The sequence below is a fragment of the Streptopelia decaocto genome (genome assembly GCF_964273445.1).
Source record: "Streptopelia decaocto genome assembly, chromosome: 1".
Lineage (NCBI taxonomy): Eukaryota > Metazoa > Chordata > Aves > Columbiformes > Columbidae > Streptopelia > Streptopelia decaocto.
Window position 1 is genome coordinate 61,286,528 of NC_138663.1, and position 71,866 is coordinate 61,358,393.

General features: G+C 43.5%; 2 protein-coding genes and 1 long non-coding RNA gene across 3 annotated transcripts; 2 read left to right on the top strand and 1 right to left on the bottom strand.

Annotated features, from left to right (window-relative positions):
• The first annotated feature begins 3,793 nt into the window (after positions 1–3,793).
• Positions 3,794–19,553, top strand: DENND11 (DENN domain containing 11). The gene is made up of 9 exons (XM_082050432.1): positions 3,794–4,093; positions 10,076–10,175; positions 11,234–11,392; positions 12,057–12,210; positions 12,470–12,608; positions 13,076–13,207; positions 13,398–13,548; positions 14,026–14,094; positions 15,194–19,553. The coding sequence occupies exons 1-9, from the start codon at positions 3,859–3,861 to the stop codon at positions 15,387–15,389; spliced, it is 1,335 nt and encodes a 444-aa protein (XP_081906558.1). The 5' UTR covers positions 3,794–3,858; the 3' UTR covers positions 15,390–19,553.
• A 1,971-nt stretch (positions 19,554–21,524) lies between these two features.
• On the bottom strand, positions 21,525–59,395 carry AGK (acylglycerol kinase). The gene is made up of 15 exons (XM_082050450.1): positions 59,200–59,395; positions 48,694–48,733; positions 44,652–44,731; positions 43,350–43,425; positions 41,607–41,699; positions 40,618–40,650; positions 38,530–38,624; positions 35,971–36,040; positions 35,110–35,189; positions 32,961–33,018; positions 31,561–31,708; positions 30,585–30,682; positions 28,279–28,349; positions 23,857–23,941; positions 21,525–22,133 (listed from the first exon to the last, which is right to left on the bottom strand). Exons 1-15 carry the CDS (start codon positions 59,307–59,309, stop codon positions 21,996–21,998), a joined length of 1,275 nt encoding a protein of 424 aa, XP_081906576.1. The 5' UTR covers positions 59,310–59,395; the 3' UTR covers positions 21,525–21,995.
• On the top strand, positions 23,827–53,076 carry LOC309438709. Its single transcript, XR_014183845.1, has 3 exons — positions 23,827–23,961; positions 46,462–46,543; positions 51,727–53,076. It is a non-coding gene; the product is annotated as an uncharacterized lncRNA (long non-coding RNA).
• Positions 59,396–71,866: the final 12,471 nt, after the last annotated feature.

Genomic DNA, 71,866 nt, shown 5'->3' on the forward strand with positions numbered 1-71,866 from the left:
GGTTTGTCAGGACTGATGGGCTTCCCTGTGCAGATGTCAAGGGGAATTCCCACCAGAAAATAAAGGGACATGTTGATCTGAGGTCACTTGGCCCTCCCAACCTGGTCTTTGAATGAAAAGTATGGGCATATGGGTCTCTGAATCATTAAATGTCCTGAGTTGGAAGGGACTCACAAGGATCATTGAGTCCAACTCCTGTTCCTGCATAGGACAACACCAAAATTCACACTGTGTATCTGAGGGCATTGTCCAGTCTCTTCTTGAACACTGTCAGGCTTGGGGCTGTGACACCTCCCTGGGGAGCCTGTTCCAGTGCTTTACCACCCTTTGGGTGAAGAACCTTTTCCTAAATGTCCAACCTAAACCTCCCTTGGTATATCTTCCTGACATTCCCTCGGATCCTAAGTTGCCTGTTAAGACTGAGACTAGCGATTCATTTGACACAGGCCACTGAAGCTGCATGAGGAGAATGTGCCAAGAACTCAGAATTGGTTTTATTGCCACATCTGGCCCAGGGTTGTAGTGTTTCTCCCAAGCACAGAGCCTGTTGCTGCCCTGCAGTCTCCCTTCTCCTGCCATGCGGCTGCTGCATCTCCCTGCACCTGACCTCCAGAGAGGCCCACAGGCCTGGAGGTTCTGGCACAGGCTGCTTTTGGCTGTGAAAAGCTATCTCTGCAGCATCTGGCCAGCGGAGATCCTATGATGGGACCACTTTAGTGCTGCTGGGATCTGACCGTATTAACCAGATGTTTGGTACTTGGAGCCCTGGATATTTTAAATCTGTCACGGTTGAGACGGACAAATGACATAGACCAAGTTCTTCCAGGATGAAAGTAGTAGTATTGCCACAAGTGCATTTTTATACAGTTTTACCAATTCATCTGTCTCTTCACTATTGGTTACAAGTCACAGCAGCAACATCTCACCGGCTACCCTTGCCACCATCAATGCCACTCCCCCACTCCCTTCTCTCCCACGGGCACATCCTCAACATCTCCAGACACCCCCCCACTCCCATCCTTCTCATGGGTAGGCCTTAATATCTTCAAGGCTAATTTCTGTTCCCATGCCCTCCACCAGGAAATCCACGGACCCGCCGTAGTCCCCCACATAAATCTAAAGAAATAATGCTTTTATTCCCCATAACTACATTTTGATTAATAACCCAGCAATGAAACTCCTTCAGACCACAGTTTTCAATCCCATCTGGAGCACTTTCTCCTTTTTTATTTTTCCTCTAGTTTTAGAGGCAGAATCCATTTTTCTAAGGAGGAATGTGATAAGAAAAAAGTTGGACTTGCTGTGCAAAGAAGGCCCAACTTGTTCATATCTTCTAAGTAAAAGCCATCACATGTTCAGTTCATATTTTTATCTGGAGGACTACTCAAAGATCTGATGACAATTTTCTCAGCCTTCAGCTGGAGGGGAAATGTGTTCATTTTCTTTTGAAGGAGAGTGTTTTTCTCCCAAAAGGGCAATATTCTCTCCTGGCCTAGGCCTTTTCGATTTTTGGTGAAATAATAGAGTAGAAAATGTGCCTTTTGTTTTTTGCATATATCCAACAAACTGTGTGCCCCCTTCAGTTCCAGATTGCTGGCCAAAGCAGCGCAAAAGCTCTGGTGCTGCCAGGCCTCTTGTTCCTTTTTCACCAAAAGCCAGGAGCTCGGAGTGTGATGACATTTCACGTATCTCAAAGCCAGCACCGGCAGCCTCTGCTCCCCATCACTGGCTGCTGTCCCCACACAGCAAAGGGGACCAGGAATGGCTCAGCATCACAAATAGCCCATGTGTGTTGAGGAGGAATTTTTATTTGGGATTTGTTTCCCCTGCCTGGATTGCCAAGGGACAGACGGACATTCATGCCAGCACCGCTGTGGGCATGAAGGAGAGGAGAGAAATGAGCTATCATTTTAGCATCACCGACGTGCAAAGAAAAAAATCATTAAAATGAAGATTGGCACTGTCTGTATGGTTAAAGAGAAGCATGTGGCGAAGTATTTGCAGAATCTGGCTTTTCTTTATACAGTAACAAAATACTGTGCAAGGTTTGGCTTTCTTTTTTCTTTACCAGTCACCTTCCATGAAAAACTCCATCTGCTAAACACCACCTACGGTGGTTTATAGCGCTGCAAAGTAAACTTGTGCATGGGCTTTGTGAAACAAAATGCCCACTCGGTGTTAGAGCTGTCTGAAATGAAGCTCACAGCAAATGGATGCTAATGTAACAAGAAAAAAAAAAAAAAAGAGAGAAAAAACCAAAACCCACTGTTGAGGAAACTGGATGATGAGTTTCTTAATGGTGTATTGAACACTCAGAGCTACTCAACAGGAAAAAAGTTGGACAATTAAGGCTTTTATGACAATATCTTCCCTTTAATTGTGGTCTGCTTAATTGGGTAATCCAATTAATCAGAAAGTCCTAGGGAACCGAGTTAAACCTAATGACACTTAATGGCATTGTTGGTAGTGTAATGAGGATGGTAATTACACAGACATTGGCTGCCTGTGGATGCCTTGGTCATACTTGTGTCTCCATCTTTTGATCTCAAGCTGATCACACCTGATCCTCTGAAAACTGTTTCACATCCTTCTATAGCACATATATATGTATATATATAGTATATACGCACCAGTATACACTGGATCAGTATCACTGACTCTCTCGGCTTTGTGACTTGCAGCTTCCACTGCAGCAATTTTGGGGTGCAGGAGGCTGCCCCATTCCTGCCCTAAGGCTGCTCTGCTCAGCTCCCTTGGCTCATGCAGTAGGATGGGCTCAACAGGGCTCCCGCTTAGCATTCCTGCTCAAACAGGCAGCTGGTCTGCACTGGGGTCACAGGCTGGGGGGGACAGAATACAGGCATCCAGCTCTGCCCTTGGGCAGGGAGTGACACATGGAGAGGTGGGTGCCTTGCCTTAGGGAGTCCCCAGTCATATAGAATCATTTGGGTTGGAAGAGACCGTCAAGATCATAGAGTCCAGCCATTAACCTAACACTGGCACTAAACTATGTCCCTAAGAAGCTCATCTACATGTCTTTTAAACACCTCCAGGGATGTTGACTCAACTGCTTCTCTAGGCAGCCTGTTTCACTGCTTCATAAGCCTTTATGTGAGGAAATTTTTCCTAATATCCAATCTAAACCTCCCCTGGCACAACTTGGGGCAACTTCCTCTTGTCCTATCAGTTGCTACTTGGGAGAAGAGACCAACACCCTCCATGCTACAACGTCCTTTCAGGTAGTTGTAGAGAGTAATAAGGTCTCCCCTCAGCCTCATTTTCTCCAGGATAAACAGCCCCAGTTCCCTCAGCCACTCCTCATCAGACTTGTGCTCCAGACCCTTCACCAGCTTTGTTGCCCTTCTGTGAACGCTCTCCAGCACCTCAATGTCTGTCTTGTGGTGACGGGCCCAAACCTGAACACAGGATTCAAAGTGGGGCCTCACCAGCGCCCAGTACAGGGGGACGATCCTCCCACGCACACTCAGGAGCTGGCACTGGAGAGCACAGAAGCCGGGAGCCCCCTGCCAGGCTACCCCTCGGTTATCTCCAGCTCCTTCCAGGCCCCCTCCACAGTCCCAAGGTCTGGTCTCCAAGCTACCAGTACCGCGCCCCCGCCAACACGCGTTCGGCGCCATGCCCCGCCCCCGATGGCATGCCGCGCCCCCTCAGCGGGCAGCCACGCCCCCTCAGCGAGAAGCCACGCCTCCCTACCTGGTCCCACCCCCTACGCGTTGGGGGCGTGGCCCTCCGCGTCCCCGCTCCCGTAGCGTTCCCGCCCCGGAGCCGCCCCCCGCCGGCGGCCGGTGCGGAGCTGGGGGTGCGGCGCGGCGCCGTGCGGGCGGGGGGACCGCGGCCATGGTGGAGCGCGCAGACGAGGCGCCGCTGCTCTTCTGGGCCGAGGGCCCCGCCGTGTCGGCGCCGCCGCCCGCGGCCGAAGCGGACAGTGGCGGCGGGCGGCGGCTCGGCGGCGGCTGGAGCGCGGGTCCGTGGGGCGACGCGGGGCCGGCGGAGGCGGCGGGGCCGCCGCGGACGGAGGCGGAGGAGGACCAGATCGTGGCCGTCTTCGTGGTCACCTTCGACCCCCGCACGGGTGAGCGGCGTCGGGGGCGGGCGGGACGGGGCGCGGGGGACCGGGGCCTGCAATGGTCGGGCCTGGGCTCCCGGTGCCGCTGGCGTGAGATGGATCGGGATCGGGGTGCCCGCGGCTTGTATCCCTCCTCCCGCGGGGACCGCTCCCCGCCCGCCGTTAGGGCAGGGTCGCCGGACCCCAGCGGAGAGCGGCCTGCGGGAGCCGGGCTGTACCTGCTCCCACGGGAGAGCGCGGCTTCCCGGCACTGCTGCCGGTCCCCCGTGCCCCGTCTGGCCTCCCGAGAACGCCGTGCGGACTGGGGGCCGTGGGGGTTTGGCCGAAAGCGGAATATGAGGGGGGTTGCGTTTAGTCTCCATGTCGCCGAGAAGTTCTGACGGGAGGACGGCGCTCTTGCTGGTGCCGCTCCGAGGAGAGACGGTGAGCCGGGCAGGGGCGGGCATAGCGCTGCCCCGCTGCGGGATACGGGACGGGGATCGTGCGGCCGGTGCTGGGGCACCCCCTGTGCCCAGCACTGCGTCCAGGCCTCAGGCTGAGCCTCTGCCCGGCGCTGCCTTGGCGGCACCAACCTGTTAGCAGCATCTCAAGAGCATCCTTCTGCCTCCGTGCTGTGGACCTGTCTGCACCCATGGACAGTGGGCAGCGGTGATGGCAGGTGTAAATCTGCCCGGCACGCAGGGCATGATCCCCAGCAGCAGCAGCTTGGCTGTGTGTTTCTTGGTGACCTGCGTGTTTAGAGGTTGGGCTCTGATAGGATCTCTGGGACTCCTAGTGCTTTGGAGTGGAGTGCAGTGATCCAGGGGGGCAGAGGAGACGGGTGAGGGAATGTTTTTTCCACTTTTCACTGCCATATCCGTCTCCTTTGGCACTGTTGGACTTTGGTGTTGCATCACTTCTTTTACTGATGGAGGTTACTAATTTCAAGCCTGCAAATCAGCATTTCATAAAACAACTTTGTATTCTTAGTCTTGCAGCTCTAGCGGTATCAACAAGACAGGATGATCTGACACAGGTAGGAAGTAGCACCCACCTTGCATCTGTTAACACAGGTACTGTGCTTAGGGGTCCCAAGACAGATTGTTGGGTCTTTCAGCTGCCTGGTACCAGCCTGAGGTGCAAAGGCATAGCTGAAAGTCTTGGTACAATCAGAGAGCTTAGGAAGTAGCTGGGGAGGTGCAGAAGCCCATTTGCATCTAGTTCTGGGAGTGAGACCCTCTCCTCTGTAGACAGACACATTCTAAGTAAATCCATAGCAAAAGTACTGGAGACAGGAAGGAGCTCTGTGAAGCATGGTGAGCTTCTTCTGCTGGAAGGGGGAGGTAACAGACATCATGTTCTCAAGAGGGTCCTGATAGTGAAGACTGAATCCTTGTCTTGAACTGAAAATCCCAAGGAGGCAGTGAAAAGAACGGCACCTCAGGTGCAATGTGCTGTCAGAAACGCACGCTGCGAGATAGCACGGCTGCTGTGTCCTGAAACAGCAAAGGGCTTTTGAGAAGTTACCCATTTCATACTGCACCATAGAGAGGTGTCTTCAATCTAGAGGTCAGAGTTTCTTGACTCATCGAAATTCAAAATGAGATTGGATGTCGTCTTTCCAAAAGGAGATGGAAAGGGGAGGTGTTTCTCATAAGTATCCAAAACACGGAAGAGTCCGGATGACTGCAGCAACGGGAGGTTGTATTTCAATCTGAGAGCATATGCCTTCTACGAAATGGTGAGATTTTCTTGGTTGGCAGAAAGCTGAGCTTTCGCAGGAGTTTGTGTGAACCAGCTGTTGCTTTGAATGCAGTCCAGGGAAAGTTGGGAAACAGCTCTTCTCACATCTGATGTGCAGTTAATGCTGGGTGTCATCAGCCTTGGAGTAGTCTTGTCAAGTCCTGCAAGATTCAGCCTCCCACTGCTGCTCAGTGCTGACACTGAATGCAAGGCACGTGACCGGACTGTGAGGAACACACCAGCAAATGTCAGCTCCACAGGTGGAGGACAAAGTGTCCTGTGGAGGATGTAGACTCAGAAAAAAGATCTTCATGCTGCAGTGGTGTGGACTTGCTAGGGTCAGAAAGAAGATATAGGAATTCCTGGGTCAACCACATCAGGTGGCTTGAAAGACTTCTGTAATGCTCATAACAGGATCTGGTCCTTGTGTGTGACTTAAAGGACATCATCCACTCAACATCTGAGCTGGAAACCTGCTTGACCCTGCCCAAGCAAAGCACAGCAGACCTCCTTTGGTACCTTGCTCGGGCACGTGGAAGGCAGAATTTCTGCTGGTGGTTGGTAGTTATGTCAGGTAATGTCTACTCAAGTACAGGTGAGCAGTTGGATGAGAGGTGTTTTACAGTAGAAGCATGAAGTGGTTACTACAGTAATAAAAATGTAACATCTTTCCTCCTAAATTTAGAAGGGCTTGAAGAAGACAAGCTCAATGTATCCAGTAGTTATGGGGTACCAGGCCATTGTTACAGTTCTGTTGTCCCTGGGACTCCGTTGGTGCTTGTGTGAGTGGCCAAACATAAGAGCCAGAGGCAGCTTCTCAACCAGTGGTGCTGTCCTCACCTCCAACATGGTGAACCTTGTGGCACTTGAGAAGGAGCTCTTTGCACTGCTATTGAAAGGATGGCTGTTGCACTAATGCAGAAAGTGAACTGTAAATTAAGTGGAGAATTGTGGCAGCCCGGGAGCCAACCATGCCATCTGCTTGTTGCTCCCTGCGCTTTGGCAGTCCCCTCCTTCAAGGAACGACAAGTTGGGAATGCTCTGACGCTTGAAAAGGCGTGAGCGTGGAGTCTGTACAAACTACCTTAAAGAGCACGGTCACAAGGGGCTTTAACAAGGCTGCTTAATTTCCTAGTGAGAGTGTTCCCTTGGGCAGGTAGTAACAGAAGACCCAACACTCTCTTGGGCAGCAATGGAGATACATCTGGTAGGTGTGACTTACTTGGGATTAAGTTTGATCACGTCTGCTTTCCAAGATTCATGCTTGTCTTGGGTAAAGCAAGCAAAAAAAAAAAAAAATAGTGATAAATTTTGCTTTGGGAAGGGGATAAAGAAAGATGAAGCAAAGTCCGTGACCACATCTATTCTGTCAGATCAGAATAGTCTGAAAGAGGCTGCACCTTCTTAGCCCTTTTTCTGTGATGGAGGTGATGATGGTCAACCTTGTGGAGGTCCCACACAAGTCTGCTGGCTTAAAGGGTGATGTGAGTAATGGAGGGAGATGAAAAGAGAAGGAAGAAATCCATTTTGCACCAGTGAACATGCAAATACTCTGTTTTTCTGTCCCGCATTTCTTCCATGCAGGAAATGGAGCCAGCGTGATGGCTACATCACACTTAGTGCTTCTTGTGTCCTGGCACAACATGGTAGCATTTCACAGCTGCAGATCCTAAAGATCTTGGGAAACATCTAATGGTGAGGAGGGCCAGGTGATGACCACCAAATGCTAGTGCCATCATCATTTCTGTAAGGATGTGAAAATCCAGGGGAGAGAAAATAGCAGGGGAAGAGGAAGGACATCCTTAGCTTTGCACATCAGAAGCTGAGAGTGCTGGTTCTGACCTGGCCCGGAGCAGTGAGACAGCTCCCAGATCTCCAGATTTGACTCTCAGCAAAACCTCTCGCCCGCTCTCTAACACTGTGTGACTCTCACTTAGAAAGCTTCCCGTGTACACAAGAGCTGCTTTCTGCGTGGGGAAGGGTAATGCTTCCTCTTTTTCTACAACATTGCTCCCTCCTCTGGTTCCTCGGGCAGGCTGGCAATCACTATCACATCTGGGTGAAGTCTCTCCTTTGTTTGCTCTACTGTTTCACCAGGTCAACTCTCTTTTTTCTTTTTATCTCCGCGTTTGTTCTCAAACTGCCACGTCGCCCGTACGTTCAGAGGGCAAGGTGGTGTGAGGAACGGCCAGGAGCGCAGGTGCGGGTTGCTTGTGTCAGCTCCCAGCGACAGATCCCAGAAAAAAACAAAAGCTGCGTGATATGTGAACTGGTTTTGTGGTTACGCAGAGGATAAGGATCTGTTTGAAAGAGTCTTTTCCTTCCCTACTGCTGCAGAACAGGCACTGTTTGGGCCACGTCCACTTCAGTACCTCTGGAGTAGGTATTACACGTGATGTAGTGTTTTGTGACTAAACATAGTCAAACAGTTTCCTTTGCTCGATGGTGCTCTTGCATATTGATCTGTGTATAGGTAATGACCAATAAGTGATTCTCTGTTGTACAAGACTTAAAAGCGGATCTGGCCTTAACCACAGTTTTGTGGTTAAGAGGCAAGAGTCTTAAGAGTTGACCTCCTCAGCCTTTCAAGGAAGGGTCTTGCACCTTTAAGAAGAAAACCAAACACACACACACACAAAAAAAAAAAAAAACACCCTTCAAACAACAAAAGTCAACATCTATATATAATATGCAAAACCAACAGGGGACCGGGCAGGCTGACATGATGTCACTGGCTTTCTCTGCCAGCCTTTCACATGCCTCACAAGCGAAGACGCTTTACAGCAGAGCTCTGTGGTTTGGCGTGTGATTGCACAGAGCTGTGCTGGGGGTCACGCGGCTGCCGCTGCTCCCCAGCCAGCCCGGCTCTGCAGGAGAGGTCCACTTGTGGGCTTAGAAGTGGTTAGTTGGATGCGAAACCCCTCCTGTTGCCGCACTTAATGCTGTTGGTTTTTTTGAAGTCCCTGCCAGGCAGGGCTGGGGGAGGTCTGCTGAATGCAGTATCTGTGTGAGAAGAAAAATAGCCTATTTAAATGTCAGTAGCTAAGCCCAAATCCTGTGTGAGAGTGCACGCATATACTTGTGCAGTATGAGTAATGGCACAACAGACAGGCTTCAGAAATGAGGCTTCATATTTAAATATCTCTAAAAGTCTCAGCACAGCTGGGATGCTTACCCTAAAGGGCGGTGGAAGGACTGTAGCAGTAGAAAGCGTCGTCATGGTGCATCTGCCATTGCATTATACTGAAGAATGTTTGTTTGCTTTGTTGTTAAAATGAAGTCACAATACTTCAAATGCCGTTGCTATGGGCAGGCTGACAGAGAGCAGCAACTCAGTGGGTAAACCTGGAGCACATCTGCGTGCACTGGGAGAGTCCAGATGAGCAGGTTTGGCTCTGAAGTGCTGCGATGGGAAAGCCAGATAAGTCCTCCTTTTTTGTCCATGGTAAACTTGCCAGCAGCAGGGCACGACTTCATCAGCTTCAGGGACTTTTTGTAACTTCTCTGATACCATCTGTTCTAGGATCAGGCTCCTCAGGTGGCCTTTTCCACTGAACAACTGCATGCTTTCTGGCCGGGTTGGCAGGTGACAGACGTTTGCTAATCTTGATCTAGCTTGTAATTTATGTGCTTTTTTTGTTTGGTTATTCTAGCATGCACAAACATGTTGCATTACTTGGATCACCTCAACCTGCATATAAAGCTTCAGCTAACTCCTCCTATCCTAAACTACACGTGAGAGGTTCCAGGGAAAAGCAGTGATGATTGGGATCCTGGCTTAGGGGCTCCTGTTTGACCCACCCTGCCAAGCATAGCCAAAGGAGGATGTTGATGGTAGTATGAGCTCTCACAGAAACTCATCCTAAAAAGCAGCAGTTTATATTTTGGGTTCTTTCTATACTGGATGCTTATGTCGACAGCCTGAATGGAACAGCATTAATATCATAGCTCATCCACTGTCAGGTAAAATTGTAGGTGTTCTGTGATTAACTGTATAAACCTACAAAATAGCACTAGCGTCAGAAACAGCTCCAGAAGTTCTGCAATATCTGGGTGTTGTGCTGCAACAAGTAACGCTTGCAAGAGATATGTGGAGTACAGTATGTCACCTACTGTCTGTGACAATTTAGAAGTTCCAGAATTATGTTAGTGCACTGTAACTGGCATCCCAGTGATGCAGAAGCAACAACTTGCTGTTGCTGGTGTTTTCTCTTTAGAAGTGAGTGCTGTGTCCAAGTTTACCTGAATAAATTTGCTTCTTTACAGGCAACATGGTGGAGTGGTGTTTGCCCCAAGATATTGATTTGGAAGGCGTGGAATTCAAATCCATGGCAAGCGGGTCTCACAAAATCCAGTCAGATTTCATGTGAGTATGTCTGAGCTATATTCTTTCTCTTAGCTATATGTCTACACCACCATCCTTTAATTCAGAACATTCAAGAAAAATACCACCCATGAAGTTAAGTTCCTGTATAAATGTGCTGCTAAACTGTACCTGCCTGAGCCAAAGATACTCTTCAGATATTCTCAACATCATACTGAGTACCAGCGAGCTATGTGGAATCTGTGTGACAGCTTTGGTTGTGGAGGTCAACTGGTGAATGGGGCAGGCCAACTTCTCAGTGGTGTGCAAATTTTAATGCATTTTGTGTGGATTATAACTGTACTGCCACTATTGGAATTGTCAGCAGAGGCCTATGGGGAAGAGGAAGGAATGGCAGAACTGCAGTGGGAAGGGTTTTAAAGGTACTGGAGTTAGAAAGAGGTTCTGGCAGTACTTTTGGATCCTTTAAATGAATCCTTGCACACTTTCTTCTTTGCTAGCTCCTTCCTTCAGTGGAAAGACATAAGCTAGGAATTTTCTGCGTTCCCATCGTTTTATACCCAGTGTTGCAATGCAGCAATATTTTGCAATGAATTGCAGTGTCACAGTTCCTTTTGGTCAGGAATAACAGTTACTTTCTCAAAGGCTCGTGAACTCACCCTTGCACTCAGCTGGAGTATGCCTGAATGTGCTGGCACCCAAAATATTACTAGGTAGCTAGACCGTACTCACAACTTCATGCACTGCAGGCTCTTCTTCTTTGGAAGAAGGCTGCTGCATTGACTGGGCTCTGCATCCTCTGTAAGTCTTCCTTCCAAGTTCTTTCCCTACCTGTGTTCCTTGCAAGCCTGTGACATGGCCGGGAGGGGCTTTAGTGGTAGTGGCACTGGGAACTTTTCCCTTGAATGGTCTATCTCGTTCCCAAGAAGGTTAGGACACTTGAGGCCTGCCCTCAGCCCTTCAGGTAGTGGGGTGAGATTTCAGGAGGTTCCCTAAAGAAGGAACTGCGTTCCTAAATCAGTATTTTTGGTGGTCAGTTACCTTCAATTCTTCCCCTTGCCTCTTTTTAACAATATCCTTTCTGTCACGTTTGTCCCCAGTTATTTCCGGAAAGGGCTCTGTTTTGGTCTGGCTTGCTTTGCCAACATGCCCGTGGAGAGTGAGTTAGAGCGTGGTGCCCGCATGAAGTCCGTGGGGATTCTCTCCCCCTCCTACACCCTGCTGTATAGGTACATGCACTTCCTGGAGAACCAGGTCAGGTAAGTTCCCTTGGGAATAGAACCGGCCACTCCCTGTCTGGGAGAGGTAACATTGCCTTGATGGAGAGGTGTAAGAATTTGGCTACAATGCTGAGCTATGATTTCCTTGCATGACCGCTTCTCCAGAAAAAGTTACGGGTTCAGAATGGGAAGAAAACAAGGAACTGATTAGGAATAGTCTGTTCATTGCGAACAGGCTTGTCAGATGCAATTCAAACCGTACTTATTATGCGGGGACAGAATTGTCATGGGGAGAGTTGAGAGGACAAGAAGTTCTCCTTTTCTCCTTCTGAAAATCATTTTACTAAGGGCTCACAAAAGGCTTCTAAACCGATGACGGTGATCCTGTGTAGATGTGTGCCTCAGCTGTGTTGAGTGGGCCTGGCAGGGAAAATGGTGATGGTAGAAGGGAAACCTCTTCCTACCTGGGCAGATTTTAAAACAGGATCAGTCCTCTGCATACCTCAGCTCGCTGTCTGCCCGTATCCTCTGCCTGCACTGAAAGCTGGTGTAACTATTATGCTTCGGCTGCCCTCCTGGATAAGTCTGTGCAACCGAGGCACCCCAGGCACTTTTGCCAGCTGGGAGAGCAGATGCTGGCTGGGGGCAAGGCACTAAATCAGTCTGGAAACACTACAGATCTGGTTTTTCCTTTCTTTTCCAGACACCAGCTGGAGATGCCAGGGCACTACTCCCATCTAGAGGCGTTCTATGATGACAAGAAAGGAGTTCTCCCTGATAGCAAGGGCACCCCCACCTCTCAGCAACCTGTCCACTGGCTGCCATCCATCCACAGATACATGTACCCAGAGATGAAGGTGAGGCAGGTGCTTTGAGGCTTGCAGGAATGTGCAGTGTGCTGCTGCTCCTTGCTGATGTCTCATACTTCTTTATATAAGCAGCCACTCCAGCGCTTTGTAAGCTGCTTTAGATACATTTTGTTACTTGGACTGTTACAAGCTGCAGTTCTCTGTCGTTGCTGTGTGCTGGTCTTGCTGCCACATTTAGACTGAGCATCTGTGCATGTGTCCCTGTTTCACCTCTGAGCCGTTTTCTTCCCTTTCCCTCCACCTGCAGATCACACACCCTGCTGGCTGTATGTCTCAGTTCATCAAATTCTTCGGTGAGCAGATCCTCGTCCTCTGGAAGTTTGCCCTGCTGCGCAAGCGCATATTAATATTTTCACCGCCCCCAGTTGGAGTTGTCTGCTATAGAGGTATGTTTCCAGGGACACCGCAGAGCTCTGATGTAGTAGGCTGAAGCACTGCAGAAATGCCTGTGGGTACCAAGGGGACAGACATCATGCAGGTCTTCAAAATCTATTGTAACCATTCCTTGTGAAGACACCGTTCAGCCTGCATTTACCCATTTCCTACAAAATGCTTTTCTCCAGGCCTTTTGGGTAAAGACATACCTGACACTGTCAAATACAGTTCCTGTCAACACAGGAAAACAAGAGTGCTGAATGAATTTGTGGAATCTAGTAGAACAGGGGGGTCCCCATGGGATAAATGATTATTTCCTATCCAAACCAGGATGACCCCACTTGAGAGGTTCTGGTGGTCAGAGGCATTTCAAAGCTTTCACCATTGTTTTCATAGAAGTGTGTGAGAGAACTGGGGGCTCAGAACATCCTTGAGGGAATATGGAAAGCATCTCAGGATGTACTTCTCTTGTCGACAGTGTACTGCTGCTGTTGCCTTGCCAATGTTTCTCTGCCTGGTCTTGGAGGAACTGTCCCAGAGTCCAAACCATTCTTTTATGTGAATGTGGCAGACATAGAAATGCTGGAGACGGAAGTATCATATGTGGCCTGTAAGTATGATGGATTGGGCGTGACATTTTTAACTTCAGGCTGCAAAATGTCTTGAGGCACCAGACTGTGGAATGAAACTGATCAGAAATAGGATGTGCATGGAATGGCTAACTATGAAAACAGGAGAGAACAGTTGGTCTGCTGGGAAAGCAACATGCTGCTCTGAAAAATCTTCTCTGGTTTTGACAGGTACAACAGAAAAGATCTTTGAGGAGAAACGGGATCTCTATGATGTCTATGTGGACAACCAGAATGTGAAGACGCATCATGAACATCTGCAACCACTCCTGAAAATTAACAATGCTGACAAGGAGAAGTACCGACGGCTCAATGACCAGAGGTAATAACAGATGTCTGGGTGGTCCCGGTCCTGATAGGAGAGTAGTGCAATGCGGAATAAAGAGGACACTACCCATTTGTACTTTTTCTTCTTGTCTTAGTGTTTTCAAAGCTCATCTCTTTGAGATTCTGGTTCCACTGTAGCTGACTCTTATGACTGGGCAATCTGCACATGTGTGTTCCCTAACTTACGATTACTCTGCCAGTGAGCTGATGGAGCAGATAGAAGGCAGGAAGAGAAGAAGAGGTTGTGATTCACCGTTGGTTCACCACTGATCAGTAGCAGAACTGAAAACAGAGCCTGATTTCTAGTCCAGTGCCTTATAAAGACTACTCTGTTGCCTCGGACATTGGGGCAACAGTGTTAGTGTGATTGGTCTCCAAGAAATGGATGTGAAAATTTAGTTGTAATCCTTGTCTAATAATGCTTTGAGGTTCACTGTAAGTATGTGCATTTAATCTGTCTCCCTTCTCTCAGGCAGATGTTAATGTATTCTCAAGAAGTGGGTGAGGACTGTAGCTCCTGTGAAGAGGACCTTTTCATCTTGTGAGTGGCTACCTCTAATACTTAGTTGAACACTGTTATGTTTAGGGACCCTCTTTCACTGATTTCATGTTGCACTGGTTTCGCATATTATGAAACATTGTCGTTAACATAATTCCATAGTCAGCTCTCTTCTGCTAGGGATCGAAGAACCAAACTGGCTCTTCCTCTTCAGATCATCTTCCTTTCACTTTGAGAAGCCAAACGCAGCCATATTAGTCTCCACTGGGGTCTCTTAAGTGCTGGGAGGGAGAAGGGAGTTTTAAATAAATGCAAGAATCCCCTCCCCTTTTTGGAAAACATGAGCACTTTTCATGCCAGAACATTTGACTCAGGAAAGGACAATGTCTGTGGGAAGCAGGCACTGCACCATGCAGGGGGAAGTAGAGTGTGGAGATAAGGACCTGCATGTGAAGGATTGGCCCATTGATGTGCCTGCCTTTGTACTTGGCAAGCAGAGGAACCAGAACTGGGTGTAGAGCATGAGGTACAGACTCAGAGGAAAGCCGCACCTCTGCCACCTTCACTGCCTGTTGCTGTTGTTCAGTCTGCAGCAGGTGAGGAGGAGTGGGATGGAACTGTGGGAAGGGCTGTCAGAGCAGAGCTCTCAGTGTTGAGCTGCACAGATGTAGTCAGAGCTCTTCCTGAACAGCCTTGCACGTTCCTGGGAGAGCACTAGGTAAGAAGTAGCTCTCACTGCTGCATTCTGTGCCAGCAATGGGCAATTTATTTACCTGGTGGCTTACCAGATGGATGACAACACTGTTTCCTCCTTCACATTATGGGAGCTATAGGTCTGATGTACTCACTTGGTTACCACAAAGTACACATTATCTGATAAGGTGGCATGCTTCTGAAGAGTGAAACGCCTGCCATAAATCAGGCAGACAGAAGCACCGCTGTACGTTAAAGGTTACTGCTTTATCTGTTTATTCTGAATCATCCCTAGGGCGGATGCAAAACTACTACAGTGTCACCTAAGAAGGTGGGATCTGTGATTAAAGGGGGTTACATGCAGTTCTGGGGCTCTGCTGCCTGTTTGGTAAATTTGCTATCTTTTGGGGGCTCCAATGCCATCAACTTAGCTGATTTTATCCTATAGGTTTTTCATGGAGCAGAACAACCGTATATTTCAGACGCTGATGGAGGTGTCAGCCAGCCAGGACAAGACACTGACAGCTGACCACGCACGAGGCATGGGCCTGGATCCCCAAGGGGATCGAAGTTTCCTTATGGACCTGCTGGAAGTGTATGGCATTGATGTTATGCTAGTCATTGACAACCCCTGCTGCACCTAAACCAAGGGCAAGAGAGACGGGGAGCAAAGATCCACTTTTTAAAGACTACCAGACATTGCTTAGGAGGATCACTGGAACTCACCACAGCCACTGGACGGATCTTGTTTTATTTAATAACTTTATATGGAGAGTATTTATAATTTTAAAACAAAATGTGATTTTTATTTTCTCCCCTTCAACATCCCAATGAGTACCTCCTCCAGGCTTTTTGTTTGTTATTGTCTCCCATTCTTTTGTGGTTTTGTTTTGTTTAGATAGGACCAGTGGCATCCTCACTGTTGCCAGTGATAGCTAGGTTTTTGCCTAACCTGGATACCTGAGGGCTGAAGACTTCAGGAAAGCACTTTGTCTGGATGGGGACCAGTGTGAAAAGCTGTAGCTGAGCCCTCAAGACTTGACTGGAAAACCCTCCTATCACCCCCTCTTCCACTTGGGGACTGAAGAGAGCTTCATAAAACATTTCCTGTCCTACCATGTTTATTGGTGGGGACAGTTAAACCAATGATGAAAAAAAGGACTCCTTTAAACACCCCTCACCCAGCTTTTAGCAGCTGAATTGGAATGGCAGAAGCAAGTCTGGGATAAGGGGGTGCTACAGGATCTTCTATGACTTTACTTACCAGAGTGGCATGGTTTCACTTCCAGCATTTGAGATGGTATAAACTGGCAAAGACTATACCTGCCTATTTCATAGCTGGAGAAGAGCACTATCTCTGCTTAATCCATTCCTTCTACATCCTCTGGTTTTCAGTTGCATCACACCTGCTGCTTCGGTTCAAAATCTTCAAACCAGCAAGACGGTTTCCTGTTTACCAGGGGCCAACATCACTGAGCCACCTTGCAGTTGCCATGCTCTCCAGCCTCAGCTCAGATGGTGCTGGGCAGGACTGGGTTGAATAAGTATGCTCTAACTAATGTCCCTAGCCCTTCCTTTATAGCAGATGGTGCTTGTCACTCCTTTGCTTTAACATTGTCTGTTGATCCTCTTTTTGTCGCGCAGCCTTCAGCACTGCCTGCCACTGTCCTTGGCTTTATGTGAGACGAGAGCAGTACGTGACCTTTCAGCTGGAACAGCTTTGCAGTTCGCAGGGGGTTCTCTTGGCCTTAGGGGTTCTTAACTGGTACAGCTGCTAGAAGCAATTGTCTAACAGCCTTTCTTTTTTATTTCCCTGAGCAGAAAAGCTGTAGAACCACATGAACAGTGTTTCTCATTCTTGTGCTGTAGAAAGAACAGGATTCAGTTCATGCAGAGCCAATGGTTCCCTTCAGGATGGCTATCCCTGTAAGAGTAATCCAGGAATGATACTGTGGGTTTGTGGCATGACATACCGCTTTGCCCCAAATCCTTCAGCCAGTAGTAGCATCAGGTTTAGGCTAACTGTTCTTCCTGAACTGTGGCTACAGCTAATTACCTGCTGCTTCTACCATAATAGACTTCAGCACCCTTGGAGCCTTTTTGCAGTTTGTAGAAATACAAACTGTAGCTGATGTACCCACTTAGCCTGGCATTTTATAGGATGAGACAAGAGCCTCAACCACCAAAGTCTCACCCACTAGTTCTTTTTAAAATAGGTGAAGCAAACGTTCTCGAAGCAGACCTGTGGTTTGTCTCCCTCTGGAAGGAAGGAGGCTGGCACATCCTATTTTTCCTTGAAGGCTGCGTGCAGCAAAGGGGTAATATTACTTGCTGTGGATCCAAAGGCTTTAGTGAGGTGTGGGATCAGGGGCCTCACAAGGCTTCTTGCACAGTTTATTGGTATGAGCTTCAGTGTATTACGTTCTTGTGGTCTGGCTGTCTCTAAGCGGTTCCTCCCTTGCCTGCTTTTTCAGGGCTTTGGATGTTTTTGTACAGGAGAAAACGCTGCTGCTTACATTGCCAGTTGCTCACAACTGTAACATAATCATCCTTAAATGTTTGGGGAAAAAATGAAGAAAGAGGAAGAAAATGGAGCTCAATATCATGTAATTGTTTAATCTATTAAGGAAAGACTGATTTTAAATTGACACCTCTAACATAAAAGTGGCCTGCAATCTCCATTCTTTTTCTCATTTCTACTTTAGGTTTAACATGCTGTTTGCAATGAAGATCCCCAAGGAAGTATAGCTGGCACTTACTTAACTTCCTTCAGATATAAAAAAAGGAACTGAAATTGGTTTCTAGCAATTCTTCCTCTCACTTTCTTAAAGGCTTGCTACATAGTTTAGCTGTGGTCAGCTGTAAATGACTTTCTATTTTCTTTGATGTCAGTTGTTCTACTGAACTAAATAGGAACAAACCTTTAGTTTGTTGCTGAAATTTTACAGCCTTTGCAGTCAGAGGCTTTCTAACACCTTGCACTGGTGTGCTACGTTCACAAGCTGTCAGAACATCAGGTCTACTAGAGAGCGCTGCTAGAGCCCAGCAAGCAGAACCTCGTGAAATTACTATTTGACATTTATTAAACCTTTGCTTTTCAGGAACTAGGTTTTCAGTTGCGAGCAGTAGCGTGGGTGCAGAAGCATCAAAGCAAGCAGATTACTGTAAAAGTAGCATCCATGCTACTTCCCAGCTGGATGGCTACAGCATATTTTGCTCTTCCTTGTAATTTTGCTTCTCTACAGCCTCTCTTGGCAGGTGACCGCTACAAAAGTCAGGAATTTGCCAGACAGAAAACAGAACAAAAAGACTTATCTGTCCTAACCTTTTTTGATTCACTGCGAAAGGACTTTCCACCTGCACCTTCCTTTTCTAATAGACACTACTTTTATTGTTATCACATGTGGAAAATCCTTGATAAATGTGTAACACAAATAGCCACAGCTTGGGCCATGAAGGCTTGATCAGCAGGCATTTTCTGTGTGGAACCAGCTTCACTGAATCTTGCCTTTCCGGGAGATTATAACATAATTCAAGGTAAAAGAACTAAGTACAGACATTTAAAGTTCCCTCCTTGACACTTACTAGTTGCTTTTTTCAATACTAGCAGCTGGAACAGAGGCAGGCAGTTGGTGTGTTTTGAATTAAAGGAGGGAGGAAAGTGTGGCATAAGGTAGGAGATTGCTCATTACTGCGAAATCCTCTTCTGTGTTTGAAGTACTTTGCCATTACAGTGGTGCCTTTAATTTCTTTGGTGTGATACCTCTGGTCAGTTGCTTGTGATCAGAGCCCAGGCTGAATGGTGGTTACAGTAACCAGGTATGTCCTGTGCCCTGGTAGACACAATCTGAGATGTTCCTCTCTAATGCCCAAGTCATAGTACAGCTATTGGAGGTTCTCAGTTAGTACTTGTTTGAGTTTAGGCAGGAGAGTAAGAGCTTCATAGCTGCATCTTAACACAACTGGCACTTGAAATGTATAATCAAGTAATGAATTACTATTGCGCATACAATCTAGATTGGAGGGTAAAACCTGAGAAATAGAAGCTAGGTTTTTCAATCTGAACAAAGGATACCCTGCCAGACACTTAAATCATGCAGAAGTCTTCTCACTGCAAGGTTAGGCCAAGCTGCATAGAGACAAGTACACTGAAAACTGTAATGGATACTAGGAGAAAGGAATTTTACTGAATTAAGAGTTCAGATTTCTTTTCTAGCATATACGAAGTAGTTACTCTCATGTATGTTAGAGTTAATGGTCATGGTTGTCACAGGAGAGGAGCTCACCTAGCCAGCATCCTTACGGGCAGAAGAAAGTTCCATCACATTTTCAAAAGAAAGCAGCTTACTCTACAGTTTCTTCCATTTTAAGATTAATGGGCAAAAAAGCAAAAAGTGGCCCCCTTGGTGACAGACTATGCAAGGGACAGGCATGCTTTGCTCTGGGAGGGGGAAAGACAGTGGTTTCTGGAATAAGAGGGCAAAAGCACTCTGCACTACTGCAAAAGTTTAGGCACAAAGCATGTGTACTAACCCAAATTCTCTCCTCATAACCCTTCTACATTACTTGCAGTCTCCTTTCTGTGCCCCCATTGTCCAAGCTAGTGGCCTAGCGATTATGGGAGAAGACAATACAAACGTCTTTTGCAAGGGAGTGGAATGTACTGACTTAACAGAATGATATGTCTGTCTAAAACAGGGTACAGAATGCCTGTGAACCAGAATTTCAGGTCTTGGTTAATGCAACATGCCATTCAACTGGGAATGTTTAATTGTGGTTAAAATAAACAGGTGCCTTGGGCTGGTCCATCATGAGGCTGCTATCCTTTTTATTTATGTTACAGTATTTTCAGTTCTTCTAGAAAGGAGTGGAAGTTGAAGCCAGGATAAGTGTTTTCACAAGTGGGATGTGGGATTCTACTCCTCTTTCCTGTCTTTGTATACAAAGAAAGTTGTCTGTCTTGCTGTCAGACAGAAACATAAGAACTAAGTCCATTCCTCAACACCATAGGCAATGGGTTCAGTGTATGTAATAGTTCCCTCACATCTCCCCTCAGAATGTTGCAATTCAGAGGTCTAGAACCAGCCCATACTGGGAGACCTCTGAACTGTAGAGGAAAGGGAAAAATTACTTGAATGGTGTTTATACAAGCTACTCAACTTCTGCTGATATGAACACACTAATAGCAGCTTGCATCTCAGATGATCCTTGGTACTTCAACATCATAACAGCATTAACAGCACCAATTCTGAAGGGAGCTCTTGGTTACCCTCAAGCAAGGAATCACATTGCAATGGGAGCCCTGCATCTGATACTATGGAAGAGAATTTGTCATATTGCCTGTAAAATTGTGCAGATGAACCAGAAGCTAGTGCCCATCATCTCGCCCCTTGCAGCAGGCTGTTTGTAGTTCTAACACCTCTGATGTTGTTTGCATCTTGCAGATGTGTGGTTGCTCCCATAGGCCTGTGGCTGTGTAGAGAAACTGCTTACTAAAAAACATGGGTATTTTTTAGTACAATTAAAGCTTACCTTTTTGAAATGGCTGCTGCCTTGTCTTTCCTGCCACTTGAGGAAAAACAAAACTAAACACAAAAACATTGCTGATTTTATTACAGAAGCATCAGCTTGAGCAAAAACTCAGTTGGTGAGAACTGCCCCTGACTCTGAATGAGCCAGTGGCTGCAGAGCAATGTTCTAGGTGTCTCTGTGGCAAGCAAAAAGAGCAGAGCACAGCCAACGTGTTCCTTGGACAGTGACCCAGGGCGACACTGGGCACTCCTATCTGCTGCAGATCAAAAGAAAGACAGCACAACACAGGCCCTATCACCAGCATAACTATAAAAAAGGACTAGCAGGCTTCCACTCCCCTAGATCTTCGCCAAGACATGGATGAGAGCTTGCCCCAAGAGCTTAGGTGATGAAGTTTCTCCACACTATAGTCAAGGGAAGGGCAGCATTCAGTTTGGTTCCAGCATCATGCACAAAACCAACTCTACTTCCCCTTTCAAAGCATTTTTCCTTCAGCAAGTCTCCAGCAGAGGATGCTGTAGCAGCAGCAGCCAGGATGCAGTCTTTAACAGAGCTGCTGTAAATCAATCCACTAACGTCCTTGTTTCAATTACAGCAAAGAATCAACAGATTAACTTAGACTAGATCACAGTGTAACACAGGAACTACGTACAACCAACCATAACATCAGAAAAATAAGCTTTTTTTTTTCCAGTAAGCAAGGCAGTCATGTGCACTTCTAAGTTATAATAAGAAGGGCAGCAGATAACCTTGCCTAAGTCAATAATATTTCCTTTCAGCAATTGAAGTGAAGCTATAAACAAAAGCTCAGAAAAGCAACAAAACTAATTAAGGTACTGAGGCTCAAGGGGATGTAGGTTGCATAAGAAGTGGTGAGCACTGTTTACATTCGAGAAGAGCAACCAGACACAATGAGTAATAAAAGTTATTTGGATGCCCGTATTTCTGCTATACTACTACAGGAATAAAAGGCATACTTACAAAAAAGACTCATTTGGCTTGTTAAAGAGTCTTTCCACATGTACTTCATAGAGCTTTGAGTCAATGATGACATTTTCCAATTTGCTTCTGTATAACATACCTAAACTTGACCAAAGGAATGTATTTCTACTATATTATTAACTGGAACTCTGTGCTGTTTAATCTGGCAGGGTGAAAAAAAAAAAAAAACCAACCCACAACAAATAACCAAATATATGTGGGGAATTTTTAAACTTCCTCTGAAGCTTTGTATCACTGATCTGCAATTTATTTTGTGACAGAGTAGATAACCAGCCACCTGTTTTAATGTGGCAATTCCAACGTTTCATGGACTACCATTATTCTCCCAAAATATTTTTTTCCAAGATCCCAGGTCTCGTGAGATTTATACATAGATAAAATAGACCTAAACTCTTATAACAAGTGTCCTTTCATTTTAATTTAATATACAATTGCAGTAAAGCAGTAGCATCTGGCACACAGCACTCAGCCTGCAGTGCTGTAAATGGAACACTGATGACTTCTTTGGGGAAAGAAAAAGACTCCATCAAGTTAGCAAGTATTTCTCAGAATTTTCATTTGCATTTTAACCCCCTTTGAGACTAGCCAAATCAGCCACTTCAAATGGAAGTACCTTGCACATTAGTCTGGTGGGGTTCATCAAGTCAGTTAGGTCTCATGTGCCTTGTCAAGACCCTGATAAGACTGGTAAACACTGGCCCTTTTGACATGAATTCTCATTGTACCACCGCAGGGAGAACCTGCTCCTTCACTCTGGGATCACAGAAGAACCGGAGTTTCCGGGGCAGTAGCTTCACCTCCACAGGCATCGCTTCGTGCTCCTCATTATCAATGCCAAAGGATCCCTTAGTGCCCTGTGTACAGATAACGGTGCTGATCAGGGTTTAACATAAAATGTATTATTTCAGCAATGCTGTAATACTGATACCTGACTTTACTAATAGACTCCAGTTGAATACTTAGCTGAGTCTCAACCAAGGTGCCCCCTTACCCTATGCCTTCCAGCCCATTTGGTCTCAACAACATAGCGAGAGCTACCCTTCACTCCACATAATATATTAAGAGTTTCTTGCATAAGATGTAACCTCACTAAGTTGCTAATTGGTGACAATTAAGCGCTAGGGAGCTTTAATGACCCACATTGCTTATAGTGAAGGATTCTTTGCTATTGGAACTATAATTATATGCTCTTAGATCTTGGTCTGCCAGTGGTGACACAAGCTAATCAGCAGAAGTGCCTGATAAATAACTCCTATTAAATCCATGTCACAAACACCTTTTGGTATTGTTTTACTATATTGATCTGAAACGTGAGATGCAAAGTAACTCATAGGTCAGGAATCACTCAGCAGTAGAATTTTCTTGAGTGTTTTCTGTAATGCTGATAAAGTTAGCAATGATTAAAACCATTCATCAAAATGGCAGGTTGACTTTACCTAAACTCATTTGGTGACTGCTTTGCATGCACGTGACTCAAGGCAGGGCTGTGTTGCATGGATACTCAAACTATCTCCAAGTGAATTGGTACACCAGGACAGCACAAATTAGAGACAGCAGCATAGGTTCTGGAAGTCAGAGGATCAACATATCCCACTCCTCTGCAAACCTGGCGAGACTCATCCCAGCTGCCTCCAGTTCCTTCATGACAGCGAGGTCAAGGGACTGAACAGCTCTGCTTTGCACCATGCACATGTACTGTCTTTACAGCAGCTGCAGTATGAAGAGTTCATTTTATGCCACAACCTTACTTATGGCTCAGCTGTACTCAGCCCAGCACTCCACAGTATTCTTTCAGAATCACAAAATTGCCGATATGAGTTCAATGCAAGTATTAGGATGCTGGCTAATCATGACATTATAATTCCTGATTTTCACTTCGTAGCCACAGATTTTTTTTTCACTTTTTGGCACGTTTTGTTCTCTCTTAATATGAAATTATTTTACTGAATGATAAATCATTTGAAGACAGTAATTACCTAGAGGATTGACTTCACATCCTTGCAAAAACAAGAAACAGTTCTCCCCAAGGCTGCAACAGCAGCCTCTTCTTTACAAGAGGCAATGGACGACTAATCTAAACTATATTAACAGACAGAGTTTTGACTTCTTTTTCAGCCTCATCTATTCGAAGTTTCAAGAAACTTCACTGTAGTGATCTGAGCCTTGCTGCCTTGTGTCACCCTCCTTGGTCTCCATAAAGCTTCTAATGTTTATCTTCTCTGCAGCACAATCCCATCTAGTGTAGAATGTAGACAAGGAATTCAGTCTTCAGTACTAAGAAGAAGTTGAGTATATGCAATACACCTGAATAAGAGACCTTTTACAACCACCGCTGCTGTCTACATAAAAGGTCTGTCGCTATTTACTGGCAGAATGAAGTTCCCTCTCCGGTTTACAGACCACTTAGGCAACTTCCAGTACACATGTCCTTAGTAAGGAACTGAGTTGCCACACTGAGAAACTGAGTGTCTGGCAGGGTAATCAACCTCCCAGGCTTGGAGTAGACATTTCTTAATGTGTAGCATCAACTGGCACGAGGCAATAAATAAGAGTTTTCCAGCTCCCTCAGCTTCTCACCTCTGGAAGTTGCAAGATGCATCTGCTGGCTTGGATGCACTGACTCCCTTCAGGGCATGTATGCGGATCACGCATCTTTTGACTCCTGTTCAAACCAAAAGACAGGTAAGGAGATGATTCTCTAGAAAACAGCCATCTTTAGGGATGACACATCATTGTGGGTTGGCAAGTCACTATGCATTTGGTAAACTTAGAGGTTAAGAGTATATACAAATACTTGTGGGTTTAACAGTGAAAAAGTAACATAGATATATCCTCTTCAGCTGTAGTTAATACACGACAGTATGCACTGACAACCTCCAACCAGCTTCAGCTCTGAGGATCACTGAATATATTTGAAAATAACTTTTGTATATTTGAACATACAGCAGTTTTGTGCTCCTCACTTTCACGCAGACCTGTACAACTCCTGCAGTCATTGACTACCATCTCCTCATATCTCATGCACCCACATAACTTACCAGCAACCTAAAAAAAGTAAGCCAAAAAACCTGATAGAATTTTAGTTATACTGAACCACTAAACTCTTGTCTAAACAACCACCAAAAAAGCCCAGCTCTCACATCAACACCAGTCAGCATGAAGTTTCTTACTAGTTACTTTTATGTCATTCCTGTGAAGAAACCCCAGAACATCATCATTTTATCCCTTCCAAATGAAACACCCATTTCTGTCAGATACTCCCTCTCTCTTTTCTGGTGCCTGTGAGATTCTTATTTACATACTGTAGTCAGAGAAGTGCTACTTGCCTATTTCTGCTGGTGTTGAATGGGAGCAAATAGAAGGCAGTTTGCTGCTTAGAAAGCTGCTGGTGCAAGTGCAATTTGGTATTTCTCAAGAGTACGGTTGCTGTCCTGTCACCAGATCAACTGTTAAAGAACAGAGTGCTGTGAATCCTTTTCCCAGGGTGTGCTGCTGCAGAATAAGCACAAGCTCTTGGGTATGCTGACCTAACTCTGGCCTCCTGGCTGAGAACACACACAAGCTTTTGGCTGACCTTTGGCAAAAGGTACGCTGTACCCTAGGCAGTAACCCCTAAGTTTGGACCCCTCTCCAGACAGGCAGCAACACACAAAAAGCCAAGAGGACAGCAGAGAGTTACAGCGTTAATATCTCACAGCTCTCAAGCATGGCAGAATTATCACAAATATTCCAAACATTCAATGCCAGCTGTCCCCAACTTCTCTGTCTTTTCTCTAGACTGATATGAAAGAAGAGTGTTTAAATATTGCCCAGAAAAGAAGTCAAAAAACCACATCAGAAACTCCCTATACACCAAGCATTCTATGCCCTGAAGAATGCAAATGCTGCTTGAAATCACAGAAAATCCCAAAGAACATGAGAACAGGGCATTGAAACAGGAGATTATAATCAAAGACAAAGGAAGTAAGCTAAGATACTAAAGGAAAGGGTAGAGAAGGACAGAAGCAATACTAACTGTGGAAAGTTTGAGTTTAATCAAATATGTATATACTAAAAGATTAATGAGTGAATGTGAGGGAATTAAACATCCTCCCAGCAATATAAATTATAAATCATTGATGGCATGCAATACTGTCAGTTTATACAGTGCAGTACAAACAAACAGCAAGATTCCCTGCTTAAAGTTTAACCTGCTCAAAGTTCCAGATGTTGCACTCTAGTGAACAAGCAGATTGTTTTGGTCCACAAACTGAACCTCTATATAGAGGCAATTATTGGGTGAAGGTAAACTCAAAAGAGACAAGACCTGGAACTAAAGATCAAAAGCAAATGCTGGTGGAAGCAAATAGACACAACTCTACTTGCAGTGATTGCCTCTCTAGTGACCCAGCATAAAAGGATCAGAAATTGTTTCCATTTGATTCTACTGCTTACTCAAGACAAGACAGCAAAGTGAAACAGGAGCAAGACCAAAGCCTAATAGCAACAGTTTCAATTGATTGTTTTATCCCACTCCATACACCGAATTACAAAAATACAGGCAGAGGGAGAACCAGAACACCTATTACAGACAACATACAATTTTAACCTAGTTAAACCCAGAAGCAGCCAACATGAAATGATTCAGAGTAAGACTCTAACAACAACAAAAAAACCCACAAAACAAACACCAAACAAACAAACAAAAACCCACAAAAAATACCAGTCTTCTGCATCATTGCTGGTAACTGTGTTTACGCCCTGGAATTAAAGTTCTCCATACTTTCATATACAGAATCTTAGCTGGCTATCAGGATATGGATTACTGGTGCTACACTCTCCAACCCTGCTCTCCTTCTCTCCTGCACTTCTTAGTAAGCACCACAGTGTAACCACCTGTTCTTCCTCCACCTCATCTTAAACATCAGCTCTACCCCTGCTGCACCCTCTTGTTCACACAAATCTGATCTGCAGCCTGAGGGCACTTATATATACACCTGGGATGACCTACTCCTTCCCCTGAAATCCAGCAGCAGTTGCCCTCCAGCACTCTGATGCATCCCCCACCACTGCCAGAGCCTGCACGGTAGTTTCCTGCTGGATGTGTGGTTTCCTCTGTGTGATCCAGCAGTTCTGATCAGCTCATGCCAGTGCCCTCTTCAATTAAAAAAATATATATGTATGCACTGATAAAAGTATTTTCCCTAAAAATCTTTTCAACACCCCAAATTCTGGTGGAGTTTAAAACTATGCATTAAAAAAAAAAAAAAAAAAAGGAACTTCATCACACATTTCCAAAGTCAAAAGCTGTTGGTGCTAGGCAATGGGGAGCCCCTAATAATGGGCTTGACTTAAACCGAGGGCATTGTGCAGTGAAGAGCTTCTCTGAACACCCTGATTTTGCCTTGGAAAAACAGGGCACATTTTTTTCTGTTCTGACTCCAATCTGCAGGACTAACCAGTCCTTCCCACTGCTCTGCACCCCTTACACCTCTCTTTCTCTTTCTTTGTTACCTACAGACTTTTGGGCACTATTTAGTCAAAAGAGCTTGTTTCTTTGAACTTTGCTTGAACAGCAGCTCAAAGCTTTTGGTACTGCCTCTAATTAGCTCTAGCCAGCAGGGCATGTTATCTCTCATCAGAGGCTTTTTCTGCATGACAGTGTAATTGCAGTCAGAAAATGCGACATACTACTGTGTGGAGCATGTCCAGTCCACACGGGAGACATTCTTTACAGTGTACACTCAAATACCCCTCCCTTAAATCACACAAATTCATTCACATTTTGTCTCCTAGCAAAGCGTCCAAGGACCCAGCACAGCATTGCCTTTGTCTCCCCCCTTTAAGAGGCCAGATTCCTCTTGCTCTTAATGGGAAAATCTCCTCCTTTTTTCCTCCTGTAGCCTTCAAAGCAAAGATTTCAGTACAAAACAACCTATGGTTCACATGGCTCACGTAATTTAAAAACATTTCCAGGTGGCAGCCTGACCTACTGCGTATGCATAGGTCAGAAGATCCTATACCCACTGAGGCTCATGGGATGCTCTAATAAGGGGCCTGCTGCTGAGATTAGTTTCATAAACAAGACATACACACACAAATTTTTAGGGTGACAACAAGCAGGTAAAAATGTGTTGAAATAATCTTGCTGATTTCACTAGAGGGAGCTCTAAGACTAGAAAACAATATTAGCGAATAAAAAGGTAACATGCTGAAGAGTATTCTTGGATTTAGTAGGAAAATCTGTTGCTGGTAGAAACTGCACTGAAGATGCAACGTGGGACTGTATGGAGAAGCTGGAAAGAGCAGCTCAGATTCGCATCTGGTGAGAGCAGGGGAAACAAGCACACTACCAGACAACCTTCCAAGCACAAAGGAAGCAAAACACATTCACTTTCCCTCTACATGCTGCTTCTTCATACCTACAGCCTTCATACTCCACAAGCAAGCAGCACCAATACATTTGCTTAAAGTCCCTGTTTCAAACCACATCTTCCAAAAGCACTTCCAGCTCAGACCTAATTTCTCTCAAGAGTTATGGAGTCAAGGGAGTCCTTCACTCAGAAGCAAGGCCTGTCTAATCTGAGATCAAAAATTCCAGGTACCACTAATACAAATATATTAGCTCTGTGATCTGCTTCTCAACCTGCTGAGCAGCTAAGGCTAAAAGATTCTGGGTATAAATCTGTATGTCTGTCTATAAAAATTGGTTATGACAGTATTACCCAAGCAGCACCAATCAATAGTAACAGGAAAAAATATGAAAGGTATAGCAAACTCAGAAGCTAGGAAGAACTCCAGGTAGACTGCTCTGCCTTGCTTACAGAAAGAGAAAATCAGTAAGAATTTTAAAGAACAAAATCAGTAGTCCCCACAAATCATTACTCACTGGTGTCCTTTGCAGTCCTCTGCTTCTGAATTTTGTAGCACAAAATCAGAGAAAAACACAGCACACTTCTCAGAATTAGTGTTCCGACTCACGGAAATTCCGTCACCTTTTTGCAGCCTTCCCATACTCACCCTCTGTTTACAAACTGCCCTTTGCTGACAGTATTTGCCTCAATGCAAATATCCATGAAGTCTTCAGTGCGCTATGCAAAAAAAAGATTCAGAAATCAAGCAGTTAACATTTCAAAATGCCACACCCATGATACTGCAATACGTTCACAAAATGCCCAGTCCTTTGTTCCACAAAAGGAGGCAGAAGATGTATTTCTGCATTTCATGCTTTTTTCCACTCTTGACTTGAGATTCGGATTATAAATTACAGACAGTAATTTCTCATTGATGACTATGCAACAATAAATACCACAAGAAGTGAAATAATCATTCACACATTTGGCTTCTTGTTACATTTCACACACTTAGTGAAGATAGTAATAGCAAATCACCTGGGGTTTACTTCTGGTTCACAAAGATTTCTTGCATGAATTTAAACAATAGCAAAATGATGCAACATTTGGCCACCAAACGCCACAGTAAGAGAATTTTAAACAATATAAATTGGAACTCGCAGTGTTCTTGGTATCATTCCTTTAAACTCCTTACTTAGCTTATTTTTTATTTACAGCCTGCCCTTAAACCAAGTGTACAGTAAAGCTCTTGCTGGGAAAGCAACTTTGATTAAGATGCAGTTCATTTTTCATTTATTTATTTTCACATCTCTGTCCTGGCAAAAGTCCTAGTGCAAATGCAATCAAAATGACAAAAGCAAAAATAAATGCATCTATTAGTATAACTTGTCTTATTCCTTAGCTGTATCTGCAGAGGTTGGCTTGGCACTGTATGAGCTGCACCTGTATGGCTTTATCAGCTTCTCTTTGACAGGGCAGCCTAGACACAAATCGAAGGTGAGACAGAAATGACAGGAGTGGCTGACAATACTCAGCAGATATGCTCTGGTATCGATTTGAGAGAGCTGTTGGTCAGCTTTGATGGCTACAGGGACAATAGCTTCAAGAGCGGGAGTTAAAAGCAGTTAAAACGGGTAGAAACAAAGAAGTGATATCAAGGTACTTCCCGCTCTAGAAACAGAAAAGTACAACTGCCCCAACATAAACTCATCCATTTCTCTAGGCTGTTCACCAGACCTGGTAACCCTACATCACTTCTTTCTTCAATACTAGTATTAGAGTGCATCTTGAAGGCATAAAGGAGGAGGTAAAAAAAAAAAAAAAAGGACATAAGGGATAGTCTGTGGCAATGAGATTTTCAGCTCTTGGCAGGTCTGGTTTTACTTTACATCACTGACTCTAATTCAGTTCAGCGACCAAAAGTGTTCTCTTCAAGGGTCATCTAGAAACCACTAAAAAACCCGAATACCCTGGTAGTCTCTGTCTAGCTTATACCATTACTAGGGCACTGGTGGTCCAAATCATAAACCACTCCTGAAGAAACTAAAATTTATGTGGTACATTCTAAAGACAAAACAGGAAGAAATTTTAAGACTAGATTTGTGGGGTTTTTTTGGTCTGATCCTACAATGATAACATGGCAATAATATTAACATAGATTTTCAGGTTCTTGAAGACTCTGAATTCTGAGCAAGAAACACTTTGTGGTAAACTCAGCACCTCCTGTTAATCTGGGTGCAGTCGCAGTGGTTTCCTGCAGCCATGAGAAAGACATGAAGAGCAGCTCACCAGGACAGGATCACTGTGTTAGTGTTTTCCAGTAACATAAAAGACTGACCTACCTATCCAAATAACTTTCACAGCAATAAAATTGTACCAAAACACAGACATAAACCAAAGATAGGTTTTAAAACAGGGACTGAACAGCACAATTGTGTTGAGAAGGTTATGACAGGAACAGTTCCCTTGCTCTCTTGGTTCTCCTCCTCCACAGTCACCTGCATTCCCTGTCCTTTAACTCAATGTAGTCCATATTCTTTCTCTTGTCCCTGTTCTTTTTAACTCTTTGCTCTGCAAGCCAAAAGAGAGAGAAAAAGCCACAGCTCCAGGCAGACATTGAAGCTCAGCTTCCTTACACCACCAGCTGATAAAACAGAATCACTCTCACATGGGTCAGGAAGAAAGGGAGTGCCTATTTGGATGCCTTGTTTTCTCCTGGCAATCCTAAAGCTTCTGTTTGGCTAGTGAAACCTTCTCACTACACAAATTCCTCCTGATCCCACTGCATCCCAGTTTTACAGGGGTCTCCAGTGCTTTTACACTGGCTCTGAAACTTGCCCATTCCTGGATTCAGTCATGGGCCCCTCCTTGCATGGAGTAGTGAGTTTTATTTATATAGACACAAGAATGGGAGTTTAGCAAGAAAGGAAAACTCTGTGCAGTATCTGGAATCCAGTTACACTACGGTCTTACTGTCAGATCAAGCTGCCTGTTCCGAGTTGTGATGGAAAGCTCAATGGTGGAGAGTTCCAGTTCTTCCCAGTCCTCTGGGGTTACCTCCTGGGGGATCTCTGTAAATCCAGAAGAGAAGATATCATTAAGTGGAATTTAATTACACAGGTCATAATTTCACTGCTATGAAGCATGAAACATCAATGCCAGCTGCAAAAATGACTCTGACCCATTGTGACCAGTAGCATTGTTTCTTTAAAATGTCAAAAGCTTAAAAAAGGAAAAGAGACCTTGGGAGTACTGAAGGAAAGAAAAAAACGCCACCAACATTCATACAGTAGCATGGAAAACTATCAAGCACATTACATGGCAGCCCTGTGAGTCCTTATGCCGAGGGATTAACAGATCTCCTGGGTTATTATAATATTACAGAAACATTTAGCATTCTAAACACACCAAGTGCTGCTACCAAAACAACAGGAATCCAATGTTCAGAATTCTGTGGTAATACGTATTTTCTATAGGAAGAAACCCCAGGGTTCAGTTCTCATACACAGGTCACTTAGTTCACGCTTCTGTCTAAATCACCTCTGCTAGCCAAGAAGGAACGAGAAGGACTTTGCACCACACCAGACTGTGCAAAATATACGCTCCCCTTCCTTTTTCAGTCTGCCACATGCACTGTAGTTGACAACCCAACCCAAGAGAGGCTCACAGAGCACACAGAAGAAAATTTATCGTACAGAAGAAAAATTTAATGTACTACAAGAAACTTAAGGCTTCTGCATGGCTCAAGTTTTATTGTTCCATTTAAAGTTACATATGTTGTACATATATGGCAAATAACACTGTAACTATCTTGACAAAGTCACAGCTATAATAACAACAACAACAAAATGAGAGAACAGAAAAGCAGAAACACCTCCCCTGCTCCAGCCCAATCTATTAGAAGAGTAAAGCCTGACTGTGAGTTTATGCCAAAACACATGCACTTTACCTTTTGGAGGAGGTGACCAGTATAACCGAAGTCGTCTGTAAAGCCTCTTGTACAAAGGAGGTCTGGATGGTTTCTCCTCTGGCTCTTCTGGAGGTCTCTCAGTTGGACCCAGATACATGAGAGCAGCTTGACGTTTCTGAGGCCATTCCTTGGATTTACATGGAAAGGAAAGACAGAAGACAAAGGGCCTTTTGTGGAGCACCTACCTGTTTGTTCTGTTTAGTCTTCAGCCTGTTTATTCTGTGCTCCCAAGTATTCCTTCAGAGCTACTCAGATCCCACCACTGCCTCAGCCCACCTTATTGCTCTCCAGCCTCCAGATACATACGTGAGATGACATTTTTCCAGCTTTGGAAAAGATAACCCATAGTTCCCAAGTTTACTCATGTACTCCTTCCCCACACAGAAGTGAGGTATTTTCCCCTCTATAAGCAGAGGGAAAATGCATGTTTTCTTTACTGCTGATGTGTGTCAGGGTGACACAGCAGGTCAAACAGATCTGTTTAATGGACAATGAATAGCTTACCAGTGAAATCCACTATCACTGTCACTAACTGAGGCTAAGGACTCAACAAAAGTGAGAAGGGGGCTGGAGAGAAGTGAAGAATAGGTTTCTAACTAAAATGCCAGCACACAGCATCATCACCTCAAATTTCCTGGGGATACTTTGAGGGGGGGGTCAGGAATCTTTCATGGACACATTACAATTTAACTCCCCTTTACAGGATCTTCCTATAAAGGAAGCATTGGCACTATCACAGGTAGTACGGCTGGACTGCACAACCTGATCTACCGTACCAGCTTCTGGGTATTTCCACAACCGTTCATGAGGCTCTTTATATGTTCAGAGAACAGGAAAAAGCACGTGAATGAAAATGCCTCACATTTCATGCAGGTCAAACTTTAATCTTTCCAGGGTCAAGTTTAAGCAACAGAGAAGTTTAAGGTGAGATATAAGCTATTAATCTTAATGTTCATTTTACTACACACGGAAGCTTGATAATCAACGTGCATGAGCAGCCTCACTATAGATACTTCTGCCAGAAGAATAAATCAGAATGAAATGTTACCATAAGAAAGACTGCTGAGAAAAGGTGACAGAGCACTTTAATGGTTATCTCAGGCACCACTAGGGTTCTCCAGTTTCAAAGGTTATTGGCTCCCTCTGGTGATCTTGCAGCAACAGATCCTCAGTAACGATTTTTTTTTAAGTATTCTTCCCCGCCTTCAAGTCTTCCGAAGTTAAGTCTATCAATTGGTAGGTTTTTAACAAGTCGAGTTTCACTCCCATTTTATATTGTTACTAGAACCCTTCACAGAAACTTGCTGATAAATTATACAAAGCAGTCAGCCTTTTCATTTCCCAACTACAAAAACATTTTTCTCACAATTACTCTTTACCTTCAACGTACTGAAAAAGTGAGCTGCTTTGGTTTTCAGAGGCCCAAGGTACCAGTACCTGAAAAAAAAGAACACAGAACTCCTAAGATACCAGTCATCAATACTGGGAGAGGGAGAAATCTTGCATGAAGTCAGAGCACACAGACTTGTTTGCCACTGAAATAAGTGCTCCCTGACAATCTTTAGCTTTGTGATACTATAAGATAGTTCCTACGTATCACCAGCAGCTTAGCAGTGACATCCTTTTCCTGAGTTACAGATCACCAAAACGCAGTATACAATCTTCACTACAGGAAGTGTGACATCTCAGTAGCAGGATTTTACCTAGTTATGTGACACAACTGGGAAAGATATAAAGGTCTGTGGTCTAACAGTTGGTGGGATGCATTTCTGCAATATGCAATAAAGAAAGAGTTTGGAGGAAACAAACAAAATCAACAGCTTCAGTAAAAAAAGAACAGAGCCAGCAAACATTCATTTGCCCCAAATGATTCTGAGATCAAAATCAATGTTTTACAAAATAAAAATCCTGCCAGCCATGCAGCATTGTACAGAATCTAAAGATATGACTATATTTAGGCAGGCTTCACACACATTTTGATCACTGTCTTCCACCAAAGGTCAACAAAGCACATTAAACACCATCAGCTCAAGAGCACTGCAGATATAACTATATCATTAACTACTAAGATGTGCAACTGTCACACCACTCCCATTAAGCCATGAAATTGTCTGTAAAATAATAAAACCTCTACAACATAAAACAGCACCATGTCTTCACCAGGACAGTGCTTAGCAGAGGAACAGTCAGGCAAATTTCTGGAACTGTAGCCTGTGGCTCAACTCCCTTTGTAGTAGCTGTCTTCTTTTCAGTATAGGATCAGTTGTACTGGAATAAACCAAATGTTTGTTTAGCCCAGTAACCCATCTCTCACAGGGACCAAAAGTGCATGAAGTTGAAAAGTATAAAAACAGCATAAGCACACATAGTTCTTGTCCCAGGCGCACTCTGAGCACCCACTCGTTTGTGGCTGAAGTGCTTTCCAAGCTGGGCATGTTTTCTGTGGATTCAAAAACATTCATGGAAGAGAACAAGGTTTGAGGATGTTCAGGCTGCCCCACGTACAAAAGGTGCTGTCACGCCTCCAGCACTGAGTCCAAAAGACTTTTATGAAAGGGAACTGCTGCAGGAAGAGATGTGAAGGCTGACGCAGGGCAAAAATCAGGGTATGGGCGGGAAGCCCAATAAGAGTACAGAGGGAAGAGAAGTGCAGTTCCTTCACCTTGGGGCTGCAGTTTGGACAGACCCTGCGGCATTGCCAATGGAGCACCTACACAAGCCACTGAGCATGTCCCTTGCTTCCCAGGGACAAACCCGCTAACCATCTACTCATCTCCCGCATCCCACATCACCTCTCAAACCTATTCAAATATTTGCCAGACAGACTGCAGAGGTCTGCTACCTCTTGCTTTCTGACAAAGACAGCTTACTCACAAAACACATGGTATTTCCTTACAGCTGTGCAGCAGAGGCATATGCCACAATTCCTCCGTAACAGTTTGAGAAGTGAACTGCTTTGGCCCTGCTGCTCCTTCACCAAATAATGCAAGTCATTTGATACACAGACAGCGGCATACTAAACGCCCATTTGGAGAAAGACCAACAATAATTAGCTTAGCATTCAGAGAACAGTCATCAGACAGCACGGCCTATGCCATTTCTGGCAGGAACTGAAGGGCATTTCTACTGCATCTGATGTCCCTTGTTGGAATTGGGTTACAGAGACTCCGTGCATCTTTTCATTGGCAACTGATGAAAAACAATGGCCAATTACTTTACTTAGACTTTACTCAAGGGAGAGCTTTCCCACTGATACAATCTGAACGAAGTTCCAGAAGTGGGCACCACAAGGCAAACAGAAAGTAAATACTTCAAAGAAAAGTTTGGCACCAAATAAGTGTTTATTTCAAATGATAAAAATGCTGAAACTTCTTCTACTCACATTTGTGTAGTGCAAGACCAAAAAGAGTGGGTGCCTGTGCCTGTCAAATGCCTACACTCAAAAAAGACTTATTTACAAGACAGGGATATGTCTTTTTACGCAACAGATGCTAAAAAAGGTACAGTTAAAAAAAGGTATTTTCTTACTTGCTAACTTTAACTCCTGCATCTCTGTAAGATCCCCATCTTAAACCAGTCACTGCAAACACAGGCTGTTCCTTCTCTCCCTGTACAGAAAAATAAACATTGTGAAATTGCTTTCTCTTATCTAGTTTCCATCTTTGTCTTCTGCGGCTAGAAAAATATCATTTCTATATAAAAACTGATTTGTGATTAATCCCAAAAGTGAAATTTCACAGAAGAGGTATGATGAGTAGCTAACAGCAACAAAGCTAAGCAGAATTTAAGTGTTATGCATTCCATCTGCTCCCAGAGAGGAACATAAGAGGTGAGGTTTTGAAGAGGCTGATTGACTTTGACTGCACATGCAGCAACAGCCATCTCATTTTGTGGATTTTGTCAGCCAAAAGCAAGGAGTTCTGCACAGTGACACTAAGTTCCCACTGCAGAAATGCCCATTCTGCAACATAACTGAAAAAAATAATATTCAAAAGTCATACGGGGCATAGTCAAAGGTTTTCCCATTTCACATTTTTCAGTTTGTAAAAAAAAGCTATTAACTCCACAGTGCATATGAATGCATTAAATCAGCTCAGACAGCTATTGTTATCTCTCACCATTTCTATAGCAATACTGGCATAAGTTTTGTATTCATCAATACTCTCTGAGCCTCAAAAAAGATGTTCAAGCATTCTAGTGTTTTCTCCAGTTTAGACTATATGATGTCATAGCATACAGTGGAGAAATAGCTGCCACCAGAACTGCTGATATCATAAACCAAAACTCATGACAGCATCACACAGAGGAAAAGCAGTCCATGTAAACAGAACAACATGTAAATAGGAAAGTTTCAGGAATGTTTGGTACCAAATAAGCAGATGTTTTTACCTTGATCTGCAAGACATCAAGTGGAACTGTCTCTCCCTTCAAAATGGCCAACGTAGCATTAGTAATGTGTCTGAAAAAGAAACAGGAAAGAAATAAATGAAAACAAACAGGAAGGAAAGAAAAGAGTAAACTTGACACGTTTTTCAGCAAACCCCACAAGCCCAGGTGTTTGTTTTTTGGTTTTTTTTTGCAGCAAATGCAACAACCCCAGGAAAAGAACTCTGACAAAGTGCTGCATATCTGTGAAACCAGAAAGCAAACCAGGTGGCTGCAACACATGATAAAGCCAGAGTCCTAACAAACAGCAAAAGACCTGAAAAGCAAGAGGAAGTTCTCAGCCTAAGTTTTTCAGAGATTCCTCCTTCTTCAGCTAACCTGGCAGATCACATGCCAACTCTGTTACTTGCTGTTTTGGTTACTTAACACACTAAGGACCCAAATCATGGTTTTATTTTATTGGCGGCAAGTAGTACAACCTGGGAGAGAAGAGGATGGTCATGAGACTGGTCTCAGTTCCTATGTCTGGGACTGAAATGCCTTAGTATGTTAACTTGTTTTGAAGTTTTTAATGAACATAAACCTACCTACCAGTAGTGCTCATTTGATTTTGGTCTCCGTTAAGTCACGGACAGTAGCTAAGGCACTTTCTCATTTTGAGTCATAAAGCATGGCACTAAAGATTTTGTAACCAAAGCGTTTGAGTTCATAAAGAAGTCTATGTTCATACCTTGAGGCATATATTTCATTAAAATCCCCTTCTTGTTTTCAAAGTTGGGTAAAATCTAAATTTGACATCGTGCACATTTCCAGTGTCTCAGCTGGACAAAAGGAAAGAAAAACCAACCAACCAACAAACAACCACAATACCAAACGTAGTTTTCAAATCCAGTCCAATATTCACGTGAGTCAGCAGGAGAAATTGCCTTCGGCTTCATCAGGGTTATAACACTGAGACAGAGAAGGAAACTGTTCTTCCCTCAGCCCTTCTTTTCTCCTAACTCTTATGTTTGTCTAAGACCTCTACAATTCCTACACTCCAAAGGTGAGACAGTGCTGAAGGAACCAAAGCCCAAATATTGCTTTTTAAAATATCACTTCTGCACTTCTGAAGTCAGGTTCTGTTACCAGTTTGGGTTGTTAACCAGTCTATGGACCAAATTCCTTTCAACTTCACCCATATGCTGCAGTCTCACTTGCACAGTTCATTACCTTGGGACAAGAAGATCACTCATTTCAAACAGCTTCTTTAGAACCCAAACATAAATTATTATTTTAATCTTAGCTGCTGATTACAGCCCTGTCCATCTTGCCGAGCTCAAAGCACTCTGGTGGTTTTAATGAAGGATGTTATGCCAGTTGGCTCGTGGGTTTTATGTATGATGGATACCAGCAAGGGTTCCGCAAAGAAGAATATTAATGAGTTACTGGGAGAAGCAGAGTGAACAGATTTCAGGAGCGAGGAGAAATATTTTCATCAGCATAGGAGAAGGGAAAAATGTAAAAGATATGAAGTGTGGGGAAAAGAAAGGTTAGTTGACTAGCCTTTTTACTTTTGAGGTGGACAAAACCTCACAACAAGCTGAAATGCAGACTGGATCACACCCAGGATGCTGACAGATAAGATTCAGGTTGTTGGAGAGTTGTCATCATCAGTCCCATCACAGGAATGAGCAAGAAACCCTGGAAAAGTCAGTAATGGGATCCAGCCTTTCCCATAAAGATATTCTTGTACTCTTTACTTTGCAGGTGCTAACCAGGTTATATGTGGACTAGTTTTTAGAATTCTTGAACTGGAGAAGGGGCGGAAAGAAGACTTCTGTTTGTCATATCCTTAGTATATACTTGTCATATCCTTTTTGACTATTCCTAAGAGGCTTGATCCTTCTAATTCATTTTTTTTTTTAACTCTGAACATCACACCATCACAATTAGCCACAGCAAATTATTTCACAGAATCACAGAATGTTAGGGATTGGAAGGAACCTCAAAAGATCATCTTGTCCAATCCCCCTGCCTGAGCAGGAACACCTAGATGAGGTTACACAGGAATGTGTCCAGGCAGGTTTTGAATGTCTCCAGGAGACTCCACAACCTCCCTGGGCAGCCTGTTCCAGTGTTCTGGCACCCTTACTGTGAAGAAGTTTCTTCTCATATTTAAGTGGAACCTCTTGTGTTCCAGTTTGGACCCACTCCCCCTTGTCCTATCACTGGTTGTCACCGAGAAGAGCCTGGCTCCATCCTCATGACACCCATCCTTTATACATTAATGAGGTCACCCCTCAGTCTCCTCCAAACTAAAAGAGACCCAGCTCCCTCAGCCTTTGCTCACAAGGGAGATGCTCCACTCATTTTACATTCTAATAATACATGCACTTCCTTCTTTCAATTTTTAGTCAGTTTTGGGGAGTCATTAACTCAGGCAAGTCCATCAAGCTCTGCCCAGAGACTGCCAACTTCTGTGTAACACAGAAGAAAAAGAAAAGTATCAAGCTACTGAGAAGCACTGCTCCTTAAAAAGAAACCAAAAAAAGCCTCATTTCAGAAACATATAATACTTACTGGACTTGGTTCGTGCTCTCAGGGTAGAGCGTGTGGCTCAGAGTGCAGGTCTTTCCAAGAGGTATGAATCCTATAGGAATCTTACTGAAGGCAGCCTGGACACATAAGGAGAGTAAATTAACATTTGCATCAGCTGAACAAAGCTTCCTGTGTGGAGATCACAGCTGTGCCTGATATCACCCCTTTGGCACTGAGCAGCCAGGCTCTTCCTTAAATGAGGCAGTAATACATAATGACTCAGAACATGGCATCCGAATCTGTGAATCCACCACTGCCAACAGGGTACAAAGGAGCTCTCTGTAATCATTAAGAGCGTTGTTACATGCAGGTTGGCAGCCACGTCCTAACTAATGCAGGGATTCTGTCAGCAATCTGCCATCTTTCTCAATACTGACAGTGGCATCACAGGCTCTGAATCTCATTTACCATTGCAGAAATCCCCCTCTGACAGAGTAACCTTGCATGGCAAAGAGATTTTCTCAGTTAAGGAAAGGAAATTAATTGATTCCTCTAGCATCCAAATCATGAAGCAGCAAAACGTCCAATTTTTGGAAGTCATTGACCATGTTATTTTTCTGTACCACAGTTCAGCAAAAGGGCTTGCTGAAGGAGCAAGTTATTACACTGCACCTCATAATAAGCTGTGCTTCTTGAAGTGTGTCAGCAAATCAATGTAAACGACCGTATATCACAATGTACCATCTCCCTCCTGGGCACTGCTGCCAGAAGCACCGTGACACTGCAAATCTGCACCAAGTAATACCCCTCTTGCTTCATTCCCACTCGCTCTCCCTCACTGTCTCTGTGTCACCTGCAAGTCTTAACACATCTCAAACACCCTTCTCCCCTTTTCTTCAAGATTGTTTTACAGCATGCAGATGACAGGCTGTTTGCAGCTCGTGCCCTGCTCCCTGGCTGCCAGGAACAGCCTTTCTGGAATACCTTGCACAGACTCGTCTTATCCAGGCAACAGTGGTGTGACATACTCCAGTAAAAAGGGAAGCAGAGCACAGACTGAGGGGGCTGAACTGCAGATCTCTACTCCTAAGACAGAGTTACATGAAGGACAAGAAGAATCCCCTAGCCAAAGGCACATAGTGACACAGTGGCAATACTACAATGCAGTATTCCACCCAAAATAGTACCAAATGCAGAATTTTCTATGCTACTGCAAATCAACCTAAGCTACATCAAGATAATGAATCAAAAAACAGAGAAGAAAAACTAGGCAGTAAAGCCTCTAAAACTTTTCTTCTAGTGTCTTTAGATTATAGAGGTCTCAGAGGCAAACTTATTATTATATTAATATACTAATATTAAATCTAAAAAACTGATGTCTCAGAATTGATACAGCCAGTGCCACTTTAAAAATACTAGCTTGGTTGCAGAGTTTCTCTTGTCACATTCAGACAAAGCAACCACCTAAACAGATACAATTCTAGCTGCCAAGGATATCATCATAATCTTGTCTGGATCATTTAATTGAGTTTTTTCCAGCTCCTGCCAGAAGGTTTTTGGGAACAATGATTCCCTCCTTTCTTCAATAACACTGTCCTCCCTCTTTAAAAAGAAAAATCTCTCTCATTTACACTTGGAGCCATCCACCTTGAGAGGTTAAAATTTGCTTCCTGCAGCCATCTGCATAGGTAGATATTCACCGCTCGAAAAGACTGCAAAGTAATCATAAAGCAATAGGAGCATGGCCATAGCTGAATTCAGTTTCAAGCCTGTACAAATACAAGAAAAACATGTACTTTCGCCCAATGCTTCTGCCAAACAAAGCAGCGCACACAGCTGGTCCATGGGTCTTTGAAAGTTGTGCATTTGGCTTCTCCGCAGTCCCTGCTCTGATGCTGGAAACTTCCCAAAGCCGTGGCGCGGGAGCCATCGCACTCTCTGAGAAAGGGAACGAAGAACAACGTGTAGAATTGCAGGACACCAGCGTGGAGGACTTATTACGCAGCAAGCTGGCTCCAGATTAGTAAGCAACGTATCTGCAGAAGACAGCTGGGGCCAAGGGATCACAGCAGATGCGCAAGACACTCCCTCTAAGAAATAAACAACATTTTAAAAATGACACTTCCTCACCTCATCTGCTCTGCGGAGAAGTCCAGTTATGACCTGAAAAACAGGGAAAACGCTCAGCTCTGAGAATTTTCATTTTTAGTTACAGCAGAAAGCTACAAAATTCATACCCACATCTACTCTTTGGAAAAGATTTACAGAGCAGCCACTCTTTTATGGAAGGTGCTACAGTTATTTACATTGGAAAGGAGGCATGGACAGTGTGCAAACCTGGTGGAAATAGCAAGGTTATGAGTACACATGAGTATATGCTGGCACCACAACCAATGCCAGTGTAAATGTTTTAACATTATGCTTTGCATAATGCAAAGATGGCACTGGTCAGTGTGCAATTAAAATAATCAATTCTAAGGCTAGAGGAGAAAATATGTATTCTGACTACTTTTTCTTAAGGTCATTGCATTTCATTTAGCCATTGCCTTATGAAGCCAGTAGTTAGCATTCCGGGAAATGCCTTAATAAAATGCAGCCTTCCTTGAAAAAATAAAGTATCCCCCAGTTCTGCTGGTAGTTTGCTCCTGTCATTAATCATCTTGACAACAGGCATTTATTAAATACATACCACACTTTGTTATTACTCCCACATAATTTTTAAATTATTTGATTCCCACTTAGCAAAACATGAATTCCTCTTGGGGAGTACAGATAGGAAAGAACTTTGAAAATGAAACCATTACAGCTATATTACACAGAAAGAAAAACTTAGAATCACGTCTCTCCAAATAATTTTCTCATTCTAGAATAAAATTCTGGAAGCTACTTATGTCATCCACTCTTTCTGCCCCCACTTCCATCATCATTTTTAGACTAACAACAACTAGCTGAGTTTTCTTATTCCCAGAAGATTAAATATTGACTGAAAACACAGGTAATAAAATGGACAAATGTCTAGCTAATAGTTGTTATGATGATGCTACATTACACAGACTCAATCTTCTCACTCTCAGCATGACTATTATTCTCAACAAACCAGGACAAAGCTCCTGCAGTACCTCTTGTACTGTGCCATCTCCTCCTGCAATAATGATCAGATCTGTGTTTTCCATCAATTCCAGCAGCTTTTTCGCTTGTCCCTCATAATCAGTCTGAAGAAACAGAAAACCAAACATGAGAACTCGAGTGACTATTTCTAGGATTTCTCTTCTATAGTAAAAAAAAAGAATCATCTGTCCATTTGCTAAACAGTTATTCTCACATAGGCACACAGTGCTGTATATTACTTACGTTCACTGAAATTTCTTCGACTTATAAAACAAGTCTGCTGCCGAATACAGTATGTGCAAACACACAAAAAAGCTAAATCAAATATCAGCACAAATCTTATTCAGTGGATCTAGAATATCGCAGCAATCTGATTTCCAGGTAGCTTTACACTGGAACAAAATCACAAGCAAACCATGCACTCGCAGAAAAAGTCCCAATTTGTTTAGCAGCCAAAATGCCCAAGTGCGTCTCCTGAAACACAAAATCAGGTACATAAAAGGCTACTGTCCGAGAGCAAGCTGCTGACAACGGGTTTAGCAGTGAAGAGCACTGACTTTCTAAACAAGCAACACTGTTTTCTGAAAAATTAGTATCTTTTACAAGACAGGGGATAGATTTTTTTAGATGAGCCTATCACAATAGGACAAGGGGTAATGGTTCTAAACTAAAATATGGGAAATTCAGGCCAGACATGAGGAAGAAATTTTTACACTGAGGGTGGTGAAACCCTGTCCCAGGTTGCCCACAGAGGTGGTAGATGCCCCATCCCTGGAGACATTCAAGGCTGGGCTGGACGGGGCTCTGAGCAACCTGATCTGGTTGAAGATGTCCCTGCTCATGGCAGGGGGGTTGGACTGGATGACCTTTGAAGGTCCCTTCCAACCCAGACTATTCTGTGATTCTACAAGGACATCTCAGCCTCAGTTACTGGCCCAACCCTTTTTTCCTAACTTGGCTGGTCTGAAGCTACGAATTGTCAGTTCTAAGTATTGCAAAATTTTTTTATTCCTTAGGCTGAGCCTATGTATTTTCAATGATCAGAAAAAAGCATTCATAAAAAATGACATTTTAACACTAAATCTTGTGAAAAAGACTCCAAGACAGAAAGATACATGTCAGAGTACTTCACTGCTAGGAGACAGTGACTATTAAACAATCCACATATCACAACCACAAAAACCTGCAAAAAAACCCAGAATCCCTTCATGTTTACTTGTTCTTCTCTTTCCAAAGAAACCTCTCTGCTAATTCACACCATTTAGAAGACAGTGTTCTGCTTTCATGATGGGTATGTTATTTGAGGATACACTGAGATATTTTCAGTGTAAAAATAAAAGGTTATTTGTAATTAATCTGAACAGTTCCACCGCATGTCAAAGTTCCTCCCTTCTGAATTCTGCAAGTTCAGTCAGAATTGACGATTTCAACAGCAATGGGCACGCACCACTAAGCAGCACTCAAATATTTAGAGAATTTTCTCTCAAACATGAATTATACAAGGGCTGCTTTAGACACAAACACATGTACTGCTTTAGCTGAAAATTAAAAACTCACTATATAGTTTGTAAATTAACTGTGAATTAAAAAGAAGATTAAGTACTAGCTTAATATCTCAGTATTTATTTCTTCCCATGAGATGTCTACAGGACAACTGAGAATTTCAAACACATCCAGAATTTAATTTCAGTTTTTCAACAGGAGAAAGCAGAGCAGACAATATATCTATATTAGCAGAACCTATCAGTTCTTACCTTAACAATAGTTACATCCAAGCCAGATAAATGCAAAATTGGAGCAGCATTCTTCTCAAAAAGGTTCCTGGCTTTGCTAGAAATAATGAAGTAAAAACCATTTCATTAGTCTGGTGGCTAAAATAATTTAAAAGGAAATAAACAAATGAATAGCAAGAAAAAGTCTACTTAAAAATGAGCATATAATCTATACAATCAGTCACTCAACCTGCCAGCCAGGAAAGATGAGATTTCATTTGGTTCAAATTTATTACATTTCTAGACTCATATCTCAGATGTCAGTTGTTTGTTGCAGTTCTAATAAATTCAGAAGAGGTTATCTAGCTTTCTCCAAAATAATAAAAAAATGCAACACACAAACAAAAAGTTATTTGAAAATTAATGACTTACAGAGCACCAGGCGTTAAGACCACAAAGAAAGCCTGTTTATGCTTCCAGAAACATTAAAACATACATATTTACTGTTATATATTATTAAATAAGTTTAGAAGGAAAATTTTAGCTGACCTTCTTTTCTTATAGGACTGATGCATTTTCTGCTTGTAACTGCATAATAAAATAATTATGCCATTAACTAAAAATTGCTTACAACAAGTAGAAACATGAAACTAGAAGTCAGAGACTTCATTTATTAACACTGCATTTTCCAGTCATGGGTGTTTTGAACAAAAGCACCTAAGTCCAAGCACTTCCATGTCACATATATTATTCCTTTCGTATTGTTACTAACAACTCCCTGCCCCTCCCCATTAGCTGATCAGCAGAAATAGACAAACATCATATCCAAGATTACTGGTTTTCTGCTAATGAACACGCAAAAATAGCAGCCGACCTCTTCCAGGAGTCTTGCTCTGAGCCCGTATTTAGCCTCTCAGTTCGTGGGCACATCCCTTTCAAGGGCAGGTTCCCACAGCAGTACGATCACTGCTGTCTTACTTCAAGCCTTGAAGCAATCAAGGTCATCTCTTATTTCTATAGCTTTTGAGGGCGGAAATGCATCACATACAAAAGTTCGGAAGGAATTCCACATACGAAGGGATGACAAAGGCCGAAACACAGAATAAAATAAAAATTTAAAATATACACCTTTAGAAATAATTCTTTCAACTCAAGCATCTAGTTCTATTTCTCAGCCCAATATTTTTGGTGAAATAAAATTTGGCATAGCTACATAGCACCAGCTTGGCATCAGAGGGAGGCAAAAAATGAGCTCAAAAGCCTGGCTGGCTTTTATAGTGGATGTCAGAGCAAAAATACAGAAAGAGTGGCTCACATATGAGTGTAGAGAAGGGGAAATTTTACCCTTTGCAAGCTGCTGGGTTGAGGAATACCGTTGCTTTCTTCAGTGGCATACTGGAAGGGATCAGCTCATCACCAAAAGCCTAAGTGAGAGAAAAAGAGCAGAATTCAGTTAATCTTTTAAGCACATTGGTAAAACAGTTCAAAATAATGCATCTCTACAAATGCCAATGGGCCTTCAAGCCTCCCGACATTCAAATGACTTCCATCTTCAGCCATTTTACAGGTCTGCTATCCAAAGACCTGCACTCTTAGCAACAGCTCACGCCACTGTCACAAGTCCTCTTTAGCTCATTTTTACAATTCCACCGCTATTTCATTTTTGCCAAGCTCTGGTTTTCTGCCATGGGCAGAGATCCAAGGAGCTATCATTGACTCCAAGGTTACTTGATTTTCCTTCCTTATGTAACTCTCATACACCTGCCTGCCACCTTCTTTCTGTATCTTTTTCTGCTTCTGTACTTCATTTTTTTAATATCTTCTGCTCATTTTTTTATTTTCTATGCTTTGGTTTTTGAAGATATAAAAGATAATTTCCCTGACCTATAAGCACGCTCACTGTTTCTCAAGACATTTTTTCTCCCTAATGTCTCCATATAAAAAAATCACTGAATTCCTCTTCAACTTTTGATCCAATTCTGAATAGATGCCTCCATTTTAAATTATTCAAGAGTTACTCCATACAGCCTTTTGTAACTTTTAGCCATTTGTACCTATTTCCATAGCTTTTCAGCACAGGAGAGGCAAGAAAAGGCAAAGCTTCCACACATGTTACTTCCCACTCCGTAAACCTCTTTGAGGTCACCTAAAGGCATCCTCACTACCACATCAAATCAAGCTGGTTCTGAGTACAAGATGACAACGTATTCAGCAGTATCATGCAGAAGACTCAGAAATAAAGTAGGAACAAAAGACTACTGCACTGAACATAAGACAGAGTCAAGTGTCCTTGTTTTTTTCTCCTCTTTATCTTGAAAATTAATCCACCTAGCAGGAATTTTTATATTGGAGAAGGTGGACACTGTACACAAAGCACAGTAGATTTTTAGTGATCATTAGGTGTTTAAATTCATAATTAATTCCACTTGCCAACTTGGCTCGGGAAAGCTCAATTAAAAGAAGTGTGCAGCTGCCTATGTTGTTTAAAACATTCACATTTCTTCTTCAAGAAAGGAAAAGGATGAGAGAAGTCGCTGAGACTAAAGGAATCTTCAAAGAAAGGGAAACAAATCAATAGAACTTAAGCTTTACTCAAAAATCAGCTGGAAAACAGACCAACTTATCACAATTGTTGGGCAGGAGCTGGAAAATATAAGGGACCTCTAGCATGTTACAGCTGTTAGAAACAATTAATTAATTGCTTGGGGGGCATGATGTGATGTATTTGCTTGCTCTAAACAACCTAACAAGGCTCACAAAGAATTTATGAGTAATGACATAATCATTTCTTTATGTAACTAACTTAGACATCTATGTTACATACAGGGGCATTTCTAAAGCAAACACTGATTTTTAAGACAGGAAATAAAAAAATAACAACGCGACATTCTATAAGGCTTTTTTTTTCAGAGCATGACGTAAGGAAAGACAAGTTAAAGCCAGACATTAGCAATGATTATTAAATATATATATAAATGTATAATTTAGGCAAGTCAATACCTTTTCCAATTCCTTACCAAATGCACACTTCCAGGAATTGCATTTCTGGACTTCAAAGATGATAATCACTATTTTGCAACTATGAAAAAACCCTTTACAGAAAGGCTTTATAATGCTTTGGGAATACTAACACAGAAATTACATTCCTTTACAGGAAACTATCCCTGCTTCAAAGAATGGATTGTTTGCCAGCTAAACAGGACCTCTTTAACACATGCCTGGAGGTCAGTAACAAGGTGAGTCAGTGAGCCCACAATTGCAAAGGCAGCCCACCATGAGCTGACACTGGCTTATTCCAGAGAAGAAGGTGTAAAAGGTTTAAAATAGGATAAATTGGTTCTTTATTATAGAATCTTTCTATGATTATTTGCCACCCTGAGGCTGTCATCATAAATTGATATTTAAATTCAGACGCGCATGGTGGAATCTTTGCATGAAATATTGCTGTAGCACATATTCTGGCAGGAAGGTGGGCACCTCACCAATTTGGTATTGTAACAGGGTTAAAAGCATAAAAATCTGATGTAAAAATAATAGGGAACCCCCCCACACTTCACTCAGGCTACACTTTTTCTTGGGTGAGTTTGCCTCTATTTTTTCCGCAATACGTCTGCAGCACTATAAATGCAAATAGCATTTTTCAAACAATTACAGATTGTTATTATTCTGAAGAACATATCAGCCTGCTTACTGCTGTATTGCTGTGTGTTTTCAAGCAGTATTTGGCACTGACACATCAGTGAGAATGGAAATTACAGCAAGAACTGATTACTAGGCTTTCTGGTTCATTCCTTTCTAGCACAAGAGTCTTCTGCAAGATATTTTCACAGGTTTTAACCACTGAAATTGTAGGAAGTTCTATTGACGGTGCTTTTGCACTTTCATTTACAAGAATAAGCCATTATGGAATAGATGCTATCACTTAATGACTGTTATGAAGAGACAGGAAAGTCAGAATTTCCACAACAGAACTATCTTCTTGTACTAGTCCTTCTTTAGCAGTTACACCTTTTTGACAGCATGCAAACTTAGGTCTTCTAACTTCATAATATAATTTCACCAGTGCTTTCTTTTAAAAATGTTTAATTTGGTCAGCATGCTTCAAACACTGAGGCATTAAGTGCTATTTTTTGTGATACAAAAAACTACCATTTTGATATTTTCCAATGAACATGAATATTGAAAACATAAAAATCAAGAACTGATACTATGAGTTGGAAATGCATTTGACTCTGAAACTATAAGAACGATTTATGAAAGTAGTATTTTCAGGGAAAGATTTTCCTTATTCTTTCATGACACAGCTCTGTTACATCTATTCTGTCATGAAGTCCCATTGCCCATATCAAGTTGCTGTGAATGTCTTTCCTTCAACAGCAGGCAGGCTAAAATTTGGGTTATTTAGGTGCACGACAGAGGCAGGGCAATCTCAAGGAAAGTTGTTTAATGAGAAAAATAATTTTCACCCTTGTTCTTAGGCCCCAGTATGTAACAATGATGGCTGAAGTGTTACACCCTGCAAAATCTCTAAGATCTGACATGAAGAAGCAGGCTTAGAATAAACTTCATTTGTGAGAGGTAGAAAGGCTCTTAAAATCCTACACCACACCTTCAAGGTAATCAGAGCCAATAAGCAGTACCTGGGCAGGGATGTCATCCACAGGCAGCAGCACTTGTGCCCCTGACAGACTGCTTATTAAGGACAAGATTTCTTTAAGGGAATTCTACGGTATGGGAATTTCTTCATTGCTGGTTGCCCATGCAGGGCACAAACTACAAAATGCAATAGTCAGTATACTCAGAGAATAACACACTCTCTCTCTCTCTCTGAATACCAGCTTTCTTGTCAGTGATCAGCAAACAGGATGTCTCCTTTAAGTTCCCAGGACCTGGGTCTCAAAAGCATTAAGTCATACTTATTATTCTTACTAAAGAAACTCAGGATAGAATAGACAAGCACCAGGTCTCTCCAGCTGAGCACTCACATGCAGCGGCTCTCATTGCTTCTGCCCAGACTACACCCATTGTGGTGGGTCTGCAGTTTCAGTCTTATCAACAAACCATCTTCTCACCAGAACTTTACAGACACGGAGTAGTTGCACCTGCAGAGATGGAGGTCTGGGTAGCTATGGCAGTAACTAAGATTACCCCAACGATAACACCGCACCATCCATCACGACAGCAGGGTCAGGGCACGGAAGGTACCATCCCCCGGCTGCAGGCTGGAGGTCTCAACCACCCTTTGGCACTTTAGCAAAAGAACACGGATGGCATCATTATAAGGCTCATCACGTAGGGAGGGCCCACTGGGAGAATCTCAGGAGCCCTGCACAACCAAGATAAGAGGGAGATTTTAATCTAAGTTTATCACTTTAAATGGTATTACCTGGGCTTCTTGGCAAGCAGCTCTTCGTAGCAGGTTATCGCTATTAGGTAAGACAGAAAAGAGAGTGGACATTAGGTAGCGTAAGTTTAAAACAATTTGCTCATTTTTAACACGTAGGTACATGCCCTTTTTATACACACATTGAACACACTAAAATTAAAAAACACAGGTTAAGACCTATTTAACACATCTTAAGGATGAAACACACCCATTTAAGCGCACATGCATTATTTTTTCCCCATGTGCACACAAACACCCCTTCTATAGTAATGCAAAGTAGGAAACAAAGACCAGGATACCAAGTGTGCTGAGATTACATAAGCTATGAGACTCTGTATAACTGTGTTTTATTTTTGAATTGGTACCTAACTGTACTCCAGATCTAAAGTGTGTATTTTTCCAATCTTAATACTGCCTGAATGTAATTACCCTTCTGGCAGTATAGAATGGATTTAGAGTAGACTCGGGTGTAACTTACCTGAACTTAAATCTTTGCTCATTATACTTGTCAGGTCCCCTCTCCATCAGTTTGTAAGCTGAACACAAGTTAATGCAGCACCTACCACACACCCAGGTCTGAGCCTGACCTAAAGCACTAACTCAGAGAGGTGAAAAACCACTCAACTCACCCAAACGAACTTTAAAAACAAAGAAAATATCAGTCACTGACAGTCATTTCAGAAATGAATTCCAGACTAATCCTTGCACTTGTCATTGGTGACAGACAGCATTAGTAAGGTGGCAAGAAGCATACAGTTGGCAAGCAAACCGGGGACAGAGCTACTGAGTGAGGAACAAAATTCCATTCTTCCCCAGACCAAAAAATGCCCTATTGGCCATTGCAGACAAACAAGGGAGTCCTGTTCTGCAGTGCCCAAAGCCTCACCTGTCCTCTAGATTCCAGACACTCATCCTGTTTGCTAAAACCAAAAAGCTCCTTCAGCTTGCCCTTGCCAACACCTGGCAAGACAGTATATTATTGTCTCAAAAGCATCAAGTACAAAGAAATCCAATTATAGTCAGCATAGCAAAATGAATACACTACACCAATTAAATGGGTTCAAGGCCAACCATGAAAAACAAGTGACTAAGAAAACAGCACAGTCGTGCCACAAAGTGGGGCTCATCAGGCCAAATCCTACAATGGAAATGGCAGAAGGCAAGGCCTTGGTCAGACCTCTGGACTCAAACACCAGTGCAATCTATTCAATTCCATGAGTGTACGGTATTTATCTGTCATTGGAGCTACATAAGCTGCTCTTTCTGGCGTCATCAAAAGATGCGGCAATGCCATAAAAGAAGAAACAGGGTGACTTCAGGTGAGATAGGTAGTTGGGTTCTGAGAAAACTCTACAGCAAAAAAAAGCCACAGAATTATTCCTGGTAATAATAAATAGACAAATGAAGAATGCAAGCATGGAAAAAGAAAATACGTGAATAATACCTCACCAGGATAACAAGTAACTGGAACGTCTAAAAAAAACTTCCTCACAGGCATGCATTTAACTGTCAGGTTTGCTCCTTAAAACCACAGGAATAAGTCATTTGTATTAAGCACCTGAAATATTACTTAGAGGAGCAACATGCTTATTTTTGATTGCAGTAACATAATGAAAGTGCACTAGCTAAAATAACCGTCTCTGAAAAGGTTTGTGTTCCAAGCTAAATAACATTGTCACAGCTACTTCCAGTTCAATCAAGATAGCATGACAGGCTAAGTCCACACTGTGCTGCTAGGAGCACGAGCCGTCACACAGGGACCTTTTTCTTTCCCCCTCTGTGACTATGCGTGGTCACCGCAAACACAAAGCAATTGCTATTTCCACACGTAAAATGGAAATATGATGGCATATCAAGAAAACACCACCATCAAAGGGTGGTTGCACAGTTGATGTATTTGTGAATGGCTGTCCTAACCTTATTAGCAAATTCTAGTCAAAGCCATGTTATCTGTCTACTTCACATTGATGTTATTTTGTTCAGAAGTCATGCTGTGTCACATTCCTGGCCAGTATGTTTTCCTGTTGCCCACAACCTTATGCTGCAGTGACAATCGCCTTTAAAATCCAGTCCAGCACAACTTTAAAAATGCAAGGAAAAGATACTGCACCCTCTGTCCCAACCTGCAAAGATCCTCTCAACAGCTGTCAAGGATGCAAGTTTGATTCGGCTCAACAGAGTCTTAACTGTAAAAATTAGGCTTGACAGTTTAGATGTCAACATTTAAGTTTATTTTCTCCAACATCAAAGCACTTACAGAAACAGTCTGCTCTGACACATTTTGGTGCCAAAGGAAAGGTTTAAGCTCTGAGACCAGAAGAACCATTTCCTGTCCAGTAATTTACAGGTGATTTGTCTCACCTCTCCAGTAGCACAGCATCCACAATCCCACGCCAGCCCAGCCATACTCATAGGATTCCCACTGATTCAACCAGGAGATATATTTCAAAGTCATCTCAGTTGGCTTAAAGATGTCCCAAGTTTGGCTTAAAGATGCCAGAAAAATCGTTATTTCTTCAAAATGTTCCATCAACACTTAAGTATCTTCACACTTAAGAAAAAACAGCACAAGTGCCGCACAGGGGTATAGCTGTGAGAAGAGCAGTCCTCCTTCTGTATCACAGCTCTTGCCTTTACTCATGTCATATGGCCCACCTAAAGTACAAGTGGGTGTGGAAGTCCTCTGCAGGTCATACCAATTAATAGATATAGCTAGAAAAATGTTAAAAATAGCAAAAAGGTAACATCTTAAAGACTTCTGTCTTTGTATGTATTAGATTGTCAAAATACAACCGCAGAGTAGCTCCCAGAGAGGAAGAGATATTAATAATAAACATAAGATTTTGTTGTTTTTTTTGTACTTTGTTAATTAGTATTAGGTGGGAACAAAGCCTTTTCAATGGCACTTGAACATGAGCCAGTGGAGGCTGAGGGAAATTGCTGCACTGCCTTAAAGAACACAGAGATTTCTTCCGACTTGCACCATATCCACAGCAAACTAAAAATCAATTTTTACTTTATGTTTCCCCTAAGGGCTTATAGGTACAACTCCAGCCTTAGAGCAAAACAGACATGCAGTATTGCATCTGCTGCCCAAACCAGGGCTGCCTCCCCACTGTGAGAATTAAGCATCACACAGTTTACAACTAGGCCAACTTGCTTAAGCGGTAAAAAATTGGGAGACAGAGAAGAACAAGCAGCGGCAGTGGGGTACAGAGGAAAGAGGATGTCCTGAACTGAACCCACAGACCAAACTTTGGTTCAACAAAGGTTATCAGTTAATCCTGCAAGGCCACTGCAGTGCAGACTCTTCAGAGAACGGAGCAGGCTTATGCAAAAGCAAGGAACCGAAGCAGAAAAAGAAGAGCTACTGGCCAGAGGTCCCCATTCACCAGCTGTGCCAGAGCACACCAGGCTGTGAGAGCAGAACATCCATATGTCCCATCTGAATGGGGGCTGTCCTGCTTCACATGCAACTGCCCCAGCGCAGGACTGGTGGCTGCTGCTCCTGTCCTGAGTGTTTTCAGCCATAACAGGGAATTAACAGTCCTTAATTAACAGAGATTAATATATATGAGCACACAGATGTGTTCCTCCAGCTGAGGCTGCATCCTCTGCCCAAGGGACAGCAGGGGCCAGGGCTGAAAGGACGGTTCCCACCATGAAAGGTCAGTCAGGGCAGCAATGAACTCAACAGGGTGAAGACACCAAACTGGAACCGAAGAAGCTGTTTGAGGCCCACTGTGGCAGTTGCACATCCCCCTGAGATCTGGAGCCTTCAATGGGGCAGTTGATGGCTCTTTTAGCACCTTTTGTGCCCCACTGTGGCTGTCCCCACGTACATAGCTAGAGTGGTACCAAGCTGCTGACAGTCACATCCTCCCTTACACCAGGACAGGGTGACTTCACCTCCAGCAGCTGGTGGGGCAGGATGGGTGGAACCCTCAGTCAATTGACAGAGTTAGCAGACGAGGTGCCCAGAGTAGCTGCAAAACTTCTGGACCATGTTGTAATGCCCACAGCCAGATCTGACCAGACTATAAAGTGGGGTTCCCACTGAAGGGCCCCTTTGCAGTGGTCTTCTCGGAGCAGCAGGTGTGTGAACTGGAGCCCCCTTCTTAGAGTGGGACACCGTCTAAGGAGACTTCCCGGGATTGAGAGCGCCTCACCTCCTTGTTTGGGTGAGTGGTTATTTACTGGATATAACCGTGAGTCCTTGCCTAACCCAGGCGAGTGATTATTCCTTGTGGGTATCCTGAAGTCAGAGGACTCTGGTTTTGTTTCTTGTGAGTGTGTGCATGCACGCTGTGGATCCTCATTATTCTTATTTTGCTGTACCCCAATAATCTCCTCGACTGATATTCAAACCTGTATTTTATGTTGTCGGAGTGCTAATTGTATAAACCCTGTTTCTAGTCAGTTTGTTGGCTGCACTTTTCCAGCTAGAATAAAGACGGTTTTGGAACTTGTTGTCTGCCTAAAACTGACTTGGGGTGCCTCCGTGACACCCACTGCTGCAGCAAGGGTAATGCCCTTGTCTTAGAGCCAACCACAGTAACTCCCTTAAAAGTGACCATGCTACATACAGAGAAGCTCAGGTGTGAGATCCCATTTCAAAAAGGGTTCTCAGTATCAAATCTAAGACTATGAAGTATATTCAAGCATCAGGCAGCTTAAAACTCTCCAGCTCAGTGTCTGCACAGAGTTTTGTGAGGAGAAACTTGACCAAAGCTGTGCATATAGGATCACTCCTCAAGAGCTGTAACAGAACACCTAAAAGAGATTTTTATTTTAGTAGAGAGCTTTTTGGCTGTTTTCAACACAGCAAGAGCAGAGCATCCTCTATGCTGGATATTAGCATTTACTTCCAGCTTGGCTTTGGAAGGGCATGAAAGACAAATCTCAGTTTTTATCAGCTATACCCAAGACTCAGAATTTATACTCCCTTTTTTTTGACAAAGTTTTGATGAAATAAAGTCAGCCACTCAGGAAATATACGCAGAAAGGTGACAAAGTGAGCTATCAGTTGGCAAGCACGCAGAGGCTAACATTCAAATTATAGATAACAATAACACTCAGATTACTGGCAAGCAGACAAGGGCCCAGATGCCTTGCCAGCATTTTCTACAGAGAAAGTCAATACTTTAACACATACAGAGTAAAACTAAGCATCTGATGAGTCCACTGCCTCAGTACAATACTGAGGGTCACCCTCCTGACAAAGTGATGATGGCTTACCCAGTGACACCACTGTAACAGTCTGGCCAAATCTGACAATCAGTTAAGCTGATGTCTATCATGCCAGAGATTATTCTGCTGATTTGACGTAGCTGGTGACTCACTGCACCACCTAGACATATAAAGAAGAGCGATTCAGGAAAGGTGACCTGGGACATAAAGGTGAGAGGGTCTTCCAAGTTTGGTGGAAATTTTAAAACAACCAAACAACCATAGGGTATCTTTATATGCAATCAGCCTCACGTGTATTTGTTAAACTGCATTACCATGTATGAGCATGTATCTGGCAATCTGCATACCCTCTAAGCTTTGATCTAGTACCCTAAATTCAGTGTCCCTCGTACCTGTAGTATGACATGCTATTGATTAAAATGATGATAATACATACATTCATGCAATCCAGAGAAATTAAAGGGAAAAAAATCTCACATGTGACGACACTGAGTTATATTCTTAATTATCCAATACTGCAAAAGTATTTGCTATCCTAAATGCAGAACAATGCATTTTTAAAACATTCTTTTATCAGAAAGAAAGGAATTTTAAGGCTTACTAAGGTTTTGTAAAAATAACAATAGGGTTTTAGTTAACAGTAGCTCAATCAGACATAAAGCCTATCATTTTACACGTGAAAAGCCTTTGCCACCTCATGATCAATGCCTCTTTCAAAAAGGCACCTTGCGTTATATACTTAGAAGGGCTAAATCACAAATGGGGTTGGGGAATCAGTACAACATTTCCTCTTTACTCTTCTCCTTCATCCCAAATGCCCTTACTTTAAAATCAGTCAGTATGTAAACAAACACCTAGAAAGATGAAAGGCTAACACACCAATCCAGAAACTAAATGCTGCATGAGGAAAGTATCATACAAGACTGGGCTAAGAAGCTCCTTGACCTTTCCAGTTATCGTCATCCACAACCTTTAGACTAACTCGGCGATGAGCCATTGCACTCCAGGGCCCCTCTTTCCTCTATAGCTGGGCATTCACATCTGACCCCATAGCACAGTCTGCAGAGTGCAGGACAGGGACACCCGGGTCCATTTCCAAGCAGGGAAGAGACACGGGGAACTAGTCTGGAAAAGGTAACATTCTTCTTGTCCATATTTGTCCCTGTAGCATCCTCCAAAGTCTTAAGGAAGTATTCCAGAGTGCATATGACCCTATGGGCACATACATACTTACTCGAGAAGAGTTGCCATTTATTTGCAGGACAGATTGTTATTTACAATAGCTCCACTTAATGCAGGCATCATAGCCTCTGCATCCAAAAGAAGAATGAACCTTGAGAAGTCAAAAAAGCAAATTACCTTCTCCTTGCAAGAGAAATATCTTAGAAAATCCACAAGGATGGAAAAGCCAGGAAGAGCAATGCAGGTTGGGAAACAAAAATGTTCTTCAGCTGCAGATAAATGAGCAACATCTCAGACAGCTAATTCCAAGAAGTCAGAGGCTAATCTGAACTGATGCTGCACTAAAGCAAGGCTCTTCATCAGAAACTCCAGTGATGCTAGAAATGGAAGCAGAAGACCTCACTAAACCTTTAATCTGTTCTAAAAGGACAAATATAAGTCAGTCAAAGATGCCTCATGCATAGTAATTTAGCCTCTCACATCGATAACAGCAAGCCTCACGGCCAACACAGCCCATATGTGGTTCCCTCATTAACCTCTTCACCTGTCGCCTGCAGCAGTTTGTGCATGGGGCAAAAGGGAACTCTCATGCTCCACTGCATACCTGGTACATAAACAAAGAAACTGGGAAGAGAGAATGTACAAAAAAAGCCCACAAAAAGCCATTACCCCACCTGGAGGCAGCACAAGCTGCACAGAGGGTGCTGGCCTATACTCTGCTGCCCAGCAGCCACAAGGTGAGGCCTTCGCTCCGCACAGAGCACCACAAAAGGACCGATGAGACCACCTTCGAATTTTTTTACGCTCTTGCCATCAGGTTCTTCTGTCACTCCTCATTTTTCTATTAACTGGCTAAAACAATCCTCCACAGGTAAATGGCTAAGTGGCTGTCAGTTTTTTCAAACAGTATTTAAATCTCTGAAAGCAGTGCTTTACAGTTGTGCTTCAGTCTACATCAAAGTCACACAGAGCTCTTCGTAATCACAGGATTTCCCACCTTGCATTTCCAATGTCTGGTAAGGAAATGCCATATTTTCCCTTACAGATAAAAGGGGAGATTGAAGAATAGGATGTATAAACATATTTTTTCCCCCACTACATCATCTGGGTTAAAGCATCATGCCTACATTTTGCGCAAATAACCTCCAACCACTGAAATTTAGATACCAAAAGTTCTCTGTTTACCTTTCATATTTTCCCTACTTATGCACCACCATACCACCTATGGTATGCTTCATGCTCTCCATGATCATAATGTGCTTTCACAGTTACTGAAGAGGAAATCAATACAGCTGAAACCAACAGTACGTAGGCACATGAATTCCCAGAACCAACAGACATAAAAGGGAGACTGGTTGTGTCTGACGCTGCTCCCACACCTCCTCAAGTGCCCACTCTCCATATGCAGAAGGAGCAGACATAGTCTTTTTCTTAATGCTCTATTTCAGTAGCTCTCTATGGTACCCAGGCCTGACATAACCTCTGCTGCCAGTAGTATCTGTGGCAACAGAAGCCCGAGGTAAGCAGGGTATCTGGGAAGGTCACAGGCTGTTCTGCCCCATCAGCCAGCCCCTCATATGAATGCCACTGAGCAATTTCTTCCTCATCTTTTTGTACATTAGGTTTATTCTTTTGGCTAAGAGGTATCGAGAACGATAGAACTTCAAATAATTACTCAATTACATTCTGCTATTTTATCTGAATTCGAAGTTCAAGTCAACAGAGGGGAAAGTGGAATGTGAGCTCAAGGATCCACTAACATTACATTAAGGCATCAAAAGCCCCTCAACCTGTTTAGCGCAGATACTTCTGCTTACATCATGGCAGCATAGACTCATAGAACAGTTTGGGTTGGAAGGGACCTTCAAAGCTCATCTAGTCCAACCCCTCTGCAACGAGCAGGGACATCTTCAACTAGATCAGGTTGCTCAGAGCCCCATCCAGCCTGGTCTCGAATGTCTCCAGGGATGGGGCATCTACCACCTCTGTGGGCAACCTGGGACAGGGTTTTAACACCCTTATTGTAATAAATGTCTTTCTCATATCTAGACTGTATCTCCCCTCCTTTAGTTTAAAACCATTACCCCTTATCCTATCATGACAGGCCCTGCTAAAAAGTCTGTCCTCATCTTTCTTGTAGGCCACTTTAAGCACTGAAAGGCTGCAATAAGGTCTCCCCAGAGCCTTCTCTTCTCCAGGCTGAACAACCCCAACTCTCTCAGCCTGTCTCCAACATACTATGTACTCCTGTCTGCTGGTCCATGTAGGCCTGTAGATGAAACCATGACCCTGTTACCACCACTTTCACAGTTATTCTCCATCTTACCATAGCGTGCCCAACAAATAGCAATTACAAGGAAAAAAGTGTGGAGGGAGAGGCTTTTGCTGCTTGCCCTGCAGTCAACTGAGCCTTAGTGCTTCAGGTAAGAAGTAAGCAGCTAGAGCAGATGTACCATTCAAAACAAAGACTGATTTAATGCAAATGTCCCTAGGCAAAAGGAAATAAAGAAGGAAAGTATAACAAACAACATAAACAGATTTATTTTCCTAAGTTTTCCACCGAGGCTTTGGCAGCAATTTAACGTAAGCAGAAAGGAACGCTGCTAAAATAATGACTTAATGATTAAAAAGACATTATGACAGTGACAGAATAAAGAGTGACACCAAAGTAACAATTTTTAACAATAATTTGGCTACACTTGCATTTTAGTCAAGTGTATTAACCATAATCTTAATGGGCAGGGATTAAAACATAAGCCTAGCTATTTGTGAGTGAGGATTTTGCTTACTATAAAAAAACATACGCTCCACAGATAAACAGTGACAATGACACACTGCTAGTACGACTGATGTGAGCAGCACTGCAGCTGCAGCAGCGGACAGGCTCCATGGGTGACAGGAGCGAAGCTGTCACGCTAGGGAGGCACAGCCCACGGCTGCTGCTGGGGCCAGGCCTCAAAAACAGCACAAGAGCTAGTGCAGCAGAAACCTGGCACCATTCATGAGGTGCACGGCAACATTAAGAGAAGAGGTGGGAAAATGCACGGCCACCGTGCCATGATGGCCGCCATCTGCACGTGAAGGGGGTTTCCCACCTGCCCAGTACCAGTGGCACCATTTGCAAGTGTAGGGCCCCTGGTTTCATTCATCCTTATAATATTGGTTAAAAGCAAGAAAGTCAATGACAGGCACTTGGCTTTTTTTTTTTTTCTTTTTTTTTAAGTCAGAGGACAGAAATCTTTCTCCTCTCCAGCGGGCCCTAAAATTACCCCAGCCACGCTGACAACACCTCTGCTTAAAATTATCGCCTGAGCTAGCCCCAAACTTACAAGGCCAAGGTGGGAAGCCAAAAAAGGCACTAACCCCTCCCAAGCCCTTGGCTGCTGGAGAATCATAGAATCATTTTGGTTGGAAGGGACCCTCAAGATCATCGAGTCCACCCATAACTTACTCTGACACTAAACCACATCCCTAAGAACCTCGTCTATGTGTCTTTTAAACACTCCCAGGGATGGTGACTCCACCACTTCCCTGGGCAGCCTGTTCCAATGCCTCACAACCCCTTCCATGAAGAAATTTTTCCTAATATCCAATCTAAACCTTCCCTGGTGCAACTTGAAGCCATGTCCTCGTCCTGTCACTTGCTACTTGGGAGAAGAGACCAACACCCTCCATGCTACAACCTCCTTTCAGGTAGTTGTAGACAGCGATAAGGTCTCCCCTCAGCCTCCTTTTCTCCAGGCTAAACAGCCCCAGTTCCCTCAGCTGCTCCTCATCAGACTTGTGCTCCAGACCCCTCACCAGCTGCATCGCTCTCATCTGAACTCACTTCAGCACCTCAATGTCTTTCATGTAGTGAGTGGCCCAAAACTGAACACAAGATTCAAGGTGCGGCCTCACCAGCTCCAGGAGGGGGAAGGAGAACCATGCCCTCAAGGTGCCGAAGCCCCTCCGCCCAGGGGAGACCCCAATTTTAACAGCCACGCGAGAGGAGACCGCCCCAGGAAGCGGCCCTGCAACCCGGCCAACCCAGGCGAACACGGCAGCGACGGCCCCGCCGTGCGGGGCGGGTGGCAGCGAAAGCCCCGCTCACACGGTGTCCCCGCTCCCCGCCCGCCCCCCGCCGGCAGTTACCAGTGCTTCCCATAGAGCCAGTGCCCGCCCCAGCTCAGCAGGCAGACCCCGAACGTGGTTTTCTTCCAGTGATTCCTCAGGGTCGTCAGCACTTTCACCGCCCTGGCCATACCACCCTCACCCCCGGCCGCCCGGGGCTAACCGGCCTCCCCTTAAGGATCGCTCGGCGGGAACCGACGCGCCGCCGCTCCCGCCGCCCGGCCCGGCTCGGCTGGAAACGGCTCCCCCGGCACCGGCGTTCCGCGCTCCCGGCCCTGCGGGAAGGCCCAGTGGTGCCCGCCGGGCCTCAAAACCCTGTTTGGGGGGTTTGCCCTTGCCGTGCTGGTTTTGTCTGACCAGCTCCCCGCACATCGAGCGCTGGGCCGAGATCTCATCCCCCATCCATGTCACTGCTCCTTGTGTGCCCCCAGGGGTGGCCCGGGCACCCTACTGAAGAGAAGCCGCTAAATTAATGTATACTGTGATTAAGTTACAGAAGATGTACCCATCATTAACCAATTGATATGATAAATGCTGTCTGACCACCTGCAAAACGAGGGGGTATTTTTCAAGTTTTAGATCCTTCTGCATTACAAGAGAGAGGATACATTGTCTAGAAGCAGAGTGCTTAGTTTATATTTGACTAATAATTAGTAGATGTAAGAAAGAAACTAAACAATTATAACAAACATCATCAATTATTTCTTAGTAAAGATGTATTGCATGTCAAAATTTTCGAAAATTATAATGCATATGTAATAATTATGTGAATATAAGCAATGCAAGAGCATCCAGTCTTGGGAGTGCTTATGGAGGATGATCCCCAGTGTTCCCCGGTGCTTATAAAATAATTGACAGTATAATTGACTCTGCTGTTAAGTTTATTTCTCTGTTTCACTACCTCAAAAAACAAACAAACAAAACCAAACCTCAAGGAAAAGTGTTTTCACACATCCCTATGTCCCTGCTCTTAAAGCCCAGCAAGGGGAGCAGGAGACTTACTGTGTAGCAGAGGACAAAAGTGAACAGGTGCTTTTTCACACCCATACAAATATCCACTGTGAAGGCTCCCCGACCCCCCCTCCCCGCCAAAAACAAAACGCTCAAAAATATTTCAGAAGATTCAGCTAGAATAAGTGTTGGCTTGGAAGCACCTGAGGTTTGCTGTTTAAGCCCCAACAGCAGGATGATCATGGGCACCAGCAGAAATTTCTCCAGCCACACATGGAAAACAGACCACGCTCACAAGGATGCGCTGCAGCCATGAACATCCTGCCGGGGAAAGGTGGGAACACAACCAAGCAGCAAGACCTGACCTGGACGTGGCTTCACGCGACACCTGAAAGATGGTGAACAGCCTTAGATATTTCACAAAAGTGCCAAGTGGAGGCATGTGTGACTAGTATTCAGAGACTATAAGAAAAGAAGAGAGATGGCGGGCCACACGGAATGAACCATTGGCTAAGTAAGTGGTGTGAGGAAGCAACACTGCTTTTGTAGACCATTGGTCTCCTCTTGACAGGGAGCCAGGCTTGAGGACTCAGGACAACAAGGATGCAATCTGGCAGGGACCAGAAGGTCAGGCTAATGAACGTAACACTGCACAGAATTTTTTTTTCTTTTTTTTTTTTTTTTCCCTCTTGCAAAATGCCATTTTCAGCAAAATCTGAACATTTGCAAAAATGTCAAAGTCAATAAAATGGCATTTCTGTAAAAAGCTTCCTCAAATCTCTGTTTATCCATGCCTGGATGGGATGTGAGTAGTAACATAAGGGGGCTGCTTGAGGCCAAATTTGGGACTCTGGGTATGCAGAATTCTGTTCTGCAAGTATCAAGTTGATGCAGAAGATGATCCAGAAGACACTCTGCTGTTAGTGATAAGAAAACCAGATTAAACCATATGGATTAGTTTCCCTACCAGGTTTTGGATTTTCTTTTCCCTTCATTTTGTAGAGTAGAAGATTTGGGATTTGCTTTTCTAAGAAAAACCTTACATGATCAGCTCCTGATGAATATTTCAGGCACACCCTCATCCATTGCTTTCCATTTAAATATTCTGGGTTCATCTGCCCAGTGCGTCTCAGTGTGCTGAGTACATGCACTTGATGCACTGCTGAATGTTCCAGGTGGTGTGGAGTGATTCAATGTCCTACTTTTTTTTTTGGTGGTGTCCTACTTTTTGTGAGGATTCAGGTGGTGTGGCCAACTGCTACCAGTGATAGCAGCAGATACTCGTACTCTCATCCTGCTTTCCTTAGCTTATGAAGAGATTGTGTGTTGATAAATACTTTTCGAATTCATCATTCTCCTGAGGTGCCACAAATAATTTACAAGCATCTGTAACTTCGTATTTCAGAACCAAGTCCACAGAGTACAGTTGTGTTTATTAACTATGCTTCCAAAACAAGCTTGAATTTTTAAAATGAAGCCTCTTTAGTATGCCAATACATGTTCAGAGCAGTCAGAAATATGCTTAAATATATGAAAGACCTGAATATCTCTAAGACGGCTTAATGGAAATTTTCCTGAGTTCATATGTGTGAAAACACTTCAGAGTTAGTATAAATGAGAAAATTTAGCTCGAATACTAGCTGTCTTTCAGCATCCCTAGCAGAGGGACATGACCCCACTCTGAGGAGGGTGGCTGGACTGGATGAGCTCCAGAGGTCCCATCCCACCTTCACCACTCTGGGGATTGTGTGATGTTGTCTGAGAATCTAAGCTGGTGGTTTTGAGATGGGGCCTTTCAAAGAGTCCTGCCCTTAGAAAAAAGAAACACGGCAGACAACAACGACAGATTGTGGGCTCGTCTCATTACTTGGCTTTACTTAGGATGGAGTGTCCATTCCAAAATCCCTCCTGGCAAACACGTACATAGTTTTTGGCTGTAGCCAGCTGATCACCCTCAAGGTAGATCACACCTGTCACACTGGTGCATTTACCAGGTAGTTCTCTTTTAGTTCTCCTAGTTTTCTGCATGTCTCACCAAGCAAAGTATGTATTAGAGTATGTGCAATGCAAACTGAGAGCACAAAGGGTTGATCTCAAACATCCTCTCGATTATATACTGTGGTCATTTTTTAGGCCAAGCAAAATGACTGCTACTTTTTTCAGAAATCTGCTCAAATGGGGCTGGAATATGTGTTTTGTATTCTGGTGGTTTCTAGATGGTTTGTGTGAAAAAGAGTCATTCGAAGACCTGCTCTGCAACTCTAATACTTGATGGGGGATATGTCACCTAAAATTATCACACAAGTTGTGTGTGAAGAGAGGTGAGTGCCTCATCCTGCTTACTCATTTCTGATACGTTTTTGAAGAGCAGTTTTATTATTCTGTCTCTACCATGAGTGCCAAGCCTGTTAGCAGAAGTGTCAGATACATGACCATGCTTCAGGGACATACTTTTTTGCAACTTCAGGAAAGTCACATGCTTAACCATCTCAGTTCTCCTCTTAGCCAGAGAATATGAGTGAAACAGTAGAGAGATTTTTCTCTACTCCTTGGCAGTACCCTACAATTGACAAAGACAGAGAATGATTGAGTCTCCTTTTCTCTCCAGCACAATCTATCTGCAAGTCCTCACCTCAGCTAACTGATCTGAGTTGCTGTTTTTCTCTTGCGGTCATTTCTCTGGGAACGGGATTGAACATACATTATCATTTTGCTGAAGTCACTGGTTTCATCACTGGTATGTAGTTTTGAGTGGGAGCTTCAAAATCAGGAACAGAAGTCTTGTTCATAACCATCAGTACCAGTGGGGCTTAGTTCAGATTCATGGTCTGAAAGCTAATTCTAGCCATGCAGTCTATAGAAAATCCTCATATGGCTGAACTGGATGGCCCCATCCTACATCTCCAGCAAGTTCTGTATCAGCACTGTGCGGGGACAGAGGGGAGTTTTCGCATGATTGCGACATGAGTGTTATGTGCCTGTGTGTGCATAAAAGGAAGGGACATCCCCAGCCCAATACAGTTGTTCTGTCATCCTTACAGGAATGGAGGAGTGAGACCCCTCTGCCTGCTGGTTATTCTGGCATTTGTGACTCAGCTAAGGGTGGGCTGAGGGTATCAAATCGCAGTGCTGTCAAACACATCTCCTGCTGTCATGTTGACCATATCTCTTCAGGTGCTTCCTCACAAGTAAAATACAAATAGCCACTTGATTTGCAAAGAGACCAAAATTATTGGTCTGTAGGAGCTGTGTGTTTGCCACACCAATGTGAGTCCGTGTTCTTGCCAGACTACAGGAGCATTAATTCTGGTTGTAGTTTGACTCCCCCTCTCCCCCTTTTTACACAGGATTAATATAACTGTAGACAGAGTGACAGGGGACAGCATCTTCTTTTGACACACAACCTTCAAGCTTTTGTGCAGCCGATGAGAAAAACTCCAGGCTCTAAATCTCTTCATGCCTCTGGCCCAGCAAGGGAGGTTATAATTTGTTCTGCTTTAATTCCACAACACCTGAGCACCAGGCACAATTTAAGATTGGGAAGAGCCCTTGTCCTTGACGGATGGGAGCAGGACAGTGTCTCTCCACATCAGGCTGTGGGATGGGAGCTCTAGACTTGCAGATGCATCCATCTCCAGCTTTTCCCTCCCCACAAGCCATGGGCATAGGCTGGGCTGCAGAGACAGCTCTTTCCCTCCCTGTCCAAGGGGATTCCTGTGCTAGCTGAAACCTCTGTTGGGCTTCCCAGCTGGTGTTTCTCTACTCGTGTTCTCCAGGTTTTGTGTCCAGGGCCTGAACCTCTTCTTCCACCATGTGTCCTGTGTCACTCTCTGTTCCACTCCTGGCCACCGTCCTGTGTAAGAGAAGGGAGCGCTGCATCCAGAGGCTAGTCAGAGAAAGTTCCTGCCTGTGAGAGCAGAGAAAGTTCATGACAGAGTCTCTCGCTCTCATTTCCAGCTCTGCCTGGAGGTGCGAGTCCCCAGGGTAGTCATGTCTGCAGTCAGTGCCTGCTCCACTGGCTTGGAGAAAGATCTAAACCACACTGGCAGGGTTTCTGGTTGGGTAACTCAGAGAAACTCTGCACAAGAATGATCTCTCCCCTTTCTTCCCCTCCACACTCTTCCCAGGCTCTTCTGTAAGCTGAACACAACATGAGCATCACCCTCCCTAGAAGGAAATTCAGGAGCGTGCCTAGCATATTTCTACAGCAGAAACCACCACCTTTATGCCCTGCCCCCTCTTCCCATGACCAAGCTATTACACAGAAATATTCCCCGATTCTCAGAGTTTATTAACCTTTTTTCCAAGTGAATGAATAGAGATATTCAGAGCTTTTGAACAGCAGCAGAAACCCATTAAATTGGCCTGTGGCAATCTTGTAGTGAACTTGTTCCTTTAGCAGAGACACATTTCAGAAGGCTCTGCACTCACTCCAAACCTATTTGGATTCAGTAAATGCAGGTGCCACTGAGGCATTAGAGTGAGCAGCCCTGGACCCTGAACTTTGAATGTAGCAGAGGGACAGACAAAAATTTCTCTAAGCTTCTGGTCTCAGAGCTGGCCAGAGATATTAAGTCATCCCTGGCACCAGTTAGATCTCCTCTGGGTCTGCTACGAATGAAGGAAAAGGGACAATCCTTCAGGACTGGGATTTATCCATTCACCCAGCAGCACAAACCCCTGCACAGAAAATTCCATAGCAGCTCCTGTGCTAATATTAGCTGCTCTACACTCTGCTTTTCAGTGAAGGTCTCAGCGAGAGCTACGGTGAGGACACCAGTTCATCACTGCTCCACGTTCCTACCCTTAAGAAAGTCCTGCTGACCCAGGCTGAGGTCACTCATTTCTGAGCTGATGCTTGTTCTGCGGTGCTGCTACATATTAAGGGACTCTGCATAGAAAATAGTACGATACAGGGAGGGAAGGAGAAGGAGAGAGACCAAATGCACACTGCAGACATGCTCATGGGAGGTGCCTGCCTCTGTAAGCGGCACCTATTTGGGAGGGAGGTGAGTGTCACCCAGCATGTTTGTAACTCCCAACCTCTCCTGGGCTTACAGCTGCAAGCAGGTATTTTCACTTCTGCAGACAAAACCTGAGTGGCTGATTTAAACCATGAGAATCTCCACTCGGGCTTTTTTTTTTTCTTTTTTTCTGGCAGAGGTTAATGCTCATTGTTTAATGAAAAAAGTAAGTCCATTTATATTCTCTCCATTTATCCCTGTTGTAGAGCTGGAAAAGAGAGCAGGAAATGAAGGCTTTTATACTGTTTCTTGATTTCAGTACGTCCAGAAATGTGATGTGGCATACTACTTACCTATGTTTACATTAAGATGTCACCTACCTGAAAATCCATCGGCTGCTGTATACCATCCTGGTTGCATGCTATACCCGGATGATCTTCTATTCAGAAGAGTTCCTGAAAACTACTAATACATCTGCAGCAATGACTCATTTTTCATTGAGGCAGTGACATCCTAATCTATGGACCAGATGGAGTGAGGCCTTGGGCAATTGTAATCAAAGAGCAACAGCCACAATTTGGAGAAAAGAGAGGTTCCCAGTTGGTTTCCTATTAAATGCTTCTATTTTCATTTTGTTTTGAGTCAATTGTGTGCATCACCATGGCCCACTGAACACAGCTGGCTGACATCTTAGATCGCACACCCAGCACATTGCTGTGTTTGCTCAAAGTTCCACTTCTTCCAAAGTCAGTGGCAGTGCCCTGTGACGAGGAGCTGTTTTATCATCATCTTTAGGTGGAGTTGTGGGAACAGGAGAATCAGTCGCAGGCAAAGGTGAGCTGAGAAAATCCATCACTGTAATGACGAACCACTCCCATTCCTCTTCACCAGCAAAACATCTTTGCCTCTGTAGGAGCTAGAAGATTTATTGACTTGGATTCTGGAGCACAAAATATGGCCATTTAGAAAAAGTATAATCCTGCTGAATTACTATAAATTGGTCTGGTTCAGTCCCTGCCAAAAGATATATCCCACATCGAATCCTAATAATGACCTTTGCTTATGAATTTTTACTGGCCATTTCATAGGTCTGTGAAAGAAAGGTCTTAATGTTTACATGTGTTGGAGAATGCATAACGGTACTTTGATTATTTTTTAAAATTAGTTAAATGAGAATAAAATTTGATATTCTGCTTTTCATTGTCTCCCAGCTTTCAACTATTTCAAAGCTCATCATTTTACTCTTCCCATGAGAAAAACTTGCTGGAATTACAGATCTTGTCATATATACTGTTTCCTTAGGTTCTGGAAGACATTTGGGAATTTCTTCAAACATGTTTGCTATATAAACTCTGTAGCATTTTCAGCAAATGTATTTTAACAAACTCTGGCTATTTTGGTTTTTGTACATTGCATTACATTGCATTTATCTTCCAGAAAATTACCAAGTGATATGGTTTTAAAAATTGTTGGTTTTATTCTCGTTATTAATCGATGTGCTAATTATGACACAGATGTTGCTTTCGAATTCCGTGTAGTTTCTTTCACTGCATAGAGTGTCGTTTCTTTGAATTCATATCACATTGTGATCTGGTGTCAGTTCAAAGGCTGGCTTTGATTTTTGTGCTGTTTAGACATTATTTTCACTTAATATGCTGCTTTAAGGATCTATGATAAGATGATGCTGAGGGCAGTGTAAGACTCTGGGACTTGACTAGGCTCAATTACAGCAGCCTTGTATTTTAAATTAAATGAAAGTGTTTTGAACCACAGTTATGAGCCACTACTTTTTAGCCATGCTCTCCAACTTATTGACTCCATTTACATGACATCTTTGCTTTCTTGCTTTCTCTCTCTAAGAACAGATGGGAAAAGTAATTTAAGTACTGAATACCATAAGGTACCTGGAGTAAAGTAAATGAAGGAAATACCATGAGTGAAAGAAGTAGTTAAACCACTGACGGGAGGTTTTCAATTAAGAATTAACAGAAAAGGCAGCCTTTGACAAAAGACAGAAATTGCTTGGTCCAGAGTGAATCTTGCAGAAGGTGGACAGGACTCTGATGCTGCAGGCACGTGGAGAATCCCAAGTCGTAGAAAAGAGGAGACTCAAGACTTCAAACACATAAACTAGTTTATGGATTTTTGCTGTAGCAGGTAACGTTAAGGTGGGATCATGTCCACTATGTGACAAAAGATACAGGTAGTACAAGGGAATTACGTCACTTTACAAAAAAGTGAATACCAACAGAAAGAATATACAGGTTATGGAAGAAAAGCAAGGACAACACCACTCGCTTATGTGAAAATTACATAGCATAAAGGCACAATGTAGCAGCCAAAGATTGAATGGTCTAATTGGAAGTATATATATTTTTTTTTTTAACTGTTATACAAAAGCAAATGTGTTGCCAGAAATACTTTTAGAAGATGCTCATGGAACAGTCACCCACAGCAGAAAGTAAATATGGAAAACAGAATGGACAGTGATAAGCTTATTAAACATAAGTAAGTATGTGAACAAAACTGGAAAATAAATGAGAAATATGTTGGAAAAGGCATAATTTGTAATAGTGACCCAGGAAATATCTCAGCTGAATACAGAGCAGACCTGGAAGAGTCTCCCTCCCTTAGCCTCAAGCTACCACCTCTTCCCTGCAATTCTTGTGTTTAGGAAAGATACCCTTAAGTCAGAGGCAAAGAGGCGATATCAATAGGGTCACTGAACAGAGGATGATAGAACAGGTACCGTCACATTCCTTTTTGTAGGGACAGAGTGTAGTATCTTCTGGTGCCAGAACTGCCAGGACAAAGCTAAGCAAACAAAGCAGAAAATTCTAAATAATGCAAATAATGTATGAATAAATTACATTAACATAAGAAGTCAGTTGAGTAGATCATGGATGAGATGGCAGAGGAGTGTTTGTCCACACAAATGAGGAAAATGTGTAAAGATTCATTGGGAAGGTCAGTAATGTGAAGATATTTGCCTCTAACTGCTTGCATCAACCACCTGGAGCACTGTTGCATGGTGATACATAATGGGTGTGCAATGTCTGTATTAATACAGAGTCTGAGAAACTGAAGGGCTTGATTAGGGGACTCTGTTCCAAAGTTTCACAGCACAAGATCTAAGTTATGCACTTATTTCTCGAAGGTCGGCATTAGTGGTGCTGTAAATCTATGCTCAAAGCTGCGAAATGATGACTTCGGTGCCACAGGTGCCAATGAAACGTGACATCAGCATGTTCTAGTAAATAAAGAGATTTTTGGCTTTAATCCACAGAAAAAAGTGTTTGCTGCAATTGACCACACCCACTGAGACCGTCAAGCCAGTTCCTCCTGTGAATTACTGTTTGCAGTTAAATGCAGAGCTGGCAGGTATTTGGGGGGCCCAGACCCACTCCCAGCTACCTGTGTGCAAATGCGGTAGGTACAGCTTAGAGTTAGATTGTGTGTAATGATCTGACTTAGAAAAACAACAAACCAACTATCCAAAGGTTTGTCCAACTTTGAACAAAAGATGGATGGTGATTGCCAGAGATATAGCTGAGAGAGACTATGGAGAAAATAAATAATGTTATTAGCAGAATTACTATGAAAAGTTATGTAGAAACTCTCATTAGTTAGGATCAAAATGGATATCTGGAAGTCCTTCAGGGACTGAAAAATCTAAGCAAAGAGCCAGGGAAATATTCCACAGACCATTAGAAGCACTAAGGAAGCTGGTAAAACTCACCATATATACTGAAAATGCAGGCAAATGAGATAATATAGTGATGGAGAGATAATGAGTGATGGAGAGCGAGCTGGAGAGCTGTGTATCTGCTTATGTGTATGTGTGCTAGTTGCCATCGCTTTATGAAAACGATGGGACACGAGCAGCTGTGTGTTCATGGGAGATGAACCTCCAGCACACAATTAGTTACGTGATCATCTCCAAATGCAAGAAAGGAGGGAGGAAGGGAGCAACGTGTCTGTGGTTTCATCCAGGAAAGGTGAGCAGCCCCAGGATCTGTGGGTTCTTGGCTGGGCTATTGCTTTGTCCCAAGCCAGCATTATGGACCCAAGCAGCAGCAGCAGCAGTTTCCTTGCACTAATGCTGATCCTGAAATGTCATTAAGCATTGATTTAGAAAGGAAGACGTGGTCTTAAAACTATGGTTTTGATGGCCAAGCTTTGACGGCCTGTCACTGCTGTGCTGTCAGGCTTTTCTTGCTGTTACAGATGCGTGATCGGAGCTGGACAAGATGTAAGGCGGTAGAAAACCAGGCACAGATTGATCACTTGGATTTGTCATAACCAAGCACAGTTCATGACCCAACGGATTTACAGGAGTCCCATTTTTTTACTGCCAGTGGGATTCCCATAAACACGTTGGGTCATCTCAGGTGTGGGTCCTGAGTCCCACCTCCACCACCTGGGCTGTGGGCAATCGCAGCTGCTTGGCCGCTCACACCCTGGGCAAGACTTTGTCCCATAGCCTCACAAGTGGATGGGAGAGCCTGGACCAAGCATCAGTCACCAGGTATGTCACTATAATGAAATGCGTATGCTGGCAATTTGGGAATAATTGTATCTTAGGTTAATGGCCATTGATATCTTCCCTCACCAAGTTTATTTACTCCGTGACATAGTTACTGCATCTTAAACAGAAATCACCCTCAAGGTATCATCGAATTATCTTTTCATCATTCTGAAAATCTGCTTCGTATTACCAATAATCTTATTACTACAACTGCAACATTCATTAAGCAAACAGAGAACAATATAAATACATACAATAATAGCAATTAAATCAAGTTTGAATTTCACAGCGAGTGATGGATAATTCTGGAGCAGATTGTTCTTATAGATTTTTGCCCATTATTTTCTGAGAAAGGTTTACATAGCTAAAGAAAATCCTTTTTCAATTACAGGTTGGGTTTTGTTTTTCTGGAATCTGGCTATTTTATATGATCTGATTACCACAAAATGGCACAGTCAGGACCAGAAGTGGTCACAGAGCCCTCCCTTTGTGAGTGGGGAGAACTCTCAGCAGAAACAACATTGCTCAATTCCCACAGCAAACACCAGTCTCTGCACAAGCCAGCCCGGGGGCTGCCAGAGACGTGGTGAAGCTGAACTCTGTGACAGTGATCCGACATCTCTTGGGTACGTCTGATGCTTCCAGGTGACATACTGGATGGTCTTGCATGGGACTAGGAAGCCATCGCTTTCTTCTTGGCCTGTAGTGGCTCCTCATGTCACACTAAGCAAAGGAAAACCACAGAGGAGACCTGAGCCATCCGTGTTTAAAAGATTCAGGGCTTGATCCTCAGCTCGTGGAAGTAAATGGAAATACATTCATGGAGAGCAGACGGCTAGATTTTCAAGCTGTTGTTGCCTATCAGCGGTGCCAGGTTATATTTAGCTCTGTTACACCTGCACAGAGCCACTTGAACATGTATCAAAACAATTCCCATCCGTAGCTTTGATCCGTACAGTCGAGTCCAACAACAGATCATCATTTGTCTCACTGGTAAAATAACTGCTGACAAATGTAAGGGTCTTTTTTTCAGCTGCAAATGCATGAAAATATATTTGGAACATTTTATGGGTACATTGCACACCTGATGGAAACATTTATGACTGCTTCCTCTCTGGGTACATCAAAAATATCCTCATCCAACGTCACTGTTTTTATCAACTCTACACTTAATGTTTATTCTGGCCTGGATTTTTTTTTCTGAGTATCACAGATGGGTTTGTGAACTCTTTAATATGCTCAGCCAAATGGCTAAAAAAGAAATCCAGTCCCTGAAGTAAAGCGGGAACCAATAAATTGATGAGGGAATGGTATGTTATATACATGTGCGTATGTGTACATTACTATGTGAAAGAGAGAGGGCCAAGGCAGAGAGAGGTGCCTTGGGAGAGGTTACTGGTCATTGCCATTTTGTGCTGGCCCAGACCCTTTCTGCTTTGTGTTCCTCCAAATAATTGAAATCCCATTTTGATTTAGCATGCAAGTTTGCATTTACCTCAGTAATTCAGTATTACTACCGCAAATATAATACAACTATAGAGGTACCCAATTTAATCTGTTACGATTTAAGGCAAGGCAGCAATAAACCGTGGCAGACGCTCACTGTTATCCCCTCATTTCCCGCCACCCTTCCTTTAGATCGGAAAGATGATAAGAAAGATAAGGGGAAAGGAAGAGAAACTTAGACTTCAAGTTGGAGAGTTTTAAAGGGTTTTACTAATGCTACTAATAAATAGAGAATATATATATAAAATATACAAAACCAATCTCAAGCGCTCGATGTGGAGTTGGTGTCACTCCAGCAGCAGGAGCTGGGTGTGCGGAGCTGGCGGCTCCAGCAGCTGCAGCTCAGGCCCCCGGAAGTCATGAGCGGGACTTCATGGCCAGACCCTTTTTACTTTGTGTTCCTCCAAATAATTGAAATCCCATTTTGTTTTAGCGTGCAAGTTTGCATTTACCTCAATAATTCAGTATTACTACTGCAAATATAATATAAATATAGAGGTACCCAGTTACATTATTCAGTAAAGTGGGCAAACGGATAAGTTTTTTCTAGAATACAGAACTGTCCTGGATCTGTAAAGAAATAATAAAATAGGAAGTCAGAGGATAATATCCCACCCCTGCTGGTATAACTGCCTGTAAACCTCTTGTCCTTTTCCTGTCCATGTTGTGTGACCCTCCTGTCTGGGCTATGCTTGCCTGTGATTCTGTTCCTGTGGAGAAACACATCACAGCTGGGGTA

Coding starts and splice junctions, on each gene's coding strand:
- DENND11 (XM_082050432.1), top strand. CDS start 3,859: ATGGTGGAGCGCGCAGACGAGGCGCCGCTGCTCTTCTGGGCCGAGGGC. Junction 13,549..14,025: donor CGACGGCTCAATGACCAGAG/GTAATAACAGAT, acceptor CCCTTCTCTCAG/GCAGATGTTAATGTATTCTC. Junction 14,095..15,193: donor GAAGAGGACCTTTTCATCTT/GTGAGTGGCTAC, acceptor TTTATCCTATAG/GTTTTTCATGGAGCAGAACA.
- AGK (XM_082050450.1), bottom strand. CDS start 59,309: ATGGCCAGGGCGGTGAAAGTGCTGACGACCCTGAGGAATCACTGGAAG. Junction 40,651..41,606: donor GAGATGGCACAGTACAAGAG/GTACTGCAGGAG, acceptor CCTGTTTTTCAG/GTCATAACTGGACTTCTCCG. Junction 35,190..35,970: donor TTGATGTCTTGCAGATCAAG/GTAAAAACATCT, acceptor TTTTCTGTACAG/GGAGAGAAGGAACAGCCTGT.